The 71318-nt window shown below is 45.3% G+C and overlaps 2 protein-coding genes across 3 annotated transcripts in view; one reads left to right on the forward strand and one right to left on the reverse strand.

Annotated features, from left to right (window-relative positions):
* Positions 1–19739: 19739 nt before the first annotated feature.
* POMGNT2 (protein O-linked mannose N-acetylglucosaminyltransferase 2 (beta 1,4-)) lies at positions 19740–50824 on the forward strand. 2 transcript variants are annotated; one of them, XM_082297181.1, is made up of 2 exons: positions 19740–19875; positions 48514–50824. In XM_082297181.1, the coding sequence occupies exon 2, from the start codon at positions 48606–48608 to the stop codon at positions 50340–50342; it is 1737 nt and encodes a 578-aa protein (XP_082153307.1). In that variant the 5' UTR covers positions 19740–19875; positions 48514–48605; the 3' UTR covers positions 50343–50824. The 2 variants fall into 2 exon arrangements, with proteins under 2 accessions (XP_082153307.1, XP_082153308.1); XM_082297182.1 differs by lacking the exon at positions 19740–19875 and adding an exon at positions 42117–42220.
* Positions 50825–71113: 20289 nt separating this feature from the next.
* The window catches only part of GASK1A (golgi associated kinase 1A), a gene marked incomplete at both ends in the record, with an annotated part of 5614 nt that continues 5409 nt past the window's right edge, over positions 71114–71318 (reverse strand). The window contains one exon of the mRNA XM_082302869.1: positions 71114–71318. This exon is cut by the window's right edge and continues 6 nt beyond it. Within this exon, the coding sequence (XP_082158995.1) occupies positions 71114–71318 (205 nt within the window).

Raw genomic sequence — 71318 nt, forward strand, 5'->3', positions numbered from 1 at the left:
TTTGGTGTTTATATCTTTTCTTTCCAGGCTCTGCCTATCCCAGATTGCAGGTGCAGCACAGCTTCCTGCAAAAAGCCGCAGAGCAGACCAGCAGCAATGGAAAAAATTTCCCAAATGCCTCTCCCATGCCTCTGGAAGAGTTGCATGGCCCAACCTTGACACAGGCAGCAAATACCTTGCAGCACAGCTGGGAAGCTGGCAAACAGCAGCAGCACCCACTCCTCCCCAAAGGCTCATGCCGAAATTCCAGCCCTGATTCTGCACAGGATGTGAGGGATCTTGACTAACACACCTTGCATAACCTCAACTGGGAAATCACCCTGTCACGTGAGGAAAAGCACGGCAAAACAGAGATGGAGGCTGAAAATAAGGAGCTGGGATCATTTTCCCAGCTAGTTGTAGGAGTGACTCACAAATTCGTTCAGAAGGTCGGTGGTGTCTCATGCATGCCTTAATGATCTGGAAAAGAGGTGAGCAGTGAGGTGGCAAATCTGCAGATGGCCCCAAATTGTCGCAGTTGCTTGGGATGAGACTGCAAAGAGCATTTTTCTGGGAAGTTCCCCACCCAGGAACTTGGACCCCAATTCAGGGTGGGAGTGGAGGGGCTCACTGCTGGCACCCTCTGTATGCTGGCTACAGCACAAAAGGCAGCAGGGCTTCAAATCCTCATAGACAGCCCATGCCTTTCAGATGGCTCCCAAAATAAAGCCTATGAAAGCAATTTTGGAGTCACCTACCATCCAGGGAGCGTGCACCCTGGGGCAGTGCAAGCACTGTGACGGGCAGCTGTGCAGGGAGACAGGGAACCGGGGAGGAAGAGGTGGGGAAGGTTTTCCTGAGGCATAGTCTCTCTAACTGAGGTCTGAATGATGGGGGCTCTCATTCTCTTATCTCCTTAATTCTGCCCCAATAAATCTGCCCCTCACTTAACAAAACCATAAAAGGCTGCTGCTTTCTTTTTTTTTTTAAAAAAAGGGGGGAGGTGAGGGGAGGGGAGAGAAGGGAAAGGGAAGGGAAAGGGAAAGGGAAAGGGAAAGGGAAAGGGAAAGGGAAAGGGAAAGGGAAAGGACACAAATCCCAAGGGAAATGGCATCATAAGCCACTTCCCTCTTGGACCAGAAAACAATAGCTTTGTGCTGAGCCTCTATTGCATCCATAAACAGGCTTAAATGAGCTACGCAGAACAAGACACCAACATCCCCACATTTCCTAAAGATCTTGGTCAACCTGCCCTAAATTCAGGACCTGACTGACCTGAAAGATGGGGAATTTACCAACTGAAATCCCACTTTCAATGGGCTTAAATATGCCCTCAGCAGCATATGAGCCTGATGGACCAGGGTGTTTATATGGTTGTCTGGATAGCTGTGGAAAATATTACGACTGACTCTCACTGCACTTTCAGCTTGCTTAAAGATGTTACAGTGTGCGAGCTAAGAAGCTGTGCTGAATCAAACCTGAGAAATGACGCTGTACTGCCGTGGTCGGTGTGTTAGACAGTGTTATCTTGTACATGGTGGGGAGCTGTCAAAACTCAGGAAGATGAATTGTGTCTAACTTCAAAAAGCATGCCTCACCTTCACATTTTCACATATATAATAGTGTCGTGGCAGCAGCAGTGAAGTGATAAAGCCAAGTCTCCAGGTAGCTCAGCAGGAATGAATAAATCTTCATAATTGACAGGCTGTAATAATAATAAATACTTGAAGAGTTTATTTCTCCCTCTATTCAGTTAGAAAATGACTACATGGGATTCCTTGCCAGCAATTGGGGCTCTTCTAAATAATTACCAAGTCAATTCACAACCTCTGCCAGCTCCAGCATCTCAATAATTAAAAAGGTACCACTTGTAGCTAATGGTAAAGAGAACAGATGTTTCCCCTCAGAAGACTTTTTCCTTCATCTTTCCCATCGTTTCCACTGCCTTAAGCCATCCTGTATCTGAGTATCTCCCAGTTATGCTGGCACACCTGTTCCAGCAGGTTGCAGAGGCAAAGTCCTGCGCCCCGGAGCACGTGAGGGACGTACCCACAGAAGCAAAGCTGGGTTCGTTGCACTGAAGGTGATCGCTGTTGTTGGCTGGAGAATGAAGCAGTGGCATGTTCTCAGGAAGTTGGCTTAATGCCCTTATGCATTTTCCTGCTGGCACCCACCACTTGAATGCCAGGCAGAGTGAAACACACAGCCACATGCCCGGGCTGGCCAGGGCAGGACCCTTCAAGGCTTTCCCCACCTCGGTGTGGAGGCAGCTCATATACAAAATGGTGATTTGCTGTCTGCTAAAGGTTTGTACCCTACCCTTGGCCCTGGCACTGGACTGGAGTGTGCACAGCCTCTGCGTTCTCCAAGTGGGAATTTTGGGTTGTTCTTCCAGGCATGAAATCATCTGCTCAATTGTGCAGTTTTGCTTTCCTCTGGCATTACAGCTCTTCTGTGGCCCACTTTGCTTTGCTTGCTACTACAACCACATAGTATGTTTGGAGCACTCAATAAATGCTTCAGTCATCTTGAGGTGAGATATGAAATAGGAAAGCATAATTGTTTTGCTTGTTTGGCGCTTACAAGATGCTTAATTTAGAACAGCAGCTCAAAAGGCAGAATTTTTTGCTGCTTAAAATTTGTGTTTTATTTTGTGAAATTGTATTGTTGCTGTTTGCTAGCATTTGATGTAGTAAAAATTATCTGCATCTGGAATGCTGCAGGTCATTAAAGGATGTTGGCAACACAACTGCAAAGATTTGCCACCTTTAGAAGGTTTCTTTCCACTCAGAGTTTAAAATTTGGTAGGTTAAGATTAAGACAAGCAGCAGTATTCTGGATTTGCACAGAAGACAAACAGAGTTGCTGGGTTTGGTCTCTGCAAAGCTCAGTCCCTCCTGGATCTGACAGACAGCATCATGGTAGTGCCATGGACAGTTTTATACTTGGTTGAACCCTTGGTGCCTCTGATCTCTCCATTCCTGCACAGCTCAAAGGATAAAAGTGGGTTATCTGCTCTCCTTCTGGGGGCAAATATAAGCAGGTTCAAATTTAAGCTATCATGAGCTAGTCTTGAGCTGGAGTAGTTAAGGCACATATGGAGATGGTGTGGCTAACATGAGCTTCAACAACTTTTCACTCCACAGCCCAGACATGCATTTATGGAAAGGCAGACAGGGGAGGTGAAGGCACAAATTAAGCACAGCACCTAAAAGCCCATAAAACCAGATCCATAAAGCCTGTCATGAACCTCTCTGTACAAATACTGCAGTCCACAGGTGAAAGCAGCAGACCTGCAAGGATTTCACCCAGACAAAGATCCGTTTTGCCTACAAAGTAGGCAAACCCTTGGCAGCTACAGCCAAAATGTCATGTTGCTCTGAGCACACAATTGCTCAAGGTCCTCCTGGGGTGGGCAGTGATTAAAGGGACAGCAATGGCAGCCAGCGACACACCTTGTGCCACAAGGGGTGACCAGACATGGAGTGAGATCTGGCAGAGATTACAGAAGAAAGACAGAAACTGGCAATGTGCAGGGGATGGAAGGGAGGTGATGGGCCCAAGGAGTCAGAAAGGGGGCACAGCAGCCTCTCCCCCCATGGTGACTGGTCACCAGCTCCACAGTGAGCAGTGCCCATGTTAGGCTGTCTGGCTGTGTGCCATGAAATGTGCTGGCTGGGGAGCAACCCCACTGCCTGGCCCCAGCCTATGGCAGAGGAGCAAGGAGTGGCCCCAGGACCTTCATCCGCAGTGTGTGAGACCTGGCAACTTAGCTGAGCTTCCCTCCACAGACCCTGGCCTGATCAGGTGCTGTTTGACCTCCAGGTAAAGCTGTACAGATATTTGCATCCTTCCTAAGGCAATCAGGGTTGGGCGAGGCAGGAATATCGTCATTTCCCTTTCATTGTCCAAATATCCTTTGCCCTGGAGGGGTTGCACAACTTCTGCCTGCTGGGACAGCTGGACAATATCCATCAGCCTGCTTTGGCTATACTGCAAGGAGTATTTCCAAAAGCAGACATGTGATATAGGTGCTCATATCATCTTGCAAGTCAAGAGGACTTGTGCTCCTTTGAAGATTTTCAGTCCACGTGAGCAAAGAACTTTAAATATTTTGAAAGCCATTTGAGAAGCACATAAATATTTAGTTAGGGTCCATCCTATTTTAGACAAATAAAACTACCTACAGGAGCCCTCAAAGATGCTCACATCACACCAAGGATCATTGTGGGGCTGACGTCTCCTCTGAAGGTTGCTTGTTTGATCTGTTCGCTTTTCTCATCCCTCTTCCCTCCTACTCTTTGGCTCCTGCAGAGAAAAGTGGTGACATGATTTATAGATGTATTCTGAGGCATCTGAATACCTTGTTCCTGCTACCTGCTCTAACAACTGCTGTGCCGAGCGCTCCCAGAACAAAGGCTCAGGACGAATGTATCCTTGTCTTCACTCATGAGAAAGGTTTAAAAAGAATCACCTCCTTCTTCTATTATTTCCTTGTCTTGTTATTTTAATTTTTTTCCCCTGTGCAGACAGCAACATTAAGCCCACTGGAGAATGAATGAATATCAATGAGACAGGGCAAAGATGGAATATGCAGCAGTTCTCTCCCAAACTTATAATGAAAATGCCTGCAGGGAGGTGGTATTGCAACACATAACACACACACTCCCACACCCACCGTTTTTGGGAAACATCCACATTTACTGGAAGATGTCTCCTAAGTGGGCAAATTTCCAGTTGATCCTCAAGTTCGTGGTGCACCCACTCTTCTAGCAATTTCATATAGCAATTGTCTTCTTTCAATTACAAATGGAGGTGCAGCCAGGGCCCAGAGATGCAACAGGCTGGGAACACTAGAAAGTTAGATACAGGCTTTGCTGTAAATTCCCACATCAGGGACCATTTCTAATCATAAATTACATTGCTCAGGAATTAAATTAATTTATTTCTTGCTGGCAGGGAAAAGAAAAAAGATGTGTTTCTAACAGAACACAGAGAGGTAGAAACAGCGTCTAGAAACACTGCACCAGCTAAATCCTCCCTTCAAAACTTCCCAAGCCCAGACATTTGCCCAGGGTGCCATGCAGCAGCATCCCCTCCTGCTGCAGCTGTGGGGATGCCCTCACAGCTCTCTGGTCTTATTAAAACTCAGGAGGGAGCAGAGGCTCTTAGTGAGAAAGGGACTCAAGTCCAAAGCTGGTTCATGAAATTGCTGTCTGCAGCAGGAGCTGGTGGCTCCCCAGATCATTTCTGAGTACTCCTAGATCCTTCTTTTCCATAGGCCCCCAAAACAGGGGAACAACAGCTGGGTGTTACAGGACATGTTTCCCTTACAAGGCTGTCCAGGCAGTATCAAGTTCTGGTGACTTTCATCACCTTGGGTAGAGGAGAAGCAGCAAGGGGCAGACCATAAAGCAGCATTTCCATGAAGCTATAAGCAAACAACCCCAACCCTGCCCTGCCCCTGCCAAAACAGTCTCAAAAAACAGCCAGCTGCAAAAGGAAATTTTAGTTAAAAGCCAGTTGATGGCACGTTTTTTTGAAAAATGTGAGTGATAAGCTTTTCTTCTTTCTGAACTGCGCAATCACTGCCAAGAAGTGTTTTGTTGGGGTCTTATTTTATACGATAAAAAACTCAATGCTGCCCTCTGTCAGAAATGCAGCAGTACTGATCTTCAACTGCTTGTCCTTAATTAACAAGTACTGTGTGTTCTTTCCATGGCACAGCTTTTGACCATAAATCCCCCTCATCCCATCCGAGTGAGAAGGTGATCCGATTGCCGCCCGCCGCTCGGTTTCATGTGCTAAACATCTGACGGTGATAAATAATGCACCTCAACGGCTCAGCTATTTACAGAGATGGCTCAGCTAAGGATGACTTCATGAAAAGAAGATGTATTACTGCCCAGGTAGAAAAAAGAAATAGTGCAGTTACTGCTTGTGTTTAGTGCAGTTTAAGTGTAGGAATACATGGGTGCTCCGTTAAATGCTGATTAACCTACGGCGTAAAGTGACTTCCCAGTTCATGAAGGCCAAGATGAAGACGAGCCCCCAGGAACACTGAAAGAAAACACTCCTACAGTCTGGTACTGTGCCTCCTCAGCTGCTCAGTCCCATGCTGTGTGGCTGTAAAATGTGTGCATGGTCTGTGTCGCCTGCCTGCAGCGCAGGGCTTGTGCTGCCTGGACCTCTGCCCAGGGGTGGGTTTAACACACAAGGAGAAGTGCTTGCTTGAAAGGGATAAATTACAGCTCTTAGCTAGGTACCTTGTCAAATAAAAGGCTAAATCCAGAGCTGTTTGGTCCCAGCACACTGTGCTGTAGCAGAGCAATCGAGAAGAGTGTGGTGACAGGAAACACTGCTTGGCTAAGCCCCCTCTCAGCAGGGGCTGGTGAGATTTACACACTGCAGACTTACAGATTGCTGCCTGTAGCTCCCAGTGAGTGGGATGTGTGTGTTGGGCATCCCACAGCTTTCCCCCCTGAGCACATCCAAGACAGCTTTTCTATGGCACCATATCCCACAGGCACTTTAGTCTATCTCCAGAGTGCCTGACAGCTGTGGAGGGGACCAAATGGCCAAGGGGGTGATGAGACCCTCCCTTGTCATTACACCCCCTCATGTGTCACCTTTGCACTCCTGTTGGGGTCACCACCGTGCAGTCCTTGCACCTCCCTGAGAGGAGATGTTATGGTGGAGCCCACCTTGAGCTCAGCCAGCTGGCAGCCAAAGCAGGGCTGCCCTTGGAGGCCACTTCGGACAGCACAGCCACACTCTCCAGTGCAGTTTGGCAAGGCCGGCAGCCAAGGGAAGGAAATCTGCACTTGTAAAACACCGCGTTTGGTCAGTAGCCATAAGCACAAAGCACCAGGTTGCACTGCTTTTCAGTCAAGGGCTGTCCTTGAGAAGGTGCAGAGGTCTGGGATGAATTTTCTTGACTGAAGACAGCAAAGATATCACTTGGTTTCACAATGAGTCACTGAAACTCGAGAAAGGAAATTCACCAGGGAAATCAGAAGGAGTAATTAAGAGAACATGGTAATTAAAAATGTATCCTAAGAGATCCTGTACGTGACATCCGCACCAGACGGAGAAGCATGCCTTTATCCACCCCAGGTTACAGCAAGTCTGGGGAAAGCTGCAGCCACAAAGTCACCATGGTTACAGATGCACAAAACTGAGAGTGATGAGATGTCCTGCTCTGACACAGCCACAGTGTGCATCTTCAAGCTGCAACCATTTAATTGACCCTGGATTGTGCAATTTAAAAAGAAAGAACCACAGAAAGTCCAAATATATTCAGGAATATGAAAATAGACAGATTAGAGATTTTAATATATGCACACTCTTCAGGGTGTGTGGAGGAATATATAATATGTTATTGGACTGTAAATTGAGGCACTCATTATGCAGCCCTCATTCTGTGTCCAAAACTTCTGCTTAGATTTGTTTATATCACCTTCTGTCCTAGAGATGCCTGCATTTAACACACTGATGTATTATGTGTCTATTTGCATGCATGCATACTAAGATGTAGTTGTAATACATCATAAGCCCTGCGTACTAATTATCACATGCTAATGTAGCAAATTAACCATACATTAGTTTCCATCAAAAGCAGGTTTCTTTTGCATACAAGGTGCCAGATACAACTTCATGTTGTATGATCAGAGTGGTGCATAATAACCACTTGAATACACTTTCCATGCTATTTTGCTGACATAAATCCAGTGATAAAAGCGTAAGAAGCCACCGAGGGTTTTAACTTCACAGCGTTTTACTGCGCATGATAAGGAAACGGGATTTCACTGTCTGAATGTATTCCCAAGGGCACACTGATACACAGTGTTTTTTGGGTAGTGGTAATAGTAAAATCCAAACTCCCTTTCAGACTTCTTAAGGTGTCTTGTTATTTTTGCAAATGTTGTCTTCGTCTGATGCTGGCAGGCTGCCACAGCAAACTTAGCAGAAGTTACCTTGACTCTATAAGCCAGTCTATAGGCAGGAAGAAGCTCTTTGGAAACACAGGCTGTGTCTTCAGTAGGAAGTAACTCACCTAAGGGTAGCACCAGAGGCAGGTTCTGTCTCTTGCCCTGAGGCTCCCAGTCCACAGGACTACACTGACTGAAATTCCTCGCCCTTATCACCAGAGAGCAAACAGCTTTTCTGTGGCTGGGGAGGCTGTTCTTCCCTCCCAGACCATGGATACATGTGTGACACGCAAATTACTTGACTCATCCTTGTACTTTTTGCACAGATGTGGCTCCTCAGACGATTTAAGACTTGCTGAAGATGTGTGGATGGAAGTACAGCAACTTCCACTGAGCCACAGAGTCAATTGCACCTCACAGGAAGTTTACAGGAGTGCTCTTCTGAGCCGAGGTCTCAGTGGATGTAACAGAATGGCTGCCTTTGCTCCTGGGAAGATGAGGAAACTAAACAGTAGTCTTTTTGCTCAAATATCTGAGCTTTATTTTACTTCTAAAAATACAAGTTTGTAACTCTTAGGCTATGGATACTCAGTATAAAACATAAAATGTTTTTCCTTGGAAGCACTGGAAACACCTGCTCTATATATAATAATGGAACATAGCACAGAGCAACCCAAGTTTCAAACACCAAATTTCGGAAAAGCTGGTCCAAGTAGTGGTTCACAGGCAATGAAATTGCTGTCAGCATTTGGCAATAAAGGATTATAACTGCTGTGCTGGTAAGAAGAATCAGGCATTACAGAAACCCTAATTAAAAAGGAAGTTATTTGCCTACCCATACATGATTACACCTTAGTCATGTCACTGCCATCCCAGCTCAATTTCCCTCCAAGTGAGGTGACCATGGTCTGTAGTATCGACCATGATGTATGTCTGCAAACATCTTGGTGTGAGCTGTGCTCATGGTGCCCCTGCAGCTCCCAAGTATCCCATGCCCACAATTCCCTTGGCCTGGATGAGACAGTCCATGGGCTTCTGTGGCAGCTGAAATGCCAAAGTTTAACTTTCAGCTACTGAAACTCCTTCACCCTAAAATACAAGATCTTCAAACCAGCCTTTTCCCAAATTATGTTTTTTTCTGAGCAGTTACTTTGCTCTGTGCTACGCATTTAATTGTCTGAGCCTCAAGCTGTCGGTCTGTGCTCCTCACATGTGTTCTCGCTGCTTGTATCAGCCTTGCTGCCATTGCCAGCTCTTTGAGACATCTCTTTCCCCAGAATTGTTCAAATATCAGTAGGGGGCATTATTGTCTGAGGCTGCCTGGTCTCAGAGCGCTGCCTGCGGTTCCTTATTCCATTCCGTATTCTACAGGAAGACTGTCCGTGAGCAGATTGTGTGGTGACTAGAGAACTAAGACCACTTTGGTGGGTAATCCTACCAGGAGTTAATGATCCTAGAACCAAAGCCACAGTTTAAAGGCTTTGTGATCTATGTGTGATCATAGTCACACATTATATCTGCTGTCTATTTGAATAAATGTTCTGTAGCATAAATTTGTCTATAACAGTCCCATCAGCAGAATCAGATGTTTACAGCTCAGAGGAGTTTGCATGGCTCTTCTTTATGAGGCATAACATCACTATGTCTTGTAAAAGGAAACAGAACAGGAATACTGTCTACAAGTTAGATTCAAGGATGGGAACTTGCCTCGAGGTTTCCACTGAGAAGAGTGGTATTTTGCAATTTTACTTTTATAGCACTTAGTTTATTAAAAGACCTCAGATCCCTTTCACCTCCAAATTTTCAGAATGTGTCAGCATTCCTCTGGTCAAGTTTTCTTTTAATCTTTGACTTTGTAACTGGTAAAGTCATCTTCAAACGTGACCTACAGCAGTGCTCTGACATGAGCTTGTGCTTGTGCTCTGGATCCAATTCATTCAAGTACAGAGGAACCAGCAGAGGGATCTATGTGCTGCTAACACCCTGAAAATAGGACTTACAGAGTCTCTGTGAATACTTTGGCCTTGAGACCACTAAAGGGGGTGAATTTCAGCTCAAAATTGGACTCCATCTTCAAGCTACAATGTGATTTTCATGCCTGGGCTTTGCTTACTAAAGATTTCTATTACAGCCCTAGGACAAAAATGCTAATCCAATAGCTTTCATCCTGCTAGCATCTCTGTCCCATCTCACTCCCCAGCCACATTCTGGAGCCTGCTCTGGATAGAAGGATATGCTGCAAGGAAGGCTGAACTGATGGCCCGGTGCTTCTTTAAACAGTTGTGTATTTAGTCACTAGCCACTATGTGAAAGAGTTGGATTAATTTTTATTGCGTAGGCCTCTCCGTGGAATAGCTCAGTCATTTGCTCCAAGAAAGAGCAAAAGCTCCACCTTTCTTCCATCCCTGCTCCAGTGCTCAGGTGACACCCATCAGATCTGCACCACACACAGTGAAAAAATGCAGAGGGTTATTCTGTCCCCTAAACAGAATGTAATTGGGGATTCAGCTGCATCTGAGTTAGCACAGGAGCTGCCATCAGGAATAACCCCTCAGACCATCTGACCCAGTGTTCTTCACAAGAGAGTGCCAACACCACCTGACCTGGAAAAAGAAGCAAGAAAACCTAATAGCACTGCTACAAAGGTTAGCTTTGGTCTGGGACCATGAAGACTGGCAGCTTCTAAATGCTTTGAATGTTGCATTGCTGGTGAATATAATTCTTGGCTGCTCCAGCTCTCCATACCGCAGCAGCTTCTTTCAGACCTGTAATAAGGAAAGACAATGGTGAAGACAGGGAAATGCCAGAAAGACGCAAAGAATTCACACATTTAAAGCAAGCTTAAGTGAAAGACACAATTTCCAAAGTATTGGTTTGCATATTTGCTGTATTGTCTGCATCCCATACCAAGAATTACTCATTCCTGGCATCATTCTTGCCTGTGAAACACAGTAATTGCAATTACACTTCCTAAAAAAGTCCAGCACTTTACCTTAAACAGCCCAATGCCTTTTGCCAAACTCACCTGCAAGGAAATATTTTTGATGAAATGCTTGAGAAGTCACAACAGACATCAGGTCTGACTTCAGTGTAAGCATCCCTTCACGTGACACAACATTTTTGTGTGTGGAAAGGAAGATAAAAGCCCTTTCACCACTGGGTGCTACTCTACAAGTTAATCACTACGCTAATGTGCAGATGTTCTTTTGATACGACCTTTTTCATACTCCACACAGCAGGTTGTTTAGGTTTTCTGCGAAGAAAATGGAAAGAAACCCAGTGGGTGACTGGAGTACTGCATGTTTGTTATTACCCACCTCACTCATCATAACATCATATGAGTCGATGCGCCTGTGATTTCTTTTTTTTTAACATCTAATGCAGTTGCTAGGAGTTGCCAATGCAGTGGTGCTGCCTGTGGAAGATTAAAGGATTGAGAAGTGAGGACAGATTTAAAATCTACAATTTAAATCCAAATGGCACAAGAGGAAGAGCTTAATTTTCTATATCATTTCAGGCGTGAAGCAGAAGGTGACCCTGCGGAAATCATTTTAATAATACAAATGAGATGGGATGTGTCATCTGTAAGTGAGGGAGCAGGGGGAAGGCAGCCGCAGTTCACAGGGGGCTGTAGCTGCAGGGTGATGGAGAGGCTTCAGATGGAGATGATTCTTCTGTCAGCACAAAGTGCGTGAGGGGAGAGCTGGGGCACGCTCACAGACAGTGGTGCTTTGAAAGAGTAGGGAAATAATCCTGTCTGAGAGATGCTCTGTCTTGCTGTGACATGAATGCAAGGAGCCAAACTCCCTGCTCAAATACGCAGGCAAATGTTAAATGTTTTCCACTACAAGAGAAAAAAGAGAAAAAAAAGAAAATCTAGGGGAAAAAAAGGAAAGATAAGGAAAAAAGAGGGCAAAAAAAGAGTACCTGTGCTGCTGTCACCCTGGAGAGTTCTTTTCCATCCGATGTATGAATTCTTCAGCCAATAGACAGGTGCTGAATTCGTATTACATCCTTGAGGCCCTGTATTCCTAGAGAAGTGAAGCATTATTCTTTGCCTTGTTTTCATTTATTTTACTGGGCTAGTTAAAAACTGAGCTCATAGGAACATACTTTCTGGGGCAAGCAGAATTCAACAAGGGGAGCCAGCTTTATTACCTGGCCTGGCCCTCCCAATTCACTTCTGCAGTACCTAGGGCTGCTATTGAGGAGGGCAAGGTCCTAGTTAAGTTGTGGGAAATTTCACTGGGACCAAAAGTTTCCACTTGAAAGCAATGCCACACAAGGATGGGTAGTTGGCACTGCCTTCTGGCTGGCCTGGAATAGGATCATCTAGAAAAGCAGGACAACCACTTTCCATTCTCAGTCACAGTCTGGCCCTCATAAGAGGAGATAAAGACAACATTTGCTCTCACTCAGAAGAAAGATCTGAACCCTTTTAGGCAGGAGCCAGCCAGTCCAGACTCCTCTGCAGGTGGGAGAAGGGTGGAATGACCATCACTTCCTCAGGCAGTGGGCAGTAGGGATTATGCAGCAGAGGAATCATTGTAACTCATCCTCACTTGGATTTAGAACCACAGTGGTTGTGCATGCATGCCAAAACAAATCACTGAAAATGAAAGTAATTGTCCAGAAGGAAGACTGGGGTGAAAAGCAAGGATTTCTTAGCATCAGGCTTGATGTTTCCTATTGTTTTTCAGGATGGACACAGCTCTCAGCTGCAGCCAGTGGAAAGCAGCACTCTTGGAAGGGGGTATAATGCCTCCTTGTTTTCATATCAGAGTGTCATTAAATGAAGGTGACAAAAGTTAGATTATGCTGCACTGGGGAAAAGCTCACATCTTACAAAAAACAGGTACAAAGAGCAAGAGGCTGGACTGCTGCCACAGTTCAACCTTCAAGTGAAGCAGGGGTATTTATCTTCTATGTCCAGACCTCATACTTTCGCTATGGAGGTGTAAGGCATAAAACAGTTTCCTTTCCTGTAAAATCATAGGATATGCGCTGCCAAAACCTTATGTGAATGAAGGACATCATAGCTCATTAGGAGTGCAGAAGGGGTCCAGGGAGTGAGGATGATCTGTGGCATAAGCAGTCTTAAAGGAAAAAAATTAAAATTCTCTCTTGTGTGACGGAGAGTAACAATGTCAGTAATCTCTCAGGATTTCAGCAGGGTGGCCTGGAAGAGATGGCTGAAGAGAGGGTCTCCAAAGGACTGCTCATTTTGGTGAATTTCAGGTGTCAGTTTAAGCTTCAGCCTCCGAGCTAACCAGTGATAAACTAGGCATCCCAAAATATATTCTAGCCACAAGCTACCAGGTATTTTTCTGAGAGTTACAGATGGATACTTGGGAGCCACAATGCATGCTTAAAAAAAAATGGAAAGCAAATATTCTGCTAACCACAAGTTGGCAGAAAGAACTGTTGAAAATCCTGTCCCCAAAGAGCTCATGAATAAAGGAAAGAAGCTCTTTGAAAAGAGAGACAGAGCGTGTGAAAGTCGAGGTGAACCACATCTTTATTTGTTATCACCAGCCTGAAGAGCTAAACACTCTTTTATTTTGTTACAAACACTCACATGTAGAAAAAAGGAAACTACTCCTCTGTGAAGACTTTGTTTTGTTATTTTATTAAAGAACAAATTCCATTTCAAGTTACCATTTGCTGGTGTTAGTTTTATTTCTCAAACAGAAGCAGGGAAGCCCTGTGGTACTGAAACCCAGCTGATACTGGGTGCTTTTAGCAGTAACATCTAGATGGTATTTTATTTAATTTACAAAATCAGATACTTAAGGCTTTGCAAAGGCAGATCTGCAGCCTTAATCCATCCCCTTGTGACAACAGGCTGGAATCAGCCTGTATACATGCACAGTGTAGAGGAAGAGGCAGAAGGAACAGATAGGCATATTAATTAAAAACAAAAAATGAATTGATAAATTATACCTCACAATATACAAAAAGGAAGGTAAGACCAGATGTATCAAGCCAAGCCAAAGACCAAGATTTGTGTAGTCACAGTGTGGTGAACACACAGAGACATTGCACATTTTCAGTCATGTCTCTTACCAACAGTAATTCTCATGGAAGCAGGACACAGTCCTCTGTTAGAGGAACTCCTGCCAGGAAGGATGGGAGGATGAAAGAAGTTGTGGTGATAGGAACCCCTTTTATGCAGAACAGCAGGTGTGAGAGAGTAGGTCCAGAGTACATAGGGCTGGGAAAGCAAGAGGCAGGAACCTCATTGAATATGGGAGCCATTCTCAATGACACGGATGCCGAGCACTGCAGTTGGAGGATTTGTAATGACAAGACATGGTTAGCAGGTCTCATAAACATCCCATGTGGAAGAAGAGTGATTAAACAGATCACCTTCCCCCTGCATCTAGAGCCCTCTCATGTTGTGCCAGTGGCAACAGCCAGCATTGCTCCTGCCACTTCCAAAAATGCCTCTGGGTTGGACATTGCTTGGTGCAGAAAGGAGCTGGTCTCTTACGACCTGGGTAATGTTTCTCATGGATTCTGGGCCCACGCTCTCCCACTTTCTGCTGGACAGCTCTCCACCTCAGCAGTTAAATACATGACAGTGCTCTCACCTTAAACAGGCAGACTACAGAACACCACAAAGAGCAGAGCACCATCAATTCAGTCACTGAGTGACACGAGGTACTAAGAGTGATGAATCTTTCCTACACGGACAAGAAATGATTGATTTGAATAATTGCCCGGAATATTCACATGGCACTCGAACACAGTCGCTGTCATGATTACCAATGTCTCTCTTTCTCACAGCAAGTCTATAATTGGCAGGAGTGTCTTAGATAATTTATACAGCAACAAGATTTTCACACTTTCCCAGTTTTGGATAGTTGCTAATATTTCATGAGACAGTCATTTTGTCATACAAGGGAGATTTTGGCACATCTGTTGTGCCGACTGTCATTGGGTTTCTCCACTTTCCTGTCTTTTTTAGTCATTGTCACTAGTACCCACCTATTCCTTTTTTGTGTTGTGGAGATTTATATTTAGTCATGGTATTAGATTAGTGCAAGTCTTTTTCTGTATTTAACAGGAACTTCTACTTCAAGTCCATATGTGAACGGATTTCCTGTTATAAGGAAAAACCCCCTTATTTCTTAGTACTTTGCCTGTACCATGTAGTTAAATAAGTGAATGGCTAAATAAATCAGGTGTTCGCTTATCTAACTGTCCTGCATTCCAAACTAAGCAGACCACTCCAAAAACCAAGCAGAAGCTGTCACTACTCCACGAGGAGCTAGGAGAGATCTGTTCTCTCAGTTTCTTTGCTGTCATGCTAGTGCAGATTGCCACATGCTGCTCACTTCTGTGCTCAGTGGGATCCAACTGCTAGCAGCAGAAGCAGGGGCCGGTGCCCTGCTTGTGGGACTGGAAGGACTTTTTGTTCTCTTAATATCACCATGAAACTAGTTGATAGTTTTAACTGTCATCCTTAGAAGATTTTTGTTGATCTCTCTTTGTATAGAATAGTCATGTTTACTTACCTGTTTAACAGCACATGTGCTCTTTTTACCTCATTTTACCTGCAACAAGATAAACAAAGCCCTAACCTTCTTTAGCAACACCAGCAATTACCCAGCCCTTGGACTCAAGGAGTGAAGCACTGGGATCAGAACTGTACTTTCAGAACACCCAGTGTCCTCACCACCTCGTAGGCACAAGCCATTTCAGTGGCAGAGTTTCCCAGCAGCAGATTTATTTCTTTTTCTACTCCTGCATGTGTTCGACATCAGTGTGTGAAAAATTGCTACTAGAGGGCAGATACTGATCATGATACAGCTATTACTGGCTGCCAGATACTGCAGAGATTGGGGTCACTGCTTGCTTTTTCCAAAAGAGAGACAGTTTAATGAAATCTTGCTCTTCGGAAGCAAGAAAGCGTTTATCCCCTCCAAACAAGTTCATAGTCCTGAGGTAGAATGACATGAATATGTATGATTTCTTTAGTGAATTACATGAATTTGTAAGAGAGGTTTGAGGCATATAGTCCTCATTTCATAGTCCCTCGTTCAGCTCTCTCTGCTGTCTGCATTTAGCATATGCTGAGCAGATGTACAGAGAGTTCCAGGGTGCCTTCAGACCCAAAAGGTTTCACTGATGTTTTTGGCTGCAATGGTTTTCCTTCGCAGGATGATTAGGCAGCAGCACACTCCATGGATGTTGCTTATTACCTCTTACAAGACTGGAATCACTAGTGCTCATCCAGTTTTACATACTGGCTGGTTGGCCTGCAAGCTCTGCTGAGCTGTGATTATACCACAGGCAGACTGCCACATCCCTTGGGCTTGTGTGTCCCACTACCCCCACCAAATGCATTTTACAAGGCTGACATTTAAAAAAATCTGAGTGGCTAAATCCCAGCAAGATCCTACCAACAACTTGTGTAGATCCTTCTCTCTGTCCTGCTGCAGAAAGGTTAAGAGCACAAATGCCCACAATTTGTGCAGCACATAGAGGTAGTGAAAAGCAAGGCAAAGCAGAGGCAATAGGTAAATGGCCAAAAAAGCTGAGGCAGCATCACACAGAGTCACACAACAAAGAAGCCAATGGATCTAGTTGACTTCAGCTGAGCAAGGCTTGAAGTGCTGCAGTCCGCTGTGTTGATGTTCATGAGCAGGCACATCAGTGACTCTGGTGGGTGGAGTCAGCTTCCAGGACCCAGCCCTGTGATACTTTCTCATTCAAAGAGGCTGCACATACAGAGAGAGCGATAGTCCCAAGTGTAGAAGGTGATGTGAGGAGAAGATGTATGAGTTGGAAACATTCCAATGTTTACTTCAGGTTGGAGATACAGCTCTGTCTGTTGAACCATAAAGGTTGGCTCAACTGTTCCAGCTCCCAGTTGTGAGCCCATCCTCTGCCTGTGTCTATGAAAGCTGATTTATTCCCTGAATGGTCACATCAGAAGTAATTTGGGCAATATGACTGTGTGATACTACGCTGAAGCTCAAGTTTAAGCCAGGCAGAGTCTTCTTATAGGTCTCATGTTGTATCTACCAACCTTGTGCAGATGTCTTGGGCATCTGTCCAAAATTGCACTAGGCACCTATGCCTGGGCACCTGAAGGGCCTGTCTCTGCCATTAGCACGTTCACACTGCTTCCAATAGGCACCCCCTGTAAAACCTTGCATTAAGGAAAACGCATCCCTACCCTACCATGGGCTTAAACAGATGTGGGCCTACAAACTTCTTACTCCAGGAGTAGCGAATGAACGGTTTTGCATGAAAAGTTTATCAGATTATGCTCCTTTTCCCATTGCAGGTTATTCTGAAGCAGACATGACAATAAACCACCACAACCCTATGAATATTTCACAGAAACATATTTCAGCTTATGGGTGTTCTTTTTTCTTGAATGATTAGGTCTGTGTCTTTGGCCATTCATCATCTGTGATACATGACTGGCCACTTGATTCCAATTACTGTAGTGTCTGGCTTTTGACTGGTTCATTAAATATTTCATAACAAGGAGGAAAAGTAGCACTGTAGATGACATTTATGTGAATATGCAAGCAGGTATTTGTGAAATCTTAGTCAGGATTTCTACTCACAAATGCTTTGGGAAGATTTATAGATACCTCTAAACATTGTTGAAATAGTGACTTTTTATTCCAGTGAAAATTCCAATGAGATAATGAAAATTATGTTGATAATGATTATTTGGTACTGTTACTCTAGTTAAATGCATGGGGGTCCAGCATTCTGAAGTCTCTCCAAGACTGGACTACAACTCAAAAACTTATGGAGAAACAGAGTAGATGGTATCTCTCGCAATGGATTTCATTAGTGTAATAGCTCTTGAACAAACTGGAAAACAAATCTCAGAAGCCTGACATTTGCCTTGTCAGTCCATGGGAGCTCAACACTAAAATTCATAGACATGTAACGAAATTAAATTTTAAGTAGCAATAAGCATTCCTGAAAACCCTCAGTTCTTGTGTGTATCTCTTGTAACCCAAGTTAATTCTTCAGATCATTAGCTACAAAATCTGTAAGGCAGAAAAAAGAGGATGGAGGAAGAAGTACTAAGCTTTTATATTTGATTTCCCCCAAATGCCTATCAGCTTTTCAGGAGCGAACTTTTCAACAGTTAAACTTTTATATTAAATTCCTGCATGCATGTTTAGCAGTACTGTCACTCTGGAAGCATTTAGCTATGCATACAAATACCAGCTGATGTGAAAAGTGCTACCAAACCACTATCTGTCCTTCCCATTGAGTGAGAGCTCTGTCCGGGCCTGGAAATGGGAAGCTCCCATGAGAAACAAAAACCTGAGTGAACTGAATGACAAAAGCCCCATTGACTTTGGGAGAGGCTGGGAGCAGAGGTACTGTTACACACACGTGTCCACCTGCTCAGAAGATTCAACCTCTTGTTGCAGGCTCAGCATGCTCTCGGTGGTTTATTCAAGCTGCAGTTGTCTCTGGGTTGCTCTGGTGAAGCCTGACCTTAGCAAACCCCACCATGTGAATGGGACCCGCCACTGCTGTCACAATTTTCCCGGTGGCAAGGAACCTTCCTCCACTAAGGATGCAGGTGCCTGCGATCCGTCAGGTTTTCCTGGTGGATTTGGAGCCGTGAACTCATCATAAGGATGGCTGCCCTCTGCTTCAGCACCTCCTTCTCACTGGAAGAGGGCAGGGAGTGTGGGCAGCAAGCAAGAAAGGAGACCGTCAGGCAGGGAGAGCAGAGGAAGGGACCCAAAGGGACAGGGGAAGGCCAGTGTGAGGAGGTGCTGGGAGGGACAGCAGAAGAGGAGGCTCAGGGGGGGACCTCATTGCTCTCTACAACCACCTGAAGGGAGGTTGCGGTGAGGCGGGGCTGGTCTCTTTTGCTATGCCTAGCGTAAGGAAATGGCCTTAAGCTGGGACGGGGAAGATCCAGATAAGATATTAGAAACAAATTTTTCACTGTTAGAGTGGTCAGGCACTGGAATAGGTTGCCCAAGGGCGTGTTGAAATCACCATCCCTGGAGGTGTTCGAGAGACACTTGGATCTGGTGCTGGGTGAAGAGGTTTAGGGATTACAGTGGTAGTGCTGGGTGGACACTTAGACTGGATGATCTGAAAGGTCTCTCCCAGCTGGATGATTCGATGATTCTGTGATTCTGTGGAGGCTGGAGGAAACTTGGGAGAAGGACGACAAGAAGACGGCTGGGAAAATCAGAGGGCTCCAGGAAACCGATCAGCCGAGGAGCCAAGGGCTGGGCAGCCCGGAAGAAAGCCGGGAGGAGAACCCGCCGGGCTGCGGTGGGAGCAGGGGTGGGAGCTGGGACCGGGTGCAGGCTGTGCGCTGAACGCGGGGCAGGAGCGGGGGCGGGGTGTGCGCTGAGCACCCGGGCAGGAGCGGGGGCAGGAGTGAGGGCAGGGTGTGCACTGAGCACCCGGGCAGGAGCGGGGGCAGGAGTGAGGGCAGGGTGTGCGCTGAGCACCCGGGCAGGAGCGGGGGCAGGAGTGAGGGCAGGGTGTGCACTGAGCACCCGGGCAGGAGCGGGGGCAGGAGTGAGGGCAGGGTGTGCACTGAGCACCCGGGCAGGAGCGGGGGCAGGAGTGAGGGCAGGGTGTGCACTGAGCACCCGGGCAGGAGCGGGGGCAGGAGTGAGGGCAGGGTGTGCACTGAGCACCCGGGCAGGAGCGGGGGCAGGAGTGAGGGCAGGGTGTGCACTGAGCACCCGGGCAGGAGCGGGGGCAGGAGTGAGGGCAGGCTGTGCGCTGAGCACCCGGGCAGGGCGCCCACCGTGAAGGCCCCGCGAACTGCAGCTTCCACAATGCCCTTCGCCCGCACCGGGCATGCGCGGCCGCCGCCTGCGAGGGCCACCCGCCCCGTCCCCTCCCGGCGGCGGGCGGGGACACCGGGAGCGAGGAGGTGGCCGGGGCGGCGGGGCCGGGCCGGGCCGGGCCGAGGGGCGGTCGCTGCCGCGGGCGGCAGGTGAGGCGGTGCGGGGCGGCCGCGGGGCGGGGGCCGGTCCGGGTACTCGCAGGGGGCGGTTCGCGGGGCTGGCGGCGGCTGCCGCCTCCTGCCCGAAGGGAGAACGGGTGATGGGGAAGCGGGGGGAGCGGGGCCATGTCCCTCGTTGTCGGCGGCGACCCCACGGCGAGGAGGCGGACAAGCCAGGGAACCCTCCCGGAGCGGGGCTGGCGCCGCGGCCGTGGGCACCTCCGCAGAGCCGGGCAGCGAGAGCGGTCCGGCCCGACAGCCCGCGGTGAGGGTGAGCGGTGCCTGCTCTAACAGGCAGCTGGTCAATTACAACTCTAATAACCTCCCCAGAGGTCAAAGGCGCTGCAGGTTTAAAGCCTGCTGGGGCAGGTAAAGATGTAATTATGTTCTCCTGACAGTTTTCCTTGATGGCTGAGTGCCTTGGGACTTTCCCCCCCTCTCCCCCTCCCCGACACCTGTCTTCGGCTTTGAAAGCTTAGCAATGAATTTGTGAGTTTGGCCCCAATGGATACGGATGCTGGGTTTATCACATCTTGCACCTTTTTAATTATTGCGTGCTGACTAAGCATGGTGAGAAAGTTTCTCTTGGCTGCGTCAGCTCTGGATGCATTGCACATGCATGTTCCGAGGTCGGGATCACCGGTGTCTGCTAGGTCCCCTTGCTTCCTTCCAGCCCCCCTCAATTAACCCGGTGTTTAAATGGGCTATGAAGATGAAGGCTGCATGTTGGGAAAAATAAATAAATTGGAGAGGCACACTCTCCTCTGGCGATGAGAATAAGGACTGTATCTGAACAACTGCTCAAGCCAAGGGAACAGATCAGTGTTTTCACACCAGTGCCATAGTTGGGTAACTATTGACAAATGCTGACTTTTAAACGGTGACTGCTGACTTTGGTAATAAAACAGAAACGGCTCCTTTTAAGAGCGATCTCAAAACACTTGAAGTGATGGATTGGCTTGTTAGCTCAAGCCTTGACTTAGCTGGGAACCAGAAGAGCTCTTGTTCTCTGCAAGGACGTTCTCTGCGAAACAAATCTGACTTACGCTAAACACATCAGCTGTAAGACAGGGTGTTTATTTTGCAATGTCATTTTCAAAACCGTGGTAGATACCAAATGCGTGAACTAGATATAGGAAAGCTGCCTTGCAGTCTGCTTTTCTGCCAGAGTGCATTTTGAACGGTTTATGATTGCAAGGTGGCAGTTTTACTTGGAGTCTCACTTTTGTGTTTTAATTAGCTGTCATCAGAGCTGGAGTTCAGCTTCCAACACTTGTGAAGTGTGCCATGAACATGCAGTCTAGGTACCTGGGTAATGTTTTGGGACTAATTACTTAGAGCCCATTCTCTATTAAGCAATGTGCAAAATGGATTGACTGTATGAAAATCTCTTTCCAGTTAAACTTCCAATCTCCTGAGTTGCATCTCATTGTGCACTTACTGAGGTTTGCTTCAATCATCTGGCAATTGAATATTCTTACTCCCTTTTTTCTCACCCCCTTTCTCTTAAAAATCGTTGCTTTAAAGTGTTCCATAAGCGCTGAGGGTTTAAATGTTCCCTGTGACAGCAGCCCACGTTCAGTTGCTGTTCCCCAGAGTTTTTAGTGTGTCTGGCCTGTGCTCTAACACAGGAGGTGTTTTAAAACATAGAGGCTTGGAGCTTTTCCACAAGTAAAACTATCAAATGATCAGAGATTACTTTTCTCAGCAGAAGAAACTGCTTTCTACTTAAAATGGCTTTTCCAGTCAGGGTGTATCTAGGCTGTGAAGGAATGGATTTTTCTAGGAAGTAGTGGGAGGCAGGAAGAATCATGAAAAATAAGGTGGTGCAAAGGAGAGCATTAAACCACAGAGCCAGAACCAGATCAGAGGTCCTTAGCTACACAGATAAAATTTCTTCAAGAGGACAAAGAATCTTCTCACACTGTGGGATGGTATTTTCTTAGCTTATGTTCCAGGGTGGCTGCAGAATTCAGTGTTGTAGCTCACACTGAGAGGTAGAGTGAGTCTGTGGATCCACAAAGGTCAGGGAAGAGAGGGCTAGGAAGGGTCAGTGGAATTTTGGGGAAGATGAGTGATGCTCCCCCTGTTTTGCTGGCTACCTTCCTGGGGAAGCCGGTGGCTGTCCCTAAGGGACTTTGCACAGAGCACTGACTGAGGGTTAGCATTTGGTGGTGGTTCTGGTGTGCTGGATGAAGGCATGACATGGGACCCTCTTCCATCTCCTTTTGGGTCATCCTGCACCTTTCCTTCACCTTCTGTGGTAGAACATGTTCCCTTCTTCTCCATCAGCACACCACCTCCTCTGCCACCACTCTGCCACCTTCCCTACACAGCTGTCTCTCCCTGTCCTGGAAGCCACCTGGTAGGTGTGGGGGGCTGGAAGAAAGTAGGTTTCTTTCTTTGCCTTCCAAGTAGGCAGACTGGGCCTGGTGGCACGGGCAGGGGAGAGAGGCCATTCACACCTGGTCGTGCCAGACAGTGCCCAGCTCCGCCTGTGTTTGGCACAAGCTTTGAGCAGGGCATTGAGCTCAGCATGGGGGAGTCTCAACTGTGAGTGTTCCAAGCCAATTACTGGATGCAGTCTGTGTATGACAAGCTTCAGTTTCATTAGCTGCCTCCCAGGAGGATCGAGCTGTGCGGCTCACCTTTGCATAGAGGAGTCTCCTCTATGGTGTTATTAGGTGTTTTTAAAAATAACTTCATCAATCCACTTTAAAAGAGCTGGTCTGCTCTGGTAACAGTGCCTTCTGGTGCTTTTCCAGATAAGGAACTTGTCACTTTTCCTGCTGTCATACAGGCAGCTTCTGCCCTATTTAGAATACAGTATAAAAAAGGACTACAGAATAACCACCAGTCTTGAGTAAAGATTTATGTGTTTAGACCAAGTGAACATTCCTTATTTAACTGCTTTGGACAGTACTGGCTTATGAAGAAGTTAGGATCAAGCTAAATACAGAGTTGAAGATAATAACTTCACATACCGGTGTCTTGAGGAAACCTTCATGATAATGTCTCTTATATAACAAAATGACAACAGGCCAAAGATATCTTCTATTTTTTCTTTCTGTCCCAATTAGAAATTCATTAGCTTTAAAAAGAATCTGAAATACTGCATTGTGCATGTATGTGTTTCATCTATACAATGGTGGGAAGCAACCAGATGAAATAGTGTAAAACCAATTTCAGTCTCTTTTGGGGGTCTGAAAAGTAGTTCCCAGCAGTATCATGAGGAAACAGCAATTGCAGGACATACCTAGTAATTCATTCTGTAATGGTGTATGCAGGAGCAGTGTTCTAATTTACACATTTCTTTGATGTTTTGTGAACAGATGGCATTTTTAGAAAGGTCTGTTAATTCTGTGGGAACTTAGTAATGGCTAATTGCTGGGGGATCAGAAGAGAGTAGTAGTCAAAGTCTGACTTCTCTGCTCTCAAAAGGGAGACAGCCCTCTGCAGCCTCATTTTTAAGCTACTATGCTTTTAGAAAACCTTGCTTAAGAATATTCACCAGGGCCCTCAGCATAAATTTGGAACTTGTTGATTGGTCTTCATTAATTGGACTGTTCTCCATGAACCCATCACCTGTTTTTACAGGTAAAAAGTACTGGGGCAATCATGGCTTATTGTGGGACACAGTGCACTGTGGATTTTCATAGGAAAGTCCTTTACTCTTTCCCTCTTTCCCTTTTTTCCACTTGTTTCAGGGTTCCTTTCCTTTCATTTTTCCTTTCTCTGTTTCTGTCTCTTTCATTGCACCTTTGACTTGGTTCATGTACTTCAGGCACTTGCCTAAAGTGCCTAAAGCACAGGACCTAAGTCCCTATTTGCACTGTGACATCAAAGGATCACTTTTTGAAATTACAACTTTTCCTTTGAACAAGAAGGAAAAAAGGTTCCTGGTTGCTATGGTGACGAGCACTATATAAGTGCCTATAAATAAATAAAGTAAACAGCTGATTCATGGACTTTGATTTGCACTATTTTTTGCTTTTCTAATGAGATATAATTAAATATCAGAATGTGAGGAAGTGACTTTCTATCAATTTTATTAAATACATGTTATGCCTTCTCTTTTACAGTATTTCAGCTGAGAACAATTAAATAGTAAGATGTATATTTTTCTCTCTGTGGGAAGTTAATGGTTTGGAAAATCATGGTCTAGTATTTATAGTAAAAACTTTCAGATGCCAAAAGGCATTCCAGTAAAAAGGTGGTGTCCATTTTCAGTTTAATCAGAACAGACATTTTGTGCTAAATGCCTATTTTTCTTATCTCTAAGAGACTATTATAGTTGTTGCAACCTTTAAGTTCCAGTCACAAGTGTCTGTAAATGTAATTATGTTCTTCTGCAGTATTTGAAACCCCACTGGTGCACAACAACAAAACTTGAAAATGTCACTGACTTTTATGTCAAAATGACAAAGAGTGAAAAATCAGATATTCCTTGTTAAAGTTTGAAGAGGAGGGGAGAATTGGCTTTTTCATAAGCCTTTTGTTCCCAGGTCCATGATGTAAAAGTAGCTTTCTCTCTGTGCTAAAGGTGATAATTGTAAAATGGATTGGATGGAGACAATAAACTGCTTCTTCAGAAGTCAGGGAGTAGCCATCAGCCATTGCTAAGAAGGCCCTTTTCATTATTAAGCTCTGGAGCCAGTCCACTCAGGTGCAGTTCCTGAAACAGGACTTGAGCCCAGCTCCCCACCAGTGCGCTGGAGGAATCCCACACAGGTGTTTCTCACTGAGGAAACGGGTGCACTTTGATTAACAGCAAAGGAGAGTCTGTAATGGAAGGAGCTGTCATTAGGGGAAGGAAAAAAGGTAGGTGTAATATACAGAGCTGCTCCTTAGTTAAAGGATCAGTCTGGTTTCTTGGTGGGAACTGATTTTGCCACAGTGGCCTGAAGAGAGATTTCCTCAGCCCTGAGCTGTGGAGTGCAGCTTGTGCACTGAGGGGGAGTAGATCTGCTTTCTACCACAGTCACAGCTTTGTATTCAAAAGAGCTGTCAGATTTCCAAAGGACTTTGGAGCACTATCCTGTGCTATTAAACAATGATATAACACCACCACATCCTCCACTGTCTTCCTTCCCTTGGTGCATTCAGATTCATGTCTGTTTGCTTTACCAATTAAATATATATTTGACTAAATACCTTTTACTTCCAAGCGTGTGTAATTGGGACGCACAACTACTTCTCACAGGGCCAAACATGCATTTGCACACAGCTCTTGAAGGCAGGGGCAGAACAGGAGAAAGGAATGGTGTCCCCGAAGGTCTCACTTGAGCAGTGACAGCCTGCTCCAGTTTGATTTATGTTTCGTAGGCCTGTCACTTTTGTCACAGCTGAGCTGCTGCTGTGGCCAGGCTGTTGGTGCTCACCTGAAGAGCAGTGACAGCTTCAGTGAAATAGCCATAGAGCTGCTTCTGAACCTGGTGTTTTGTGCCATGGGACTGTGCTGATCTCTCAGAGGGTGGCAGTGTCCCAATCCTGACCCTGTGCCTGCCACAGCACTGTTTCATGTGGGCCTGAGGCCAGAGCAGGTTGTGCCTGCTGGAATGTGGTTTGTGTTTCATGTGTATCAAAGGCAGTTTTACCTGGATTGAGGGTAGGTCTGGACTGTCAGTGTTTGACCTGCATGACTGACAGTGGAGAAGGCAATCCAAGGTCTCTCCTGAAAGGGTCGCTGCAGAGGCTGCTGAGGTTTGTAGGCAGCCTGAACCCAAGCAATCTGCTGCTTGCAAGAGCAACAGGGGTATGGGAAGGGTGCCAAACAGGGAGTCTTGAATGTGCTTCAAGTTTGCAGCTACTGCCAGGGCTAACCACATGGGTTTGGTGTTCCTGGAGACCAGGTTGGTGCGAAAGGAAGACCAGGCTCTGGAGTCATTGATGGAATTTTCTCAATTGAAAAGCAGCACTATTAGTGGCACATACTGCCTTTAATGGAGAGGCATCTTTATTTAGAAGTCTTTTCTTTGGAGAGGAGGATGAAATATACATATAGATACTAATGACAGGACAAACTGTTGAGGACAAGCTGGAGCTGTTGTGTATCTCCTTTTTTGGCATGGTTAGGACAAAGGGTGAAACAGTGCATATACCAGATTTTTTTTTTTTTTTTTTTCATTCCTCAGAAGCTCTGCTTATGTGTGGTTAGGACTTTTTTTCTGTCAGAATTTTTTTTAATAGATAGATATGATCCAGGACCATCTGGTGGAATTTGCTGTTGTCACATCTAGGTTTTCTGATGTATTGCCTGTCAAGTTATGTTGTATGTTCAGATGAATTTCTCATATGATCTGCTGACAGCTACTGACAGCCCTGAGATGGGAAGCTGGAAGCCTGGGGGGAAGAACAGAGGGGCAGAGCTAGCTTTAAAAATGTGACTTTGATTGCTTTTGATTGGTGGGCTTTTATTTCTGGTATTTATAGGTGACTTTTTTAGTTAAGAAAGGTGAATGAGTGAACTTTAAACCAAGTGCATCTAAGTGCGCCTAAAGTACTGTACTTTTACTCAGAAGGTCTTGGAAGTCCACCTGTAGTTTTGTTGGTTTTTTTTTCTTTGACATTGGGCTCCTCAGTCTTTCTCTATCCTTAGTTCTCCATCTGTAGACAATCTCACACCTACTTAAATTGCAGCCTTTTCTTCCTCCTTTACTCCTCAATCCTTATCCGGTCCCTCTTTGGAAAGATCTCAAAACATTTTTGTATTTATTACGATACCATTAGGTATCCTAATAATCATAGTATCTGTCTGCTAATTCTAAATCCTAATACCATAATAATTCTGTAGTAAAATGAACTTAGATTTTTGACAAATTAGTATTAACCTTTGCAGACAGATCACATGTATAAGCAATAAGCAGCTCTGAAATAATGACAGTAATTCTTTTCTTGCTGGTATAATACTCAAATAATTAATTAAAGTAGATGTTTTTGATGTAGAGGTCCACAGAGCAATTGCATTTCCTCACACACTGACAAAGAGAATGCTGTACTTTGTAAACCAGAATCCAAACAAGCCATAAGCACTTCAGTTTTGTTCTTCATTTTTTTCTGCCATAATTTGAAGCGCCAGGTAGCAATTATAGGCTGGTGACAAGATAAATTTCACAACTTGTTGTAATTTGTCATTTTTTAATTGGCCAGATCAGAAAAGAAGTGATTTGTGTTTGAACTTTAAAGGTTTTTAGTTTATGTAGTGCTGGTAGAAAGCATAGTACAGGTATTTCTGAATGGGTTGGGAGGAAGCCCATTTGTAGGCAGAGGTGGGATTGCACTCCAAAGGCATGTCCGGGTGTGGCTCTAAACAAAGACTCCCCCCTTCTCTCTCAAAGCTGTGCTGGGTATACCGGGCCTCCTGCTTGTTACATCCTGCCTAAATGCTGATGAAGTTGGAAGTCACCCTTGAAAAGGAAAAAGCTTTCTTCCATGGGAATTTGGATCTTAAGATGACAGTCCCCAAACTCAGGGGACTCCTGCTGAGGAAGAAGCTGGAAAGCATTTACTTGCCTCTCGTTACTCCTGTGACTCCCTGATGCTACTTCCTGGTCTGGGGACTTCGAGTGCCCTTCTGTAGCAGTAGAGAGAGACATCGTATTAAGCTGGCCAGTAGAACCTGAATATAGGGACTACTGTTGTGTACTCCACTCTTGTTCCTAGAGTATCAGATTAAGGAGATTTGAGACTTGGAAATGATCCCACTCCTGTGCTGTCATAGGGGATGAATTGGGTGTGCAAGGGTCACTGTAAAGACACAGCAGCTCTCCATGGTGGTGGTCTGTGTTGGATGGAGCGCTGTTCTCATACTGCTCAAGCATCAGCTCAGCTATTTTCAGAAGAAGTGGACTTTGAAGGAAACCCCATAGATGGAATATGGCCAAATTCTCTGCCTGTAACATGTTTGATAGCACTGCAGGGTGGCAAAGCTGGTCTTCAGTCCTTAAACGCATTAAATTAACTCTAGGCAAGCTTGCTGAGAAAAGGGTAATGAAGCAGGTCCAAAATGGGGCGTGTGTGCTCAAGCGGATGCAGTGGCCTTAATACTCCAGGCAGCATTCCTGCAGGCACGTGGCTCGGGAGCAGCCAGGTCATGGAGCACACTGTGCTGTTTGTCAAATGTATTGCAGACCACAGGTGCAGCCAAAACGTAGCCAGGCATAAAAGAGAAAGTCACTTAGGAGGGAGAGCAATCCCAACAGGAGAAACTTGTGATGCAGTCTGGCATAAGGCTGGCTGTGGAGGATGTGCACCCTCTCAGGACTGCCTGAGCCCATTGCAGCAAATATTTCAGCTTCTGGTAATAGAGAGTGATGACGATCTCAGCACATGGATTGTATTGTTTTAGGTAGAGGCAGCATCTGAACAGATCTGACATTGTGCAGTCTTCAGCTTTGTTTCGCGTGATGAAGAGGTGGGAAGGAGGAGATTACTTGAAGCACCTGGCTAGAGGCAGAATGTAATTTACCAGAGTTCATTTGTCTGGAGGAGTACACAGCCCGTATAAAATTTAGAAACATGTTAAAAAATAGGGAGCTGTTGTCTTTTAAAATCAGTGAGCACTCAAGTCTGTTGGTTTAAAATCTTGCAATATGTCTAAAATTAACTAGGAAAGTGTGTGTAAATAGTACTGATAATACTAAGCCCTTCATAAACTCAAAATAATGTGTATTTTCCACGTTTAGGCTGAAATACCTGGAGCTGCACATGGATTTATCCTTGTCAGTTCTTCTGACATCACATTTAATAGAGATGTTTTTTTCAGATGTGATCTGTAAACAGATTTTTTTGTTTGTTTCTTTTGCAGTAAATGTTGCTTCACCCACATTTTTTCTTTTCCCGTCTTCAAGTGTTTTCTCCCTTCTTCTGATTTAAACCTGATGATGTTATGCTATAGTTAAATTATCAAAGAGGGAGAGCGATATCTGTGTCCTCCACCTTGTTGTAAAAAAATCTATATTTTTGTTTTCTGCAGCGTATTGAGAGCAAGATAAACGAGCGGGGTGTTGCCATCCTTTATCACAGTCAGAATGATAAATGACACGTCCCGGAAAGTTTAAAGATGCGTAAGAACGCAAATCCTTGGCCCACAAGGATGTGTGGTTGAAAGTGCTGATCCAGCCAGGAGTTAGGCACACCCTTAAATCTAAGCAGAAGCGTTGCTTCCATTGGGCATATATACCTGGTGCCGTGCTCTGTGGGGTAAGCAAAGCTCATTCTGTGAAAGGAGGTTTCACTTGTTGTAGTGGCTTGAAGTGGGATAAGGACATGAGCTTTTTCCTGTCCCCTGGAAGAGCAGTCTTGAGAGTAGTGCAGGTGTTGCTGTTCTGTGTTACTGTCCTTGGCTCAACAGCGTCACTGATGTAGATGGAAACCCTGATGGTTTGGTGTTTGCTACCTTACAGTGCATCCCTCCACTTCTCCTCACTTTTCACACTCTGCCTGTGTCTGGTAACCATAGCAGAACGCCTTGTTTGTAGCAGGTGATACAGCACCCCAACACCTCTGCCTAGCAGGGTGGAAGCACTAGAAGAGACTGAGGATATTACACAGTTTCCTCCCTAGCAAACAGCAAAATATGTATAAATTTTCAATAATTTGCAATTCAGCAAGGAGGGCCAACAATATACTGGGGGGCATCAGGCACAGCATCGCCAGCCAGGCGTGGGAGGGGATTGTCCCACTCTGCTCTGCACTGGGGCGGCCTCGCCTCGAGTGCTGGGGGCAGTTTTGGGTGACACAATGTAAAGAAGACATTAAGCCATTAGAGAGTGTCCAAAAAAGGACCACAGGAATGGTGAAGAGTCTGTAGGGGAACTCTGGTGAGGAGTGACTGAGGTCACTTGGTTTGTTCAGCCTGGAGAAGGGGAGACTGAGGGGAGACCTCACTGTGGTGTTCAGCATCCTCAGGAGGGGAAGAGGAGGGGCAGCTACAGATCTCTTCATTCTCGTGACCAGTGATAGGACCTGAGGAAATGGCCTGACGCTGAGTCAGAGAAGGTTTAGGTTGGATATCAGGGAAAAGTTTTTCACCCAAAGGGTGGCTGAACACTGGAAGAGGCTCCCCAGGGAAGTGGTCACAGCACCAAGCCTGACAGAGTTCAAGAAGCATTTAGACAATGCTCTCAGTCATACGGTGATGCTTAGGATGTTCTGCATGGGACCAGGGGTTGGACTCAATCTTTACGGGTCCCTTCCAACTCAGCGTATTCTATGATTCTATGATCTTTTCTCTATCTGGTTCTTTTTCTGGGTCCTTTAGTGGAAGTACTCTTTTTGGCTCTGTTTTGTTTCCTCCCCTTTGGTTCATTTTCATGCCATGTTTCTTACTTTGTATTTGATGTCATGTGTGCTTTCTGAGGATGCAGTGTATTCTCTGCACTGGTTGCTGTCCACATATTCCTGGTAGCGTGAAGTCATCTATTTCTTTTCTCATGGATTTGAGCTTGCTTTCTAACTGGGAGATGATATATCATTTTTGTGTACAGATGTCAATGTTTTTATTGGGTTTTTTGGTACTGAATTAGATGTCATCCGTCTTGCATCCTTGAGATTCTAAAAGAGAGATGGAGGCTGAGTTTTCCTGATGCACTGATTTTATAGCATCAGTTTCACTGAATTACCACCAACTGATCCCACAGCATTGCAGCTGGCGCTGAAATTTTCACATTCGTCTCCTGTGTTTTTAGTGATTTTGTTTACTTCATACAGTGCAATGAGGTCTCAAGCTCATGACTGGAAATTTCTTGGTATTTTATTGATAAATACAGATCAAAAAGATAATCTCCCAGTCTCGTGTTTTTTTTTTTCTAGAGTAGTCTTTGAAGGTTGCACATTCTTCTGTTGTACATGCTTTGTCCAAGTGTGTTTTATTTTTGTTCTCTATTCCCCTCCTACTTGTTTCTTCTCTTCCTTTCCTTCATTGCAGTCCTAGGTCTTCTTTATTCTTTTGGGTTGTTTTGTTTAGGTTTGAGAAAAGACACACCTGAGTTTAAGTATAGTTGGCTATTTGGAAGTTTTCCTTAAAAATGCCGTGTAAGCAAAGACCACAGTAATTTGCTCCTTCATCTCTTCAAGCTTTTTCCAGTGTCAACTGAAAAGTTTCACAAACTTTTCCCATCCTGCCTCCAGCTTTCATTGCCTTTTGACCATCCTGTGCTCCAAAGCTTGCTTTGTCATACCTGTGAGAGGCTGTGCTGCACAATTCTCACATCCAAACCGACTGATGTTTCCCTTTTCCATTGTAAAATGTTTCAACTTTTCCTTTCAAAACACACGTCCAAGTATTCTCCTCTCTTCTGGCCTTTGACTCTACCTTATAAAACTGCAACAGAGATCGAGGTACTCACTGGCAGCTGGACTTCTCTGCTCCGTTGCATCCAGGAGCCCCTTCTTCAGCTGCTAGATGTTCTGGAGGCCACATGTGCATAAAAAGGGGTCAAGGGGCATTTTGATATTAAACAAGGATTTCTTCGTTCTTGTGTGGAGGTGGCATATATGGAGCTTGAGATTAAACATGAGAGGAGTAAGAGTTTATTTGATAACAGAAGGGGTTTCTCATATTTATGAAAAAGTGGGTTTTGTACCAGCTTACTTGCCAAAGTTCAACTGCGAAAATGTAATTCTCAGTGCAAATGGTTCATTTTTTCTGTTTCAGAGATTTCTTTGTATACAGTGTTAATTGCCTTTCCATCTTTTTACTGTTTTACCTTAACAATTTGATTACACATGTGTTTTTGCTCTCAAGAGACAGTGGGTGTGATGCAATCTCTGTTTTAAACTGCTATCATGTAATTAGCAGGGAAAGATGTCTCTGAAGTCTGCTCTGCTGTCTTCTTTGCTGCTCAAGAAGCAAAGAGGAGCTGAATTACGGGATTTGAGTCCTCGACTGGAAGTCCTTGTTGTGTAAGTTTGGCGTAGGCTACTGCTGTTTCAGAGAACCATCTCTTTCTTCAGCTTAGAGCTGTGTGCTAGGACCATGCTTTAATGATGTCAAGGAGTTATGATGAGTTTCTTGGTTATGCTCTATGTACCTCTTGTATAAAGTGGGCTTGCACATAGATCCTTCTTATTCATCTAGTTGTGCTCTCTGATAGTAAACCATAAGGTAACTCTTGGGAAGTCTTAACAACTAACACTGAAAAGTAATTTTTGCTCTCCCTTCTCAGAGCTTTCTGTCTTCTAAACCAGACTGTTTGGGATGTTTCTGCTACATTCTTCTCAAAGCCTTGTTGTGAGTTTTTAATGTCTTTCAGTGCTAAAATTTCACTCGTGCAGTCTTGAGCTGTATGTAAGTTTTGAATTACAGGTGACCAATGGGATACTTAAGCACAGTCTATGTAACATACCTTGGAGATGCCTTGAAGGAATTTGAAATCAACTGCTTCTGTCACAGGAAAAAAGCCCTCCTGAGTCTGTGTGTAGGGACTGCACTCCCCGTTCAGAAGAGAATGCACTGTGTATTGTCAGAGATTCCCTGGATGTGATGGGGTTTTGCATGTGCTTCTGGCAAGCAGTCAGTCAGATGTAGTTACAGAATGACCACAGTCTGTCACACAGAACATTCATTGGTAAGCCTTTGATGTGTTGGAAATGAGTTAGTTGTGAATTGCTTCATGCCTTACTTTGCTGTTGTTTTCCCCTCTCCCATCTGGTCACTTGTAACGTAAATTGAGTGGGATGGTGGTGATTTGTGAATTGAAATCCCTTTGCACTGGAAAATTAGTTTCCCTGAGCAGATGAGGCTTTCATCTGTAGCTATGTGGACAAAATGCCCTCTCCAGAAAGGTGTGTGACAGCACTTTCATGACCTCTTTTTTTGCACTGACTCAAGTGTATCATAAACTCCCTTCTGTGAGCCCAACCAGACTCAGGCTGTTCCTGCTGTTGTCATTTATTTCAATTTTAATTTCAATATTTTCCTGCTTACCTTTCACAATGGATAGGAGGAGTGGCGGGAGGGAAGAGGAGGACCGGTGAAAAATAAAAGGGTGCACAAAGATTAATTTGTGTAATTTTCTCTTTTAGAAGGAGGGAGAGAGACACCTGGGAAAATAGGTTTTCAGACCTCTAAGCACGCAGATGAAATACTGCCCTTCCTAGCAGACACTGTGGTGTTGCACTGAGGCAGTCACTTAGCACTAAAACGATATGACCAGATTCATTTTGAGGAGGCATGATGTGGTTTTCTCCGTGTGTCTGCATTTTTACTGCCTTTAGCTAAGTTAGGGCCTTTGGTGCTTATCAGTTTTTAATGATTTGTTCTTACCTCTGCTCCTTGCTTCTGGCTGTTTGTTCTTTACTACTTAGGCTGTTACTCATGTTCATGTAGAGACCTGAGAGTTAATAGAAAATGAAGATTGGCGTTGCTGTCACCTTCCCTTCTCCTGTAAGGTTGCCTGGGACAGTTCCACAGACATTTATATATGGCTTTTCAGCATCTTGGCTTCTGACTAGGTTATGGTTGTGTCAAATGGGAAGCTAGCAGCTCATTGAAATTAATTTCTTTGGATTTATAAAACCACTGATTAATCATCTTTTAATGTGGGTATAAACTTAAAAGAAATATGTAGTCTCTGTCTTAATTGTAATCTTTTATATGAATTTTGCAATAGTCATACATATGTATTATATACAAATATATATGTACTTAGCACAGAGGTCACAAGGCAAGCTATTATGCACAAAGTTCTCTAGTCCTTTCTTAATTTATGTGCATGTATTGTCCCATTGGAACACAGGACTCTTATGTACAGGCTTATTTTTAAGCATTAAATATATTCAAGCAAATGAGAGAAGAGGGTTTTTATTTCAGTATATTTTGGACTTTAATTTGGTATATTTCATCACCTTGATGATAAAGAAATGGTGGTTATTTTGTGTAACTGTAAGTCACTTTAGCAAGATGGTTGTTTTCTAGTCAGTCCTCAGTCCCTGACTTTGGTCCTTTCTCCTTTCACACACTTGCTGCAGTAATACCAGTGCAGATTTGGGTCTTCATAGTTGCAAGAGAAGCTTTTTGTGCTGTTGCTTTAATCCCTCTGCCTGGAAAGAAGGGTTGGCTACCTCAGCAGATTGCTCCTGTCAGCCTTCAGGACAGATTATAAGCACACCATTCTGCCATAGAAGGGGGAAAGCAGGATGAGCCAAGGCAGGAAGGTTGTGAATGTCCTCTGTCTCTGACGTCTCCAGACCTGGGATAGGATTCACTGCCTGTGGCCAGTACATATGTGCATTTTTGTCTTGTCTTCAAGGTCACAAGAACCTTCCTCTTTGAGGCTGATGGGTGTGACAGCACCCATGCCTTTACTATGGCTCATCTTGGGAATGCTTTGCTAGTGAGAGGGTTCAGCCCTGCTCCAACCCTCCCTGTGCTAGGTGGCTTCTGGGGGAATGGCTGCATCAATGCTAGTAGAAGCCTAGAGATGGAAAAGCACATCCTGATGTAGGAAGCTATCTGGAGAGCCCTTGATGTCTTGAAATACTCTGTAAAGTAGCTGAAAGACCACTCTGTTCTTGGCTTTGCAAATATCAGGACATGGACCCAGAGCTGTACAAAATGAATGAGGGCAGATGTTTTTAACTGGAGCTGTCTTAAACAGGTGGTTTGTTGGGCTGATGTTGCTCCTTCTGTCAGTGACAGTCAGGTTACACTTCAGTTATTTGAAGAGATGCTCATTGCCAAAGACTTGACTCAGCATTTGATGCAACAGAGGCAGCAGATCTTGCTGGTAGGAAGGAAGGGAACAGAAATGAGCTGCTGTGGCAGGGTTGGGTAAGGCATCTCCCATCATTGAAGGGCCGCAAGTGAATAGCAACTGTATCAGTAGTTTTGCAGGTGTTCCTCTTTCAACAGATACTTCCTGCTTTTTCTCTGAAACTTTCACCTTCTTGTGTGTATTGAATGTCATATCATATATTTATGGGGGTGTTAAAACCTCCACACAAGTGGGTCACAAGGAGGGCTTGTAGGGGAATGATACACTGATTTATTGGTGGGAAAAATGGGGCAAAAATTAACCACCTTGGTTTTTATTACTATTCAAATAAATACAACAGCAAGTCTAATACAAAAATTTCCCTTCTTACTGCTGTGCCCTTGATAAGTATGCCTAGATTCAATAGTCTTTCCATGAATTTTCAAGCTGCTAAGAGCATGAAGAAGCTCTTCTTAGGTATTGAACTGTAAATTGTTGCATATGACACCTGGAGGAGTTGAAATAGGTTTTTACAATTAATTCAGTGTATTCATCACACTTTCCCTATTGTGTGCAGTGGTTCATGTTGAAGCTGAGAAAGATGATTCATTTGCTTTCTTCTCCCTCCTGTCAGTAGCAGCGGTAGGCCTCAGAGCAACATTTGAAACAGTAAATGCCTGGCCTGCAGCCATGTGTTACTACTTCTCAGCTGGGTGTTCTGATGATACTGTAATCAGATGAGGGACAAGGTAAGAATTCTTTTCCATGGGGAAGATCAGACTGGGGTATTTAAGTACTAATCAAAACCCAATTGTTAGGATATTTTTTAATTGGCCAGCAGATGTTTTTCAGTTCTGTGGCCTATGCTGTCAGGAAACACCCTTTTTTTTTTTTTTACTTCCTGTGTAAGTCATTTTACTATTTGTGAGACCTAATGCTCTGTTCTGAGATTTCATGTGACTATCAGTACCCCTGGGATATGCTCCCCATCCAGAACATGGATGTTTTGTGCTCCCTTAGCATCAGTCTAAATGGTTACACTACAGGGAGGGTGTCCTGTGATACTGTGCTCCTATTTGTTGTTAATACTACACTGCTGTCCCAGGAATAGGGTTGGGTTGTATGCTAGCTGCATCCTTTAAAATGTGAGGATGTGTTGCACAGGTGTGGCTGAAGGGGGCGTTGGAGGCAAAACAATCTGTTTGCAATTAAGGGACTCAAAATGACAGTAAACCTTTTTATTTCCCCTGATTTGATTTAGATTCTCCTTTAGCTTGGCTCTGAACTATATTCCTGTCATGCTGCTGTTGCAGCTACTTCCAGGCATTTGTCAGACTGGCTAATTGAAGCACACACTGCAGCTTGGATCGAAACTGCTGTTTTGATCAAGACTGTAGATGCTGCTACTGCTTCTTGTGGAGTTCTTTCCATGAAGTATTAGTGATGCCTTAGGTTTTAACTTTTATATTTTTGAAATCCTGTGCTGCCTAGTGTGTAACTCTGATGTTTCTTGTGGCCTGTTGGCTGCTGTTCTCTCATGCTGGTTAGACATTAACAAACCCTCTCTAGGTTTCCACCTCAAAGACACCAGGCCCCAAAATGTGTAAACTAAAAGCCTCTAAAGAGGGGGGCAAACTTGGGGTAATTACATCATGATCTGAGGTTATAATTGGAGAATTAACGCTGATAGGCAAATGAACCAAACTTATAAAAGTGTGAAGAACTCGTGACCCAGAGTCCATCATGACTGCCCAGGGTGTACCTTTGAAGGCCCTTCAAACGAGTCCCTCCTTTTTTATTCTCTTATTCTTGTCTAGTCTCTCTGTTTTAGGTGGCCACCTCAAGCATCACTCGGACTTTGGTCTGTAGGTTTGGGTTCTCAAGGTTTTTAAGAAAGTGCAAAGTCTCTGAACACAGAAAAAGTGGAAGGTTAGAACAAAGGCAGCTCAGGGAACAGTCCTATCATAGAATATTCTGAGTTGGAAGGCACCCACAAAAACAGTCAAGGTCCTAGACCCTGATCCTCAAAGCCCTCCTGTAATCCTGCTTATGAACCGAGATGTTCGAGTCAATTCTGGAACAACTGCAGCCCACTTGCAAACCAGTTGCATAATCCAGTGAAGGCAGTTAAATTCTTGTACATCTTAAGCCCCATCCTTTGGATACTTCCATGCAGTTATTATCTGTTCACCCCTATAGATCTAAGGGCCTGACGGTTTGTGAAAAGCAAGTTTTGTGTTTCTGTTATGTCTCTTCTTTTCCATACCGTGGTACCCCTATGATGTTCACATTCAGGAGTGTTCTTCCTTTCAAGAGCTCTATTTTGCTGTGATATTAACATCTTGATTTCCTAAGACATCTGTAAGACTTGTTGGTTGTGACTGCCCTGTTTGTCTCAACAGACAGGAAAAGGGGCTCTCTTCCTTTTCCTCCAGAATTCTCAGGACAAGTCGTTCTGACAGGGCCTCCAACTAGAAGCTAAATTGTGGGTCCAGGGGGGTTTCCCAGGCATGCAGGAGGCCCCTGGACCCTCTGCATTGCAAGTATGGTGGGAATAGAAGATGGGAGGAGGGTGTGTGGGGAACAGAGCATGTCAAGCTTGTGGCTACTCTTCTAGCAGCTCTTTGAGAGCAATAGTGACAGAGCTGGTAACTTATTCCTCTCTGTGCTTTACCATGTTTACTCTGTCACCTGTGGTCTTGGAGGCACCAGTTTCTGTGTTGAGCCCTGAAGCCCACGAATACAACCTTGGAGTACACAAGAGGTTTTGATTGTTGGTGGATTTTTCACAGGAAGCTGCTCCCGTATTAATGGATGCTGGTATGGTACATCCCACCCAGATCCCTTTGACAGTTTCAGTCTTTTTATCTGTAAAATGGAAGATGTGTTTCTTCAGGTGAGGTTGTGTCTTAATATTGAAGTGTCATCTGAGAGAGGGCAGATGATCTTCCTGCTGCCTGGGCAAAAATAGTTAACAAATAGCGGCTGTGGGAAGCACCAGGGTGAGGCCATACCGAGGGATCTCAGGCAATGTTTTACCCTTGGTTTCTCATGTCAGTCTTGGTGAACATCATTTACTTACCAAAATGCTCTTCTGAGCATGAATTATCTCAAATCTATGAATTTGTCAGGTTGATGTCAAGACATGTAACCTCTGTGTGTGTGTGTGTGTGTGTGTGTGTGTGTGTGTAAAATATGTTTGATCATACTTAAACCTTTTTAAACCTGGTATTTATGTAAAACTTGCACCCTACATCTCTTAAGCCTTGGGAGTATGTCATTCTTGAGGCAGTTGAGGAAAGTGGTGTTTGGCCCTTGAAATATTCAGAAAAATACCTTTTACCTTGTCAAAGTATATTCTTGCTTAGTCAAGAATTTTCAGTATTTGGCTGAAGTCCTGGTCCTTTTGACATGAGTTTTAATGTTAACTTCTGCAGAATCAAAATGTCATCCTCTCTGTGTGAAGTCCCAATCTTGGTGTCCAGAAACCAAATGCTTCCTTTGTCTCCTTTTGTATTTATCAGTACAAAGACTTTTTTTGTTAGTTCAGGCATATTTTTTTTTTTTTTTTGTGCTCTCAAACTGAAATGCACTTTTGGTTCAAAAGCACTGCAGGAAGAACAATTTCTTATAGAGAGTCCTTCTGGGACTATAAATAATAAATGCTGTGACTCAGAGTGACGCAGGCACCCCTGCAACATATATGTGCAAGGCAAAAATTCAGTAAATAATGATTTACCTGCTCTCTGTCAGCCCTAAACCAAGAGGGACCTATTCAGACTTTCTTGCTAGCTTGATGAGTTTTGTTTGTGCTGTACTGCTTTTTAGGAGTTCTAAAATGTGATGCTGTTTTTGAAGGCTGCAACTTTATGAGGGGTATTAAATATTTATCAAATGCTTTGTTCTGAGCCAAGACCTCCTATTCAAACCTTACCAGCCTGTAGTAGGTGCTGACTGTGAAGAGCTTGGGACTGCCACACTCAGTGCCTTATGGTGCAATGGTAATGGACAGTTATTATTTCACAGTTGCTGGAATTATTTGGTTATGGTTCCTCCCCCACCCCTTAATGATGTAGTTTTGTACTTTGTGGTGTGGCAGATTGACAACAGGACCATCTTCAGGACACAGGTTAAACTCTCTAAATTCTGTGCAGTGTGATAAATTGTACCTAAGAAATCCATTAACATAACTCATTGCAGAGGTAGAGAATAAGCTTATTCATAAATAGAAGACCGGTCTGTATATGTTGTCCTTTCTTCGCCAGTAAAATAAAAGCTTGTCTAAGATAAAGAGACCAACATGGTATGTCTGGGTTATCAGGGGTCCCACTGATAAAGTCGCTAGCCAAGATCTGTGGGGTCAGCGGAAAGGCTCCCATTAGCATCAGTGGAAGGTAGGTCATGCAGTGGAGCTTTCTGAAGTGCAAAGAACACCAAGTCAAGATGTGTTTTCTCAAGTGAAGTGAGCTCCAAATCTAACTCCACTCCCGGAGTTTCAAAATTCAGAGGAAAAATATCAGACTTGTTCCACACAAGGCAACATCTCTGTATTCGGAGGGACAACGGGACAGTGAGATGACCTTAAAAAGAGATGGGTGACTCTGAATTTCCTTAGTCCCAATAGGACAGGCTGAGGGCACTGGGTAGGCTCTCTTCACTTTGCTCTTTTTTTATTATTTATTTCCTCCGGGCAGATGTGACTGACCAGTGTCTCTGTGAGATCCTCTCAGGACAGACATAAGCTCATGCTGTAGTTCAAAATCCACCTTGAGTGTGTGGGAAGAGGTGCCAGAGAACTTTTCTTCTTTTTCATCCTTCTTATTTTACCTGTTAGGTCTCAAAGGGAAAAGCCTCACAGACAGATATTCAACAAGATGTGTCCTGCAAATATGCAGTCAACACGTTTGCAGAGTGCCTCATATGTTTGCTTGTGATCTGCCTGCAAGAGTGTCCCTGCGGGGCTGAGATCTCACTCCTGTGTTTAGTGGTGTGACTTCCTGCCATGAGCCTTTTGGTGGGCTATGGTCTGCATGTAGATCCCACTGTGGGACAAGAACTGGAAATGTTCCCAGTCAGTACTATCTGGTTTGCCATCTTCATGAAGCTGCTCAGTCCCCACAGGTTCAAGCTCTGCTCTGAAGGTTGGTGTAAGGGACTCACCTCCATGAGCTTGCGTGCAGTAGGAGATTCTCTTATAAGCTCCTGGATAATTTCTGTGCCTTTGTGTTTAGGAATTACTTGTTTCCACCCTAAAAAATAACTTTAGTTTGAAAATACTATTCCCTGGGTCTCTGAAGGAGGGCAATCACAGCCTTGTTCAATTCTAAGCCATTTGCTGACCATCACAGCTGGGAAATTCCTTCCTTGGTGCCAAGGGAATTACTAGAAAGCATGATGAAAGGCTTTCATGTCCTCTAGCAAAGGGGCATTTTTTCCTTTCTCTCCTATTGTTTTCTTCTCTTGTGTGAGGTGTTTGGTGTAGCAGTGGCGTTAATGATCCTCAAAAGCAGGATTTCTAAAATGCGTGTGTCCCCCCTCCCCAAAGCAGTTTGCCGCCTGTCTCCCAAGACATGCTCAGCTCCGTGAAACAGCACGGTGGTGTTTGTTTCAGTGTGGCCGCCCGTCGGGGATTTGCAGGAATACTGCAGCAAATCATCCTGCATGCAAGGCTGACCTCTGGGAGGCTAACAAATTGAGGTGAGCCAGCTGGAGCGATAGGACACTGCCGGTAGACAGAGCATGCTCAGACCTGGGGGAGAGAGGTAGCTCAGGCTGCAGATGGTGCACGGGTTACGGTGCCGAGAGCTCTTCGATGGGATTTTTGCTTTTTCTTTGTGGTGGTGAGGAAAGAAGAAGACTGGAGAGTGCTCGTTACCCTGCAAAGCATAGCTTTAAGGTGTCTTCTTTTTTCTTTTCTCCTGTGAAAGAGAGGCACCGGATAGCATTTCCTGTTATTTAGCAACACCAGGTATGCATGCATGTGCTGAAACACCGATCTACCAGTGATAGTACTTCCAAGACTAAAAGGGTTGCAGATGCTCTGAATTACTGCATTTCTTTGCTGGGTGTCATTGTAACTATGCTGTGTTTGCTGTGCTGGTCACATACGGCTCTGAATTCAGTTTTGTTGGCAGTCCTGGTTGCAGTGTACTGAGGGGAGGGGGGAGGTTAGCATGTTTTTCATATCTCCTCACTCCCCTTTCCCCACAAGTTCACACTGAATCCCTCCTCTATGTGTGTGCACATGTGGGAAGGGAGTCAGTAGTTCATTTGTAATCCCACGTTTTTGTAGTCCTTCTTTGTTTGACTAGCGGTTTGCTTTATCATTTTTGAACAAAAGTCTCATGGGGAAAACACCTCTGATGTGGACTAAATTCTGTAGGTTTGCAGAAGTGTATTTCTTGCCGGACAGGTGCTGCTATGGGATTACTCTTTTTTTTTACCCTCCCCTAAAAGCATGCTAATGTGGAGCTTGTGGTAACCAAGGAGGGATTTTCACTGTTCTTATTGGCTGTGCTGTGCTCCAAACAATTTTGGCTCCTGCTTAGAATTTGCAGCACACGGAGCAGTCCTGGGCACCATGCTGATGGAAAGCAGGGAGAGCTCAGGCTGTAAATGCTGCTAAGCATCAGTCCCAGGATCCAAATAACACAGGTACTCTACCTGCTGGAGAACAGAGAAAGAAAGGATAGATAAAGTACAGAGAATAACAAATGGCAGCTAAAGCCCAGAGGCATAGTTGGAGTGGCTGAAGATCGTCTTGTTCAGTGCTTTGGGATTTTGCATCATATTATTTTAAATTCAGCTTTGCAGCATTAGTAAATTTTCCCTTCAGCCACCCCCGCTCCATCTTTCCTTTAGGCAGACCACTGAAGTAAGATAAACCTGCTTCTCTCTTGACATTTTTTTTCCTGACAAAAGTATCTTGCTTACAGACTAAAAGCAAGAAACCAGGCAAAACAAGAGGTTCTTTACTCATATGACAGGGCTGTTAATGACAGTGTAATCAGATAGGTTACTTTGTTCACTCTGGTGAACAAAGATTAGCTGGATGAACTCTGTCTGTTAAGCTCTCCTCTCTGTCTAGCCATGGTTATTTTGAATAACTTGGGTTTTCATCTTTAGGCTTGGAACTCTCAGATGGTGAACAAGACCTGAGGGCTGAGATGAATACCTTCTTTTCTTTTTCTTCACCTTTTTAGCTCGTTTTTCTTACATCTCTCGCCTCAAACTTGTTTATCAGAAATGCATCTTATTTAGGGGAATTTTCTGGAGATCTGGGATTTTGTTTGGGGAAAGGATTTTGTACTCCATTATGGATGGAGGAGAGAACTTGGAAATGCAGATCTTAAAAGCCCAAGAAATATTCTTTTTAGATTTATACTTTTAGCTCAGCTTTGTGGTTTGCTTCTATGTATTGACTGCTTAGTGTTGGAATTTTTTAACCTTTTGTTTTGTAGATCAAGACAGGAGTATCAGCAAATACTAAATCAATGGCTGCTAGTCATTGTGAAGGGTTGGATCTCTTCCTGTCCCAGCTCTCACTCTGAAATTAAAAGGAAGAAAATTTAAGTTTTCTATCCATAAGTGCAACTGGTAGGTGTCCTGTAGCCACCAGACTTCTCCTCTTCATACTGAAGGTACGTTTGCAGTAGGGACCATTGCACAGAGCCTCAGTCTCCTTGGTTTCAGTCTCGTATAGAAAGATTAACAGTTTTGCTTTCTATTCCTCACTTATGCTAAACCATAAAAACTGAAGATAGACCTAATTTTGATCACAACTCTCTATAGATAAGGGTTTCATAAGACAGGGGGTTTTTAAAGTATATTGTAATATTTTGATTTTTTTTTCTGAATAAAGCTCTATTTTTAAAATTCTTCTTGAGACTACATAGTCAAGATATTCTTATTTATCATGTCCCTTCTTTGTATCAGGCTTCATTAATGATATTTTTATCTTTAACTGCTGAGATTACTCCCTCTACAAGAATCTGCTCTTTTCCTGTTTAAAAAGTCAGCACTTCTACAGTTGGCTGCTTTTTACAAAGAAAATGTTCCAGTATATCAATCATTCAGTGTACCATCCTTTCTTTAATGTGCTATGTACTGTGAAAGATATATGTATCTCATTAAATAAATAGAGTGAATAAGATGATAGCAGCTTTTTGGTCTGTGGGGATTGACTTGCTTGTAGTTCTGTGGGAATCTGTGACAGAGATGAGAATAAAAGCAAATTCTTGGCTGCTGAATCCCAACTCCCCCTCCTTCCAATTGGGAAAGTTGCCTTCTAGCAACTTCTGCTTTGAGCATGAATGAAGTAGGTATTTAAAACTGCATGTGTTACATACACTGAATCCTTAGCTAAGCCTCTTGCATCAGGGATGGGAGAAAGAACAGAAGACATTTTGCAGGGGGAGTGTGAAATGCCATGTTTGCATGCTTTTCTCTTCCTGTACTGGTCCTGGAAAGCCAGTCTAGCAAGGGATGGATCCAGGGGTAGGAAGTGATGATGGGGAAAATGTCCTTGAGGAGGGAATATCTGCTCCTACCCCTCCCAGTGTGTTACCGTAACAAGAAGCCCGTTTCCTGCCCATGCAGCTCTGCCATAATTCCTTCGCTGTCCTGTGGCAAGGGCAGCCCCAGTCCACTTCCAGTTGTGTTGCATTTCTGGGAACTGTGGAGATGATTCTGTTTGGACATCCTGCCACCACTGGCAGGCTGTGTGCACAGGAGCTGACCAGCCAAGTTGGCCTCCATGAGGAGGCATTTCTCTCTGTGCACGGAGTGGTGATGTTCTCTGGAAATGTGTCTCCTTCATGCTTTTTGTTTTGTTTTTCCATTTTATGAGGCTTTTTAGCCTGCTGTAGCTCTGGGGAGCTGAACATTGGCCTGGAAAATGTTTGGGCAGTTGGTAACAAAAGCTTGTCAAGGCCTAAATAGACAAAACTAGCACTTCTCATTCTTTTAATACCTGCAAGAATAGGTGACCCCTCTTTAGGCATGCTGGTCGCCCTTGTTCTCCCTAATCAAACTCTTGGTTTTTCCCTTTGGGGGTTTTAGTAGTGTGTGTTTGTCTTTTTTGTAGTTGGGGTTTTTTGATGTGGATTTTGTAACTTTTCTCCCATTTCTTACTTAGATTGCAGTCTTTAAAATTGAGAGATTTGGAACACTGTCCATCATATTAATAGCTTTAGTGATTCATCCTACTGTAGCTTCACAATTAAAAAAAGAACAACAGAACTCATCTCCTAAATGAATCCAAACAGTTCTTTATGCCAACTGCCTATTAGTGGAAATTCCTCTCTCATCCCACCCACTCTGATCTCCTAGACATGTTAATAGGAGATGGAGAGCAGTGTCTCCATCTATGTTTCCTGTGTCCTTACCACTTCCTGAGGATGTTTAATACATCAGATAACCTGTAGCTAACAGGCAGAAGGGGCTGCTGTGTGCAAACTTGAAGGAGAGTATTATGGACCTGCAAGACACTGGAGATCTCTGCCAGAAGTGCCTGCTGAACACACCAGATGAATGTTCCTTAAGACTTCACCTGGTCACCAGCAGCCAGTGCTAGTTCGAGGAAAGGTAGCTGGGCTGTGAGAATGAAACCGGGATGCTTTTGCTAAGTGAATAGGGATGGAGGAAGAAAATGGGGTAAGCTCTTCATGCCTGTGATCTCTTGGAAAAAGAGTAAAGATGAGCTGACCAAAAATAGAGTCCCTCCCACAGGCTCTTAGCTGCTGGAGCGGCATCCATTGTGGCTGAGCTGCAGGCTTCAGGATATGCTCTCTTAATTCCATTGCACAGTCTTGAGCTGCCCCCACACCAGTGTTTTTGTTGAACTCTCCATGTCTGGCTCTAAGTCTGCTGCCCCCTGCCCTGTCAGCATCACTGGCAGGGAAATCTGCCTCTTCTGCTTCCCTCTCTCACTCTGCTGCTCCCCTGCAGCCCACTTGTCTCAGGAGTCCTCAAGGGCACGTCCCATCCCCTCCCATGGGACGGACATCACTGCCCTTTGCCAGCTTGGCAGCAAGAAGCTCTGTGCAGCTTTTACATGCATGTCTCTTCTGGCTTGGCTCTGGTCTATCAGCTGTCATTTCTCCTGGTGCTGAAGGATGATGCTTTAGCATTTCAAAGCAGAGTGGAAAAATGTCAGTCCATGCAATTTCCTTGGTATGATGCCATGAAGACTTTTTGCCTTTTCTTTTATACCCCTGTTATACCTTTTTACAACTTCTGTATTCTTAGTGCTTTTTGCCTACATTCTTGGACTTGTTTGTTCAGCTAAGAGACTAAACATTTTAGAAGATTTGTAAGTAAGGGTTAGTGTGCCCCAGACCCCAAGGTCCTCTCCAGAACACATTCTGTAAACTAAGATAGAACCATCCAGGGGAAGGCTTCTTGGAGAGGGGGGCTCATTCAAGCCTCTCAATTGTGGAATCTTTGACAGATATGCTAATTAGTAAGACCTCTAATGTTATACCAGATCTTTTGGGGGGGGCATTGCGGTGTGCATTTTGATGCATTTGACCTAGATGTAGTGCACCTAAAGATCCTTAAAATAAATACCAAAGTAAAATCCCTTTTTCCCTTCTAACCTTGTTTGACTCTTGATTTTAAGACCGGGAAAAGGCATCAGGTAACTGGGGCGTATTACTCACGTGGAGCAGAGCCCTGGTTATCCCAGCATCACTGGGAAGTGAGAGGGTGGATGAGTGTGGTAGGGATGGGGAGGAGGGAGTCTGTGAGCAGCTCGGGGGCTGACTGGCCTAGAGGCTGCCCTCTATGGAGAAAGAAACAGCACAGAGCACTCTGCTCTTAAGAAAAGTAACAGCGTGTCTGGCCTGCCACTTCTGCAAGTGCCTTTCAGTTCTTAGGATGTTCTCTGATAACACTGTGGGAATGGCAGCTCTAGACCCATTTTGTGAGGGAGATTTAGTAATGAAAATTTATTTTATTGTGAAGCAGCTCTCTTCAGGCAGAAAACGAAATGCTTTCACCTGTTTCAGTGTTACCCTCTGCCTCCTGGGAAAGTTTCCTATCCCATGTCTACTGCTGCTGACAGCACTTTATGACTGATCTTGGCTTGGGGGACTGAGGAACCAGGGGACATGGAGAGTGATTGCTTGCCTTTCCTCCCTTGGTGCAGCCTCTCCTGGGTATGTAAAAGCAAACTGTGGGATTGTTTGTTACTATTTATGCTGTATCGTTCCCTGAGGGACCAAAAATTATCGTTCTTGAAGGTCTGTTTTCACCGAAAGTGTCAGATTAAAAAAAGGTGGATGATAAAATGTGGGAAAACAGGCAAAGAATTAAGACAGTTCTATGAGTACCTGTGAAATTCTCCTTTCTCTCTGCCTGCAGCACCCTTTCCTGTCCACATCCCCTTGTTCACTTCCAGCAAAAGCAGCTTTCTTCCAGGCAGCATGAACCAGGATTTAGGAATTGGCAATGAGGAACAGAAATGAAGATGGATTATTTTAGCATTGCTAACATTTAACACATATTCCTGACACCTGGTTGGCTAAAGTACATACGCTCACTTCAGCTAAGTGCAGGGAAGTGAAAGAGCTGTAATGAGGGAAGAGGTGGAAGAGGGCCTTGCAGGTGATTTTTACTAAAAAGCTGAGTTGTTCATTCCTAGCCATTTAGCAGGTGTGGCTGTGGCAGAGTCTGAAATGAAAATTGCTAACCTCTGAACATTGGCTGCATCCATCAGGCTGCATCTCTGAAGTGCCTCTTATGCCCTTCCCTTGGGGCTGGAGGGGAGAGAACAAATCAGTCAGGGGTGAAACATTTGAACAGGCTGTTTTCAAGAGGGCCTGTTTGGCTCAAGGGGTTTGTAATGGTCAGCAGAACTCTCTACCACCAAAATGCCCGTGAAATGCAGGTGGTATCAGTGGTGTTTTTATGGACTGTGGGCTTCTTATGCTTTTGAAACACGCACATATACACACTCACCTTGCCATAACGGAATAGTAAAGAAGCCATGTGATCTTCCTTCCTCTGCCGAGTTGTTGCAACTTGCCTCTCTCGACAGAGATTGGCTGAAGAGATGAATTAGTACTAAGAATGAGATAGAGACACATCCTTGGGGCATGGTTTATGGAGAGTTGATCCTGCCCTGATAATCAGATGACCACTCTAAGTTCCTTTCCTTTTTTTTCCATGGTTCAAATCAAAACAATACCTTTTTAATTTGCTGCTTGCAAAAGTTTCTAAATGAAGCAGTTTTTCAGACCACTTGCCTATGGAGGTGGACTTCATTTCTGTTTCATTTGAGTAGCTACAAATTGAAATGAATTTGCTCAGATCCCCCAAGATCACCTCTCAAGTTTGCGTGGCTTACAGCTAGTACTCATTTCTTCAGCATTATTCAGACTCCCACATACCTTCAGTTCTTCCTAAGACAGATCCCGCAGGCTGTTGGGATCTCATGAGGTATAGGAATCCCTTCAGACTTCACTGAATTCCATGAATGATTCTCCATTCAATTACAAGTTGCAGGATCAAGCTTTTAGGTTGCAATATCTCTTTTCAAAGGAATTCCTTTGGCAGTAGAGGAAGTGTTTGCTTTGGTCCCAAATATGCCTGGCTAACTTCCTCCACTTTGCCATGTAAGAAGTGTTTCTTGGTTAAAATGCATGCTTGGGATGTCAGAACATGTACTTGAGTCATAGTTGGGTTTTTTTTCCCCCATGGCAAACTTGTATCAAAGGAAGCTTAAAATTGCTACCTTTAAAGATGGCAGCTGGAAACAATCTAGTGGGGTAAATACTAATCAGAAATTTCCCTTCCTAAAATTCCCCATGAGTCATGGCTGCAATTATTTACAGCCTGTGAATGTTGCCTATTTACATCAGTGAATCTTGATGCATAATGAAAATCGAAGCCCATAAATTCTGTAGGTGAATCAATACCTCAATTGAAGTTCACAGTTGAAATTATAATCAATACTCTGATATAAGCCAGTAGTGTTTCTGCATAGAAAGAAAACAGTGGCAGGCTCTAACAGAAAAAGAATCATGGAGGCCTTGGAGCAGCACAGAAAAGGTTCTCGGGTTGGGATGGGAAAATGCCAACAGTGAAACCCTTCAAATGCATTAGCTTATCATTTGTATAAGAGTTGTCTGTGCTGGTGCGAGCCAGACTCTCACTAAATGAAGGTTTGATTGCTTTAATGACACATCAGTTCCTCTCATAAAGAGCAGAGCTCTCCTCTCTCCCATGCCAATATTTCTTTTGGAAGATGATGGCAGTTCCTAGATTGATCCTGGATTGCAGCCAAAGCAACACCCAGGTGACTCGGGATTCTCCCACAGGGTAGTCCATAAACCTGCAAGTCCTTTCCCCACCCCTGGATAAAATGAAATTGAGTGTGATGTTCACTAGTTCACATTCCACGTGGAGTGTAGCGAAATCTGTCCTGGCAATGCTCCTCGAGCTATCGCTACCTGCACAGTGAAGGTGAGAGGCACTGCTGAGTGCTCTCAGCTACACAGAGCAGGAGGAGGAGCTTGGTCTCCAAGTCCTCTGCAGGTGGCCCAGTGACTGCAGTGCTCTATTTCCTCTCACTGTGGGAGTGGTCTGCAAAGAGCAGAGTGATCCAGAGTCCCAGAGAACATACTTTTCTTTCTAACAGATCTTCGTAGAGCTCATCCTTAAGCTCTTTTACATTTTCTTTTTCAAAAGCATAGAAATGAAAATGAGAGAGGAGTTTTCCTGTAGAGCAGCTCCCCGTTCTGTTTGCTTTGTATTTTTTATAGTTTTGGGGAGACCTTTGGCACTTCTTTCTTCTTTCCCCTCATTCCCTGGAAAGGGGAAAAATTACCAAAAGAAGCTTAAACTCTCTTGAATAGTCCATAAAATATGATTCATGGTGGAGCTGTAAACCTGATGTTTAAATGGTTCCTTTCTTGTTTATTTTCCACAGGTCTTTGCCCTCACCATGTCAAAGAGTGTTAATGATGTGTTCCCTCTCCATTGCATTCCCCACCTGTCATCCTGCTAGGATCTAACTACAGAATGAACATAGCAGCTGTGTTCAATGCCCTGCTCGTGTCTGTCCTTGCTGCCGTGCTCTGGAAGTACATCAAACTGCGCGAGCATGCCGCCATGGTGGAAGAGGAGCTGGTCCTCATGCGCCAGTCTCAGGAACTTTCTGAGGCTCAGATTGACTACCATGCGGCTCTGCAGGCCCTGGTGGAGAACGGTACCAGGATGGTGTGCACTGGCAGGATGCACACTGACCGCATCTGCCGCTTTGAGTCCCTGTGCTACTCTACCGAGGCTGAGGAGTTTGTCTACTTCCACAGCAACTCCTCCGTCATGCTGCCCAACCTGGGCTCCCGGAGGTTCCAGCCGGCTCTGCTTGACCTCTCCTCTGTGGAAGATCACAACACCCAGTACTTCAACTTCGTGGAGCTGCCAGCTGCTGCGCTGAAATTTATGCCAAAGCCGGTCTTCGTGCCTGATGTGGCGCTGATCGCCAACAGGTTCAACCCTGACAACCTGATGCACGTCTTTCATGATGACCTCCTCCCCATCTATTACACCATGCAGCAGTTCTCCGACTTAGATCTGGAGGCACGACTCTTCTTCATGGAAGGCTGGAGTGAAGGTGTTCACTTTGACCTGTACAAGTTACTGAGTAACAAGCAGCCGCTCCTCAGGGAGGAGCTTAAAACCCTGGGCAGGCTCCTCTGCTTTACCAAATCCTATGTGGGACTATCCAAAATCACCACCTGGTACCAGTACGGATTTGTCCAGCCACAAGGGCCAAAGGCTAACATCTTGGTTTCTGGTAATGAGATCAGGCAGTTCACCAAATTCATGATGCAGAAACTGAACATCAGCTTGGAGGAAAGCTCCAGTGAGGAGTACATCGTAGTGTTCAGTCGGACAATCAACAGACTTATCCTAAATGAGGCAGAACTAATCCTGGCTCTCGCTCAGGAGTTTCAGATGAAAACCATTTCCGTCTCTCTGGAGGAGCATTCATTTTCTGACATCGTCCGGTTGATCAGCAATGCGTCCATGCTGGTCAGCATGCACGGGGCCCAATTAGTCATGTCGCTCTTCCTGCCAAGAGGGGCCACGGTGGTGGAGCTCTTCCCATATGCTATCAACCCTGAACACTACACCCCTTACAAAACCCTGGCAACCCTTCCTGGCATGGACCTGCAGTACATTGCCTGGCAGAACACCGACAAGGAAGACACCGTCACCTACCCGGACAGACCTTGGGATCAGGGTGGGATTGCTCACCTGGACAAAGCTGAGCAGGAGCGCATCATTAAGAGCACGGAGGTGCCACGGCACCTCTGCTGCCGCAACCCCGAGTGGCTGTTCCGTGCCTACCAGGACACAAAGGTGAACATCCCGTCTCTCATACACGTGATTAGGCAGGCTGTGAAGACTAAGCCCGGACCCAAGAAGCAGAAGTGGTCTGGTAGCCTCTACCCTGGCAAAGTGAGGGATGCCAAGTGTCAGGCCTCTGTCCAGGGCACGAGTGAAGCTAAACTTGCTGTGTCCTGGCAGATCCCCTGGAATCTGAGGTATCTCAAGGTCAGAGAAGTAAAATATGAAGTGTGGATACAAGAGCAAGGGGAAAACACTTACATGCCTTATATATTGTCCCATCAGAATCACACCTTCTCAGAAAACATTAAGCCCTTCACGATATACCTGGTGTGGATACGCTGCATCTTCAACAAAAATCTCCTGGGACCTTTTGCAGATGTGCTCTTGTGTAGTACATAACCTGCTGCACTACCTGTACAGCTCTAACCTGCTCTCCACTCCATCTGTGGTTTAAAACTTCTCGTCTTGTAGTTTGTAGAGGGCTGAAGAGGACTAGACTGTACCAGTGCCTAAGTGTCCATTTTATTGCACTCCACATGTATTCTTTCAATGGTATTTATTTCCAGTGAGTGTTTGGAAAAAAAAAAAAAAAAAGAGAAACCTCTATGTTCTTCAGAGTAACTTCCAGAGGTTAAATTACATGCTGAATACATGTAATTGAAAAGAGAATGGAAGTGAATTGTGTGTACCTTGGTCGTGATTTAAATTTGTTCCTATTGTGTGGTGACTATTTAAGCACAGCGTTAAAGCGCAGTTAATTCCATGGCTAAGTGGGCAATTCTCATCTGCTTTTTCATTGTAAGTTATTTTTTTCAGTAACTCTTGACTGTAACTTTGAGTTCAAGATTTTGTATGAGAGCCTTCATTAAACTGCTGTAAACTTCCTCAATACTTTTTTGCATTTTATTATTTGTCAAAAATATTACTGTGAGAGATTTGTCCATTGCTGTGATAAAATGTCTATGTGTAGCTTTTTGTTTTTCATATTTTGACTGAAGAGAATGAGACTACAGTGTCAACTTCACGTTTAAAATCAGATTTTAACCTATCACAAAAGGTTGTAGTAAAAGGAGGTAGAAGGGATGGAGTAGATAAAATAATTTACTGTGTTTGAGGAGTTTTCATTTTGTGAGTCTTGCTTAGGTGTGTGAGAAAGGAGTGGGGTGATTTGGGAGAGGTGATGGGGAAGAGATTGCACTTAGAGCAATCTGCTCAAGAAAATCCATTTTTTTGGTGTTTGATCAGAATAATCTGTTGATAATAGTTACTAATAGGTACGTGCTTTGCTAGGGAATAGGCAGGTGGTGGCAAAGGGAAGCTTTCTATGCACAGGTGTTCCTGGATGTTGGTGGAAGAAGGGGAGTCAGGCAGGAAACAGGTAGGTGGTGCCAGGGCATTGGGCTGTCCAGAGCACGTGGCAGGGATCAGGCTGATGACACTCATACCTCTGTTATTCCAGTGAGGGAAGTAGTTTATTCTAGACTTAAATTCATTTTCCCTGAGATCTGAATCTGGCTTCAGTGCCAGGGTGAAATACTGAGTACTTCGGACCTGATCCTGCTCAGATCTGCTTTAGATGGATACCCTAAACGGCACTGTCTTTGAAAAACGGCTCTGAGGCACAAGTGCAGCTCCTGAGGAGGGGAGAAAGAAAGGGGCAGGACTGTGAGATGTTTCCCTGATAGTTGTGAGCATCCTCCATAGTTTATCACCAGTGTTAAAGCAACAGGAAAAGTGCCTTCTTCTCCTCTCCCTCCCCAGTCCACACCTTCCTCCCAAGGTCTGGATGGATGTTTGAAGAGTAGGATAAATGTCTTGCTTTCTGGGCTGATAGATGAGCATCTCAGGGCAGGATTATAATTAGGGGTTCTAGGGAGAGGGGGAGTAAAACATGGCTGCACATATTCAGACAAGAAACAGAAGGATTGAAAAATGAGCGAAACACCACAGCACAACATTGGACCTTCGGGCAAGTGCTACTTCTGTATATCCATTTTCATTATGTCTCGCTTTGTTTTCAAACATGTTTATGATTTAAAGGAGGGGAAGAAACAGAACATGAGTCCCAAAGTTTGCATTTCCTTTGAAATTGTAACCTTGCAAACTAATAGTTTTTGCCTTGATATTTTAAAGGGGCATGGGAATATTCATTTGCATTGTTGTTTTCTTAGGACAAAATAGGCTTCTTGCTGAAGTGAGTATTTGAGCTGTGCCCCAAAGTCTCCATGTGGCTGCATATTCCATGCCATATATGTCAGAGCTGAGGTGAGAAAAACTTCCTAAAAGATGACAGTGAAAGCAGCTGTTCAGGGAAGCCTCCAGGAGCTGTGGCTCCCCAGGAACTCACTGGCTGATGAGCTCCCACTCACAGAAGGGTTTCGCAGCAGTTATGCATCCCTACATCCATTCAAGCTGAAGGTAGCCCTGTGGCCAGTGGCCATGCTGCTGGCTGTTGCAAAGGTGGTATTGTTGGTATCCTATTTGGTAGCGAATGAGTCTTCAGACATCTGAAGTTTAGTCAGCATTCATTTTGTATCAGTTGTCAAAAGTAATTTTCTTTGGGTGTGTGAGCTGCCTGTGTTCTCCGAACCATTGTTCATCCTCAGCAGGATATTGATCTGCTTGTTGCCTTCCTGCCTGCTTTTCTCCATGCCTTTTGTAGTAATCCTGCCTGTAATTTGTAGATCATCCCATTTCACTTAAAATTAGTTCCATATGATTGCAGATTTTATAACATTTGCAGATTGGTTACAGCACATTAACTGTTTTCTTCTCATATCCTAATGACTAATCAACAAAATTGGCTACAGAGCAATGAAGTATCATATACGTAGGTTTCTGTGCTCTTAACTCTGGTATGAAACATTCCCTCGTGTTCAGAGAGAGACTCGTTTTTTCCAGAAGATAATCAAACGTGCTTTCCAAAAATGTGCATTCAGGTTCTGTCTTCCTCATCAGTGCTATGAGTGCTTTATGAGGCAGAAAGAAAATGAAGGGAATTTTCCTTTTCAAATTCTGAGATAGCTGAGCACTGAAGTTGAGCTGGTGATGTAATTTGCCTCCAACACCTGCCCAGTGTAAGTGTGTCTGTGCTGGCACCTCACTTGCTATACCTGAATTCCTCTTCTGCCAGAGCACACGGCACGGAGAGCCCCTGGTCCAGCCTGTACCTGTCATAAATTGGGCACAGTAATGTTATGCTGATTTATACTACCTCAAGAACTGCTCTGGAGTGCTGGCATCTTTCCACAGTAAATTTTCCTTTTAATAACTTTGCCATCAGTGCTTTGCAGGCCCATTCCATTTCTCACCTCCAGTCCTCCCATTTCCCACGGGCTCTTTGTTTCCCTTTGTTTTCTCTGTCAATGCCACTTCTTGATGGATCAGAAGGAATGTTTGCCTGGCGTTATTTAAAGTTCTGTCCTATAGTGAATGCAGACTCTCTGTGTACAGGGGCTGAGGCTGCATCTCTCACGTGGGCAGGGAGGCAGGGCTGGAGCTGGATTAGTCTATTTCCAGGAGAGCGTCTTCCTTGGGTGAGCTTGTGGGGCTCCTTTTGACAAGCTACTTTGTGCAAGAGACTTGGAACTTCTAGCGCTGCATCTTTTGTTTCTGCTGCCAAAGCAAATACATTATGCTCTCTGGTGCTGTCTGGCCATGCTGTCCTGGAAGAAGAGAAATAGCTGGGATTAAATCCAGAGCCCTTTGGGGACAGTGCAGGATGCTGGTCTTGAACTCGCTGCTGCTGTTGGGCTTGTCTGTGCTTGCAGAGATGGATCATCCAGGAGGATTTCCTCTGGCTGCAGTTTCGTATCACCTGATTAGCCCAAGGGCGAGGACCAGCCAGTGGCTGCGGTGTTGGGAGGGCTCTTACTGACATGTATGAGGATGAAGAGGAACTGAATGGAGCACTTGGACCCGTGAGGTGTTGGAGCAGGAACTGCAGGTTGATGGTAGTACCACCATGGGTGGTAGGGGCAGGCAGTGATGGGCTAGTTGCAGCCCTGACTGGTCACGCAGGGTGGGTTTTGCACCTCCAGAAGGTGACTAGAGGTAGTTAATCAAAATTCTTGGGTCTGCAGAGTTCAATTTTTTTCTGCCTCCTTCCTCTCCCTTCTCCTGATTCTTTTTTGACAGATCCTTTTCTTAAGCAAATTTTAACTCTTGAGAGCAGTAACTTGTGACTTTAAAGAACTACTGTGGAGGCAAGGAAAATTAAAACCAAAAAACCCAAGCTCTTTGAAAGACAGTTTATGAAATATGTCTGCAGAAGAAACCAGATCATTTTTAGAAGATGCTGGTAAGAAATAATTCAGAGTGCCTTTTTTGGCTTTATCCCCTCAATCCCTAACAGCTAAATACATTACTCAAGGTAAATGTATGACAGGAATATTTGTTAAAGCTGACTATTGATTTTTAAAATTGTTATTCCTTCTTCCATTTCAGGCCACTTTTCTGCCCCCATCTCTTAAGGCTTTGCATATCCACTGCTCTGGGATCTGTGGATGTCTCTTGTCCCAAGACACCAACGCCTCGCAGGACCCAAATTAAGTGAAGACACTTAGGATATTTTTAATTTCAACACCCTGTAGGCTGTTGGTGTAGATGGCTCCGAGGCAGAGGCACATTTACCCAGGTGGACTGGCAAGGGCCCTGACACAAGTCTTTAGTCTCCTCAGCACAGGAGTTGGTCCAAGTGCACAGCAAGGAGGTTGTTGCTCTCCGAGATCCCTGGGTGAAAGGAACTCTGTAAGCACACCATCATTTAACTTGCATTGAACAAAAGGGTGACTTCAGCATCTTTATTGCTGTATCTCTTCTGCTGAGCTGTATAAATAGCAGACTTATTTCTATAATATTTTTACTTCTGGTGTCTATGCCGGTGTAAGGCAGGGTAGGTTTAGTGGATAAAAGAGGACTTAATTTTTCCCTGCTGGACTTGGGGTAGGCACACTCTTGGAAGGGCTTTCAATGTGATGACTGACAGTCCATCTGTGCTGTGGGTGGTATGAGAAGCATCACCATCTGCACGTGTGTGAGGCACATCACCGTCCTTATGTAAGAGAAGTCACCTCCCCCAGCATGTCCCTGCTGAGGGGCTTTCAGCCAAGCCCTCTGCTAGCATGGGGCTGGCTGCAATGTAGAAAGCCATGGTGAATTTACACTGATCGAGGGCCTAGCCCTCCTTGTCACCTTCTGAAGTCGTCCCTTCAAAGCATGCTGATTACTAAATTAATTGTTGGCACTTCAAACAGATGCATGGAATAGCCTCCTGTTTGCTCGAAATAACTTGGCAACGATCGCCACCTTTAAATGCCGCTTAGTCCTGCCATTTTCAAATGTGTTGCCTTTAAAATTTAATTGAGTTTCCCTTTGTTGGGTGTGTATTCAAACAGCTCGCTCCAATTGCCTGATTTACCTTCTGGGTTAGCCGTGTCCCTGTATGCATAATGTAGCATCCACCGACAGATCCACTCAGGGTAACATCTCTCTTCTCTGCCCTAGAGACTCCCTGCTCTTTTGTCTCTCCTTGCTTTAGTATTATCCCAGCCTCTGGCAAGAGCCAGCCAGCATGTGGGTAAGGTGGATGAGGGTGGGACAGTCTACAAGGCATTCCATCCCCAGCAGCAATGTTGTTTTCCCTCTGTGGATTTCCAACGGTGCTATCCTGTGGACGTTCCTAGCAGTGTGATGTTTCTGTGATGAGTCAATTCCTCCTGCTTCTTCAGTCTGCCTGGCAAAAACCTGCCAGGTCCCTGTTGCTATCCACAAATAGTGCTGGGGCAGCAGCTGCTGTGTGGACTCTGATGGATCTCCTGCTTTGGGGTGATCTCACCCGTGCTAAAAAACCAGAGCTGGATACTGGCCTTTCCCTACCCACCACGCCCAGGGGCTTGTGTGGGTGGCAAGGTGTGACAGACCTGGCTTAGGAGACACAGGCTCAGGCTGCTGCTCAAGCTGCCTAGCACGGTAGGGGCACTGGTGGCCATCTGGCTAAGGTTTTCATGAAATATGTCTGGGTTTTTTGTGGGATTCTCACTCCAAGAGAAGTGGCATGTGGGGAGCTGTAATCTGGAGTGAATTACTCTAAAAAAGATCTCTATTTTTTAGGTGAGACACCAGCAGAGGACTGTAGGTCCAATCCTTTTGTTTTAACTAGGGACTCCAAGATTTGCTGTTTGTGCAAGCCTTCTTCCCAATCCTGCTCCTCTGTTTCAAGGATTTATATCACTCTCCATTACTTTGCCCTTTTTATTTGCTCTTCTCTAGATTCCATCTTCTGTTTTGCCATTAGCAGATGAAAATTTTGAGCTGGACTTCAGGCAGAGGTGAGCAGGGGGAGAGCTCAATGAGAAAACACCTGTGTGTGTCCAGCTGTGGCCACAAAGTCCCTGACAGCAGCATTTGTGCAGGACAATGGAAGATGAGTGCTGCCCTCCATATTTCATAATGGTTTTTTTCATCTATTTCCTTCTGACAGAGAAAGCTGCTTTCCTCCACACTTGAATACTTTTCAGTTTCGGAGCCAGACAGCTGTGAAAAATCTCTTCCTTTCTTCTTCCTCCAAATTCCTTCCTCAGGATGGTGATGATGCTTCAGAGGAGCAATTTGAAATGCCTTTTGCTTAGGGGGAAGAATGGGATTCAGTTGTCTGGGAGTGGGAGCTTCAGATGCTTTGGGTTCTTGTTCTTTTCCCTCCTCACTTGCTAAATTTTGGGCAGGAGGTGACTCTGTAGGACATCCTCCGGTTAATGCTGATGCCTGGAAGATGCTGTGTCCTTGAAGAAAGGGGACAAAGGGATTTGTGCTGCAGCTCCAAAGGGCCAAACACCACTGTCACATGTCCCAACTGCTGCTTCTGTGAGTAGCATTTTGTTTCTGACAACTTTTCCTTCCTCCACAAAAAACCCCCAAACAAACAAAACCAAATCAAATCAAAGAACCAAACTCTATTATGGAGACTTTTGGATGAAATATCTAAATCCCAGAGCTATCTTTCCATTCAAAGCTGGTTTTGAAACAATTTTCAGTAATTGATTAGGGTCTAGAGGGGGTGAAATTAATTGGTGGGGCTGACCTGATAGTGCCTGTCTGCAGTGAAGAATTTTTGGTGGAAATCTCAGGGCAGCCTTTGCCTCCCAAAACTGCACTGCAAAGCTTGTAGGCAGAAAGAAAACTACCAAAGAGTAATAAGCTTCATTCTCTACATCGCATGTTCCCCTTCTAGGTGTCATCACCTTTCTGAGCAAGGACCTAATTTAAGAGTGTTCTCCTCAGAAAAAAACCAAGGTATTTCTTACAGCCCAGGTTTAGGAAATCTCTGACCAGCAGAGTACACTTACTGTAGCAGTGGTGTAGGGAAGGGTGGCAGGTATGTAACATCAGGCTGTGATGGATGCAGCTGCCTGTGTGGTTTATCCCAGGGTGAGCAGCACTGCTCCTTCCCTGCTCCTGCTGAGTTAATCCTTATCCCATAAAAAGCAAGAGCTTATGGGTGGCCAGTTTGATGCATCCTCACCAGTAGTTCAGGTGAGGGCCACCTAGGTGAGCACCACACACAAATAAGCTGCACAGTTCTAGGCAAGAATTTTGGCTCTGCTTTCTGAGCTCTCTTTCAAAGCAGTAACATTTCAGGGGGAAAAAGACCCACAAAATTACCACGTGGAGCAATAGTGCCCCTCAGTTTGTGCTGCTCCAGGCCAGACAAGCCATTTACCTGGAAACTCTTTCTGCTTGGTGGAATTAAAGAGTACCTTACAGCCAATCCCATATAATCTGTAGGAAAATCAGATCACCATTAGGTGATCAACAGCTTCAGGAGCAAGCAAACATGCCTGAACACAGCCAGGTGCAGTCAGTGCATCCAGCTGTAGCTTCATGAAGCTTTTCCCTTTTTATGCCTGTGCTGGTCTGATAGCTTTTTTCATACCCTTTGCCTTCATGTAAACAACCACATGGGTTGCAGTGGAATAAACAAAAATCAAGCCCTTGAATGTCATTGCTTACTGGGAAAGAGACCAACCCAGATCTCCATGAAATACATGTGCAGCGCTGCAGGCACAGCCACCTTTGCTGGGGCTCTGCCATAGTGGGGAGCTCCAGCCACCTGGACTGCCTTGGGAGCCTCCTTACCTTTGCAGGGATGTACAGCAGAAGGGGAAATCTGACAGTGACTGTAAAAGGGATCCGTGTATTGTTTAACTCTGAAGTTCCCTGACTCACAGGGGAACCTGTTCCTCACCACAAAATCTAAACAGACTGGAAATGCTTGTTTTTAGGCTGAAGTGTTTTGAAACACTTTTCAAATCTAAACTATCCATAAATGCAAACTAATTGCAAATCTACAGCTTGAAGCAGAGGCAGCAAGAAGCATAACCCCAGTGCAGTTTATTTTAATAGGTTTTGTCAGTTTCCATTTAAAATGTTTAAATAACTACACTTGTACCTCTACACCCACCTGATGTACACCTGCTGCTACCCCAGCCCAGCTCTCCAGCTGCCAAGAGCTCCAGCTATTTCAGACCTCGATGTACGGTGTTTCTTTTAACATCCTGCCTACTGGAAGGCATGGTCCTAGAGCACACCAAACAATGAGGTGCTGGACTGCTCTGCTGAGCTTGATTCAGTTGCTTGAGACCAGGCATCACCAAGACTGAGCTGCCATTGTTCACTTGGAGGTGTGGCTCGGGGTAATTAATTTCCCAATTTAGCTAAGAAGGCAGCTCAAGCTCTGCCAGTCTGGGATCCCACATGTGATGGCAGGGCTTCAAAAGAAAATGCTGCTGACAGTGGGCTCACTGTGTTTCCCATTATCCAAGCTGCATCCGTGGTGACACCAGAGTGATGCTCCAGGGCCGAGGCTGGGAAAGAGCAGGGGGTTGGCACATGGTGGTGGTTTTCATCTGGTGTCCCCTGCCAAGCCCCCCAGGTCGCCTTGTCCCTGAGCTGTGAGCCATTTTCCCCTCAGTTAACTCAGTTTGACAGTTCCAGCTGGTCCCAAGCCATCATAATTAATGCCACGTCTTTCCCGTTTCTCTCTGGCTTTCAAACACGTGCCCAGGCTCCTGCCAGCTCTCATCAGCCACTCCCCTGGTGCCAGCAGAGTAGCAGCAAGCCAAGGAAAGGACCAAGTGTGCTTGCACCAACAGTGCAAGGCCAGCTTTGTTAGGTCTGGATGGGACTGGTGCATCACCTCCCACCTCAAAAGTTTGCTCTTGGACTCCTTGCAAAAGTGGGATTAAAGCTTCTCTGCGTTTGGTGGCAGCTTCCCTGTCCTCTTCCACTGTTTCCTGGCCAGGTCAAAGGACTCTAGAGAACCTGTAGGTGTGCTGGCCTTGCTCCCCATAATTTATCAGAGTTGTTTCCTGCTCGAGGTGTTTCAAGCTCTCCACCCAGAGAGAGGACCTCTGCCACGCAAGAGGGTTATCTCAGCAGAGCCACTTACGTTCCCCTTTATTCTCTACATGTGGTTTCTTTCCTCTCATCTTCAGAGACAGTGCAATGAATTAAAAAAGACACCTGATTAAGGGTTTCATTTGAGGGGACTGTAAAAAAAATTGTGGAGTAGAACATGTTTTGCTCAGTTTTGCTAAAATGGAGATAAAAGTTTGTCCAAACTCATTCCACACCTGGAGCTGAGAACTGCTCGAGGAGTTCTCTGCAGGCATTCAAGGACCTGATTTATAACTACCAGGTTTTAGGTGAAACATTTCGTTCTACCTGATGGCAAAAGTGAAAGATTAAGCCCTCTAAGCTCTGGCTCTTCCCAGGCACATTGAGGAAATGGACATATTCCTGTCACATTTGGGGGCTGATGTTTCAACATCGAGTTCAATGCTTGGGTTTAAGGATTTCTTTGGCATCTTGCTGGGACTTTATTGGGGTTGAAAGACAGAGCTTGTGAGTGTTTTGTTAGCTGTTCCTTCACCTTTGAAGGGAACATCTATTGTTTATTAGTTTAAGAGAAGCACAGATGATACATTGAGTTCTTGTTTAATAGCTTCCCCAGTGCTCCAACACAATGGCAACTTAATCTCAGTGTAGGGTCCTCTCTGGAGCCGGAGAGGATTCTAAAACCATGGAAAAAACCCCATGCAAACCTCCATCTCCTTAGGCAGGAGAAGCCTGTGACAGGGATGGTTGCAGAGGGGCTGCAGACACTGGTGGTGGGGGCCTGCAGAGTGTCAATTTTTACTAATAGCTGACTATGTAAAAAAAATATGTCTGGGTCTCCTCATGGATAATTCACAAGCAGTAAATTAAACATTGTTTTGCTGGGAACATCTTGCCTTGTGTTTTTGTCACATGTATCTTGTGTATGTTGCCACCTGGAAGTTTAGCTGTCTGCATGTGTTTGGTACCAACATCTATAAAATCCAAGGAAAATAAGCTGTGAAGAGCCAGAGAGCTTTTAAAAGAGGAATGCTTTACAGAGGAAAAAAATACAGCATTGAAAAGACATCCAGCAGATACTTCTTCTCTTGGGCTAGTTATGTTTTAAGATTTTTTTGTTATGGGAGTAGTGAAGTTGGACCCAAGCTATTAATCCAAACCAGGGTAGAGTGTTCAGCTGAGAAATATTTTCCTACCTGCCAAACCCCCCAACATGGAGAAAAGCTGTTTCCCTGCTTGTGCAGTTGGGTTTAGCTGTACTTTGTGTCTCAAGGGACCTATGATTTTTTTAATTTCTCAGCGGAATTTAATATTTAAATTCTCTTCCTGTGGAGAGGAAGAAAGAAAGGAGAAATGATGGTGGTTGTGAGAAGGGCCACAAGTAAAGGATCTCATGGAGGGATGTAGGACAAAGCCAGCCTCGGTGAGGGCTCCCTGGGCTCCAGTCAGGTGTTGGCCCCAACGTCCTCCAGGCAACACAGTCTTACCTGGACATAGGTGTGACCCCTCAGTCCCAGTATCCTCATAACTGAGACTGGGCTGAGCATCTGGGTTGGGGATAAGAATTTTGGGGGGAAGATTAGGGAATAGTAAGACTAATAGGACTTGAATGGAAATATTTGTTTGCCCCAGGATTTTCATTTTTTTGATTAACCTGGAAAAGCTGCGGCAGGCTTATTAGAAACCAGCTCAAGCATTGGTTTCATCTGCAGTCTCCTTTGCTCTTCTGGAAAGGGGGAGTTCTACCTTCTCCCCACTCCAGCCTAATTCCACAAACAGTACCTACAGAACAGAGATGGGTGTGTTTTTTAATGTTTAAGTTAACTATTTTTAAAATATTTATTCATTGTGCGTCTGTTGGTGCCTCATTAGGATGTTGGTTGAATGAATGATTTAATCTTTACAGAAAAAAGCTGGGGAATATCTTCTCTTCCTGTCTGATATCTGAGTGCTAATTAAAATGAATCCCAGAACTGTGGGGGGCTTATGCAGTGGGGCCTGAGCTCTTCCCATTAGCTGGATACCATCCTACCCCTTATTAGCCCATTTTTACAAATTAACTTTGATACCCTTAGTTCCAGAATTGGCTCATCAGACACTTCATAACAGCCTCACGAAACCCAAACCTTTAGAGAGCTCCAGCCCAAGTACCTCCATGAAGATATCATGCAGAACTCCCTGTGGGTGTGTAAGGGGTAGGAAGGTGGGGGACAAGGGGGTATTTCCTTTACTGATTCCCCATTAAATGGTTTCAACACAAGCCATGCTGCCTTCGTGCCCTCGCTCCATCCAATTAATTAATGTGTGGTCCAGCTGCAACCTCCCCTGCACTGCAGAGGTGGGAGGAAAAAAATTTTGAGCAAAATGAATGATTTTGTGCAAAATGATTGATTTTGTGCAAAATGAATGCCCTGACTCATGTGAACAAAGGATGCAGGTTTGCTTCTGCAGTGTCAGAAGATGCTGACAAGAGGCACCTTTCTTCTCCTGTACCCCCTTGCAAAAGCTTAAGCTCGAATACCATCACATTCAAAAAATTAATGGTTGCATCATTATAACGATTAGATTTGGGTTTTGATGAGCTGACAGGACTTGTCCCAGGATATCACTGCTCAAACCACCCTCTTGTGATGTGATGATACACAGTCTGTGAGGATGCTCTTCTTTTGTGTAAAATGGCAGGGGTGAGTCACCTGTGGGACAGCTGTGAGGAGCCATCCTGCTTGGCAGATCTCCTTTTTGAGGATGGAGGAGAAGGGGCAGAGATTTGTTTCAAAGCTTCCAGCAAGTAACACTGGGCTCTGTCTGCTCTGCCCCTGTGGGTTCCTCTGACGGGAGTCAAAACTTGGCAATGCCAACTAATAAATAACCATGTTTTTAAAGGCTTTGCTAAGCTCTTTTGTGAAAAATAAGTCCACAGAGGCTGCGGATAAAAGAGCTGTATCTCCCCACGGACAGGCTGTGATCAGCCCTGCCATTTGTGCTCAGAGGGTATTGCCTTTTTAATAAACCAACATGATTTTATGGTATTGTTTCCATACAAGGAAGAAGAAAACAAATTATTGATCCTTTACTCACAAAGAAGTTGCTTTGCAGCCTCCCTGTAATACCAGCAATGATTTTGCAATATATAATGATTTGAAAAAAGGGACAAGGACAGTTCACCTGTACCTGTGACCATCCTTGGCAGCGTACTTTTATTATTGTAGGAATACATCGTTTGTCTTACAGAACTGTGTAAGGGCTGTACAAGATCAGACAGAGTCAGATCTTGTGCCATTTCCCTCCCTGGCTCTCTCCCCCACTGCCCACTGCAACCTACTGCAGCAGCCCTTGGAACACACGTGTTACCCACCAGGCAAGCTTGTAGCTGGTGTGAATCAGGCACTGGCAGCACCAGAGGAAACAGCAACTCCAACACCAGCGCCTCTCCAATCTGTGGCTTCACTTTTCATGGAGCAAAACTGGATCTTGGAGGTGCTTCTCTTAGTCCTGACTCAGTGGTGTCCTTCATTATGGGAGCCTGTGTGCCCACGCTGGATGCAGATACGCTGCAGAGTGGATGTGTTGGGGAGGGAGGTCAGCTGGGAGGCAAGAAACAGATCTGCACTTACCTGATCAGTTCAGGAATGGCCTAAGCTGTTACCATCAGCCAGGAAATCTGTGAGAGGGGGAGAAACTGGATTTCAGCCTCCCTGGTATGAAGCTGGGGCCCTAATGACTAACCTGTCTCAGATGTAAATTTTGCAGAGTAACTCCTGCAGACCTGGTTTGCAGCACTCAGCTGAGATTATTAAAATCTGATTTACAAGGCATGGTGGACAGATGGCATCTGTTTTCTGCAGTCAGTGGTCCCTACAGAATAAAAGAGGCAAACTTCAAGGCCGTAGCTCTGGAAAGACAGAGCTATTATTGCCCATATCCATGCAGGTGCCTGCACTGACACATCTGCTCCCACCGAGCCAGGGCTTGAATCCACCAAGCCAGTAGGTACCTGCTTACCCTCCTTCCTCTACCTCTCAGCACCCTAATGTTCCCTATTTCCAAGCCCTTTGCCTGCCCCAAAACCCCTTAAGCTAATGTGAGGGCAAGCCAGGAGGTGGGCAAAAGCAGTTAAAACAGAAGACAGTGCCTGGCTGCTTTGTGGAGCGTGCAAGAGGCAGCTCCAGCAGGCAGGGGCAGGGAAGGGATAATGCTGCAGGCATAAAAAGGGCAGCCTCTACTCGAGCAAACAAAACACCTCAGGAAGAGGAAAATTTTTAGAAGGGCAAGTGCAAGGGTGGGAAAGGAAGGGAAGGACTGAGCAGATTTTCTCTCTGCACAGCCTGGGGCTGGGCTGGAGCGGAACCCCAGGACATGAAGGTAGCCCACCCAGGGGCTATCACCACAGAAGCACGGCTGTGCCTTTAAGGAGCTTTTTTCCCCACCCCTTGAACTGTGATCAGGCTTGAAAAGGCCATGCCCAGCTGAAGTAGAGATATCTCCCGCCTGTTGGTTGTTTCCCATTTCTGGAAGAGGAGTAAAAATAAAGGCAGGGAAGAGGCTGCAGCTGATATGATGCCCCCACAAGGGCACTGAGTGCTACCTTCCAGTTAGGCTCCTCAGCAAATTGCTCCAGCCTTCGGTAGAAGCCTTTGATCTCTGCCATCTTAGTTCACAACTTCGACTCAAATGGGCAGGATGAACTCTTCCTGAACACCGAATTATGGCTCTTTCCCTGTGATGCCATGTTTCATGCTCAGAGAGTAAAGCAGGACGTGTCTGACCTAACCTGTCCATTCTGTGCATAGATGTTGTGCCACCTCTCCCCCACACTCCAAATCAAGTAAAACCTTGCTGAATTGCCTTAAATTTAATATAATCACCAGTTCCCTGCTCCCAGACTATTTACCGTTGGCAAGGAGCAGAGCTGGCAGACCCCAATGAACTGAATGAAAGCCATTGAAAAAAATTTGTCCAAATTGTGGCAAATCTCAGCCTCCTGGTATCTTGTTGGCACCTAGATGCGCTTCCTAGAAGCCCAAATCTGCATCTCAGCTTATTAGATCCCTTTTTTCTCCACGATTTAACTCAGAGGAGCCAAGAACTTGTTTCAGGGAAGGTCAAGGCAATAAACCTCCAGTTGTTTATGTACATAAAGAGCCCTGGGATGTAACATGCTTTGCTTACTCCAAGCTTTCCCAGATGCCCAGAATGGGCAATTAAAATCAAACACCTGCAAAAAAATACGACAACATTTACAGTGTAGTCTGCTCCACTCTATCCACTCACCTCATCCTCAATAAAAACTTAATCCCTGCTTGGATATAGCCAAACATTAAATCCAAGGGAGCAAAACTCATGCAAAAAGCAGGACTGGAAGAGGTGGTGCCTACTCAAGAAGAGAGCCTGGCCAGCAGCACCGTGGAGTCATGCTCACCTCTTGCCAGGGAAATGCCCCTGCATGGGCACATCCTGTTCCATTTCTCTGCAGGGTCAGGACTCAGGCTCACTCTCTCTTGGGTCAGGACTTGGGCTCACTCTCTCTTGAGTCTTTCAAACCCTGTATCTGGTTTGAAACCCCACCCTATTCATCTGGCTGGTGACAGGATTAAACCATTGTCCATGGAGAATTTCTCTTTGCTTTCCCAGTGCTGAGCACCTAGTAAGAAAAATCTTCACCCACCCCTTTTAGGTGCTTCCTGAAGGCGTCACAACGTGCTGCCTCCTCCAGGCAGCCCCTATGCTGTGTTAATACCTCTGCAGATTGACATAATAGCTCCTGGTATGGGCAAGGAAACTTGATTGAAAGAAAAGAGCTGATGTCTCAGTCCTTCCTTCTGCTCACCTCTCCTGCCACAGGAGCCTCCCCTCTGCCTGGTGATGCAGAGACATCACCAGTTACAGCCTTGCATCCCAAAAGGAAGTAAAATGGTGAGTCTGATTGCCTAACCTGGAACTTGGACAGGGACTGAGGAGCGGAAAAAAGCTCATGTGGTATCCAAACCCAAGCCATGGTCAGAAGTTGGAGGCACATGCATTGCCTCACCACCCCATGCATGGGGACACGAGCAGCACCCTGCCTGTGGCTGGCAGCAGGGGGCCCCAGAAGGGTCAAGGGCAAGAAATCCCTTTGCACTCACATCATCTCCTGGATTAGTGATGCTGGGTGTGGCCCAGGGGAATAAAAACTGGCTCAACTCAGAAGAGGAGAAAAAGTGAGGCTGGTCCTTCAGTCAGGAGTGAAGCAAAAAACCCGGGGAAATCCCCAAGGACCACATAGTGATAGTCTGGGGATAGAAAACTACTCCTTTCTGGGAGAGGCTGTTCCCATCTTTGCCTTGTCTTGCTTACAAACCAGTGGATTTCAAAGCCCCAGAGCACGGTTGGATTTGTGTTTTCTGCCAGTTAGATGCACACATCTCTAAGAGATGTATCTTTTTAAAATCCATCCCAGGGACAGCTGCACAGTCCATTCAAAATGTCCTGAACTTTATGAATTCTCTGGAACAGAGACAATCCTACCAAAGCAGCAGCTATCCAAACTAGGGAAAAACTCCTGGACTGGACCACCATTTGAGACCTTCAGTCCAAAAATCCTGTGGGTGCTGTGCACCTGGGTCCACACTTGGGTCCACAGTAGGGTGGGAAGAGCCCTGGGTGCTGTGGCATTTCGTTCTTCAAGCAGCCGCTTGCTCTGCCTTGCTCCCAGCATGGAGCAATGCTCTGCTTCCACAAATCTAGATTTCTATTGGAAAGAGAGTCGGGGGGGGGGAGGGTGGTGAAGAGATATAAAGTACAGCTGGGCAGATTAGGCTACAGAGGAATTAGGGAATTAATGATGCTTTAGCAGCTTGAAATCAGCCAGTCCAGAGATGAAACTTTTAAGACGCTCTTGGCAAGCACGGGAAAAGACAGCCTGTCGAGCCAATGCCACCTGCTGGAGACAGCACTCGGAGACCAAGACTCATGGCACCAGTTAAACTCATGTTTCTTAGTTGTCCTTGCACCCAAAATCCCTCTTCTGAAGCTTGAAAACCTGAGCCCATGCCTGGCTGGGCAGAGACCTTGGGAACCCACAAGCACAGCCCCTCTGCCATCCCCAGGAATGTTTCCTTTCTCCCAGGTTCCCTATCTCCTTTTTTCCATTTGCCTTATCTGACAGGTAATTATGCTTCCAGAGGTAATTGCTGCAGGAGCCATATGGGATCCATAAGCTGCTAAAGCTGGGGGATTTTTTACAAAGAATCATAAGACTTGTACATTACTGATGTTGATATTGGCATGATTATCACTGATGTAAAAGCAGTCAAAGTTGCCAAAATAGGTTGCAGAAGTGGTTACAGCAATGCAGACACAGATACAATCTCTGAAGTCTTAAGGGTTTTTAATTGGGAGGAAATCGTATGTTCACAAGCTCAAATGAGAGAGTTACAGAATAAACCCAGACCTAAAGGGAGGAAATGAGGAGGGAGGTGAAGCTTCAGTGTGGGGACCACCCCACCAGGATTTGGGAAGCAGCCACTGACAATGAGGCAGATCCAGGGGGGCTCAGCACTTACCTGTGTGTGTACATGGTGGTTATCTAATAAGCCATTTCTTGAGCTCCACCAATACTGCTACTTATATCATAAATTCAATGATCTTCACTTTACTGGCCATTAATCTGCTTCTTTTCCTGACAATTTTATACTCTTTTGATAAACTGTTTGTCTAACCGCATGGAAGAAACAATGTCAAGAGCTGTACCTTAGGCGTTTGCCCAGCTAATGAAGAAAATCCATCACAAGGAGAGTTTATCTATTGCTTTGCTGGATGTAAATAAAACATCAGGCTAATTTACTTCCATTAATCTCAAAGACCATTGCTACAACAATAGTCCTATGTCAGAGCAGACTTTTTTCCCCTTTTTCGCATAAATATTTAAGTAAGTACCGAAAGCATAAATAAATTGCTTTCTAAAAGCCAGATTATTTTTATATCCAGAGATTTAACAATAAATTTGGATTTACTTGCTAGCTCTTGCCTTTCAGGCAGCAGTCAGCCCACGTTTCCCCTGTGCGGCATGGGGATGCTTGGGTGGGTTTTGCAGAGCATCTTGTGGGGTCTCTGCGTGCTGCCTGTGACAACCCACCCTTAAGGGCAAGGAAGCACAAGGATGGGTCATCATCTCACGCCTGAGTGCCACCCCACTGGTGTCATCCCTGGCCACTGGGTGGGTTCAGTGAGTGCTGGGGCTGCTCTGTGAGGTCCATATAGAGCTGCAGAAAAGGCTATTTAGTGTCCTGTATCCAGCTCAAGAAGCGGCCCTTAAATGCAGCAAATGGGCATTTAGTTTATGGAGGGTGAGGCCAGCAAAGCACTGGCGCAGGCTGCTGGGGCGGCCCGGGGATCACCAGCTTTGGGGGGGGTTAAGATCAGGCTGCACAGGAGCAGTGACACAGCGTGTTTGCCTGCACTTGTGAGGGTGTGTGCTCAGCAGGTTGGAGCCAATCTGGCCCCTGCCTTCCAACCCCCAGCCCCATTTTCTGCCAGCTGAAGGGCTGTGCACAGCCAGGGAGATGTTAAACATGGATCATGGCACTCGGATCACTGTGGAATGAAGGACACAGTCTTAAGCTGTGCCAAGGGAAATATTGGTTGGATATCAGGAAAAAGCTTTTCATGGAAAGAGTGGTGAAGTACTGGAATTATCTGCCCAGGGAGGTGGTGGAATCACCATCCCTGGATGTGTTTAAAAAAAGATTGGATGTGGCACTCAGTGCCATAGTTTAGTTGAGGTGTTAGGACATGGGCTGGACTCGATGATCTTAGAGGTCTCTTCCAACCTGGTGATTCTGTGATTCTGTGAAGGAGTTCCCTCCTGATGGAGCTCTGTGGAGGTGCATGCCCATGCTCCCAAATGCTGTTCTCAGAGCACATTCCCATGGTGCCAAGGGTGAGCAGGAAGGTGTTGCAGGGATTTCCCCCATCAAGGAGCCCTTGTTTCTCCAGTGCTTTTTCCTTTGCTTAGCTGCTGCTGCCACTGCCTTCTTAAAGACAAAGCCATCCTGCAGCCGGTTTGGACAATCTTTTTTTGTGACCACACCTCAACACAGTCCATGATGATGTGCAGTAAAATTTGGTAAAACAGCATCCCTGCTCAGATGAAATCTTGTTTGTCAAGCATGGCCCCACATGAATATTTATAACTATGAAGTAGTTATAACCACAAAAGTAAGTTTATCATAGGAAATACGACACGTTGATAGCTGGGGCAAACCAAATCCAATACAACGTGGTAAAGGCTGACGCAAGCAGTCCACAGGATTCCTCTGAACAGCCATGACCGCCGTGCAGAGCCTGTGCTGGTTACATAGGCAAGCCCATGGAAAAATGGACTAATTAGAGAAGATTAATGATCAGTCTCAGCAAGATCTTGGCTTTTGCTTCTCTCATTTAACCGTACGTGGCTCTTTGTTAAATCACGAGGGATTTTTATTCACATGTATTACTGCTTACAGATGTTCCCACACGTGCTTAGCCAGCAAACTCATGTTACAACTAAAGAAATGCAAAAAAAGCCCCACTACTTCGTGCAATGTTAAGGCTGAGCAGATGCAACCAGAGGCAAGGCAAAAGCTGTTGGTCCAGCACAGCAAAGTCCACAGCTTTGGCCACTGTGCAGACCCCACACCTGTCTCTTGATTCTTGCTGAGAACTTGGCTTACATGGGATGAAAACCTCACTTTTAATGAAATGTATCCCTTTAATGAGAAAAAACAACTCTGACTGATGCTGCACATCCTAACTAATGCTCTTGTTACCTCACAGTTTTTCACAGCATATTTTTTGGATTTAATCATGTTACATTTCGTATCCTGTACTCCTACACAGCCATGCCTGGGTATGGTTTTTCATAGGACCCAGGATGAGTTATTTTGTTCTCTTCCAAGCTTACGAGCTAAGCTCACCTCCCCGTAATAAATCCCCACAATTCAGGCTTTACTGGGGCTTCCATGACCCATCCATCCCATGGTGCAGCAAATGGGATGATAACTCAGGGTGGAGAGAGTGCTGGGGGAAAGGCTCTCCCTGGCCAATTGGAGGGCAGGACTCCAGGAGCAAGCTGATGGCACTTTGGATGCTGCTGTGCCTGTGATGCTGAGTGCTGATGCTTCCTGAGAGCACTCATGCCTGCTTGTTGATTCATGTCACCCACATCTCGCTTCACCCTCTCTTCAGCAAGAGGGAAAAGAAGGAAAAAAGGTAATTGATTGTGCTTATCAGCATGGGTGTTAAAGCATCCCCTTGCACGCTCTCAAATTGATGTAGTGCTGAGAAGGATGGAGCAGGGAAGGTACCCATACCCAGCTTTTCCTCGCCCACTGCATGGGTGGCCGTGTTCTCCAAAGCTATTGCAATGGGACAGCTGCACCATGGTGCAGCTGGGCACCCATGCCAGTCTCACTGACACTTTCCAAAGGCACAAGTGAATCTGAGTGCCTGAAGCATGGAAGCTCTGCCTGTAACACTGGAGAAATGGAGAAATGGAGGGCTGCTCCCAGAGGCCCCTTTAAAAAGCCTTCTGGTGGCAAACCGTAAACCCACAGGCCAGGAACTGACTGCTCCGGGCATACAAACACTGGCTGCATGCATCAGGTGGGAAACACTGCAGGGAATGATAGAGCCCATCCCGGCATCTTTTTTTCCTCCTGTCCATTTTGATTTTGAACTATCTCTCAGCTCTGGCTTGAGGACCTGCCTAGCTGGGATGCTGCTGTGCTTTATCACAGCAGGCTGCTGGGCAAGAGCCTGAGGGGTGACAGGAGCCGGATGGGCTCTGCCGGAGGTGCCAGCATGCTCAGAAAGCATTTTGCACTCGACTGCCTTCTGCTAAAATAGCCTGGCATTTTTATTAAAACATTTTTCTGCAATCCTGGGGAAGAGTTACGTGCAATTATGCCCAAGTGAGCAGCCAGGAGTGCTTTTCAGAAGTGGGGTAGTTTTGCCTTTCATCCCCTGACAGCAAAGGGAAAGAGTGAATGAGAGATTTAAGTCTTCAAATCCAACATTGAGAGCATGCCTTGGCAGCAGCCCAGGCCTACCAGGGTACATGCATGGATCATGGCACATGGCTCTCACCAGGGATGGTACCATGGGCTACATGAGGGCAGCTGCTGCCCAGTGCTGCTGAGCTCCAGGGTCCTGCCTAGTCCAGCTTCAGGCTTCAGTCTCCCCCTGCAGAAGAGGAGATGTGTGCCTGGGAGTAAGGCAGAGCTCAGCTCTAGTGTCTTGTCTTTGCTTAATCCACTTAGAAAGCTCCCCTCTGCTTTCCCCCTGCCTCTCTGCCTGGGATGTTTTGGAAATAGTGAAGGCATCATGAAAAAGCCCAGTACAAACCTGGAAAGGCTGCCAGTGACTTCTTCCACTGCTTCTTTAACTCTTCCCAGGGTCCCTGCCAGCTGTTCAACTGTCCAAGCCTCCAGCTTTCACAGTTGCTGTGTGTTTGTGTGTGTGTGAGTGAAGGCACTCAAAAAACCTCATGGATGTGCCCTTCCTTTGAAAATCCATGCTGATGGCTGTTGCCTTTCTCAAGCAGTTGTGGGTTGTCTTAGGAGACATCTCCTCCCCATCTTTCCTACTCCCTGTGATTCCATCTGCTTCTCCAGAGCATCCTACAAGGTGGGGGTGGGAAACACCTTGCAGAGAGCCAAGCACCAGCACGGAGCCTCACAACATCCATGCCGAGGGCATGAGGTCCATCCATGGCCGCTGGGATGTGCAAGGCAGGCACTGTGAGCCAGCCGGCGGTCGGTTCAGCGCGGCGAGTCCTCAAACAGCGTCAGGTTGTGCTCCCGGATGTGGCGGAGCAGGACGCGTGCCCGCCTGTCAATGGTGCGGAGCAGGGGTCTCAGCCCCTCGGCGCCGCCCTGACTCTCCCAGAGCTCTCGGTCCAGGCGCAGCGACTCCAGCAGAAGGCTTTGCAGTCTGCCCGACCGCAGCGTGGCCACCGCCGCCGCT

This window comes from Coloeus monedula (assembly GCF_965178545.1).
Source record: "Coloeus monedula genome assembly, chromosome: 1".
Lineage (NCBI taxonomy): Eukaryota > Metazoa > Chordata > Aves > Passeriformes > Corvidae > Coloeus > Coloeus monedula.

What these genes read in the sequence shown, in the direction of transcription:
- POMGNT2 (XM_082297181.1), top strand. Translation starts at nt 48,606, where the DNA reads ATGAACATAGCAGCTGTGTTCAATGCCCTGCTCGTGTCTGTCCTTGCT.